The following is a 72,089-nucleotide window of genomic DNA, read 5'->3' on the forward strand; positions in this document are numbered from 1 at the left end:
TATATACATATACATATACATATACATATACATATACATATACATATACATATACATATACATATACATATATATATATATCTAGATCTAGATATAGATATATACAACCTGGTTTACTCCCGGGAAAAGTCAGGACTCACCACTACTAGTGCTTCATGTTTGTGATGCCACATAATTAGTTTGTCTTCGAAAACTGGCAATGGCAATTTTAAATTCAAAGCATGTCGTGTGCAACGAATAAAATTTTTGATGAGTTTGATTTACAAATGAATGCTTTTACAGCCTTAAGAATGATAATTCATAAAAATCTCCCAAATAGTTTGTTTTCTAAGCAGCCTAAATTTAGTGAAAGGAGACTCAAGTTTCTTTGTCTTTCTCATTTTAAACCTAATTTCAGTGTAATACTTTATAGACACTCCATCCCTCTTTGAATGAACAGGAAAAGATGCCTTCATGTTCCCCTAGAAAAACTGTGTTGAAATAAGTCATAAACTATCTCCTGTTTTTCTTCTGAAAATGACTGTAATTTGTGGATTAAGAAAATCAGTATTTACAGGATGTGCATCAAAGAACTCAAAAGTTAATGAGTTGAATATCTTCCAAGTTCTTCAATATTCTTTTGTTTCTCCAAAGAAATGATAATGTTTGAGACTTCTGGTCTGGAAATATTTCTTCATTGGTTTTCTGAGAGAATTTTTCTCCTCACAGGAAGTGCAGATATTTCCCTGTCTACCAGAATGCAAGAAGGTAAGCATGTTCCCAATGTCCTTTGAAAAGAACACTTCAAATGGTTCCCATCATCTTATGTTTAGCATTCTCAGTATGCAAAACGCTGTGGGTGAGATTCAACGGGATGGAGTTCAGAATTGAGACATTCTGATAATTATACAGTGGAATTTTTAATTCGTACTATTGAGACATAAGAATGCAAGTAAATGTCTTGCCCTCAATGCACCTTCCCTGTCAACAGAGGACATAGCATGAATATTGCAAAACAGTAACCGCAAAAAGTCCTTCTATTAATGGAAAAATGTTTTCCCAAATTACGCCTAAGAATTCACACATGGGAACTGAAATGAATTTGATTATTATTTCTATGATAATATCCAAAGGCATACTTAGCATGTTTGTTGTCACAAAAGTGAATTTGAAATTAATGCATATGTTGTAATTGGAAGAGAAGGGAAAGAATTATATCTTCTCAAAAATATACCTAATTTGCTTAGATATTTTTCTTTCCAGGTGAATCTCTGGATCCTGAAAGGTTACTGCAATGCCCCTATAATAAGAGTCACAAGATCAGGGCCTGCAGATTCCCGTACCATCTGGTGAAATGCAGAAAGGTAGGGTTGCATTTCAAAATGGTGAGTTGGTCATACTTTACTACAAACATAAATTTGAACCTTGATTACTTGAGTAAATATGGGAAATTTGTGTGAATGAAATGATAGACTACCTGGGTAGATGCAGTATACACATATTTGTATTTGCTCTTGTAATCTGATCTTTGTGTAGTGCAGATAACAAATAGCAGTGCAAATTGTTTACAGAGTTCTAGGATAAGTAGGACTTTGCAAGATGTTTTCTGTAGGACAATCATTTCAATCTGAGTGTAGCGACTTAGTACTTGTTTCCTTGTTCACAATTAACTACTCTAAATCAGCAATTCAATAAAGTTTCTAAAAATTAAGACACATGCACTGTCTTATGGCAGGTCATGGTTCCTTAACCATGTTACTTCTAAGTAAGCCTAGTAATCCTGAATTGATGATAACGAAGAAGTGTTTTGCCAGTTTCATATATTTTGGTGTTTTTTTGTTATGATGCCACAACAGTTATTTTCACAAAGAACAAGAAATCTTTCAAATGCTAATATAGTTGTCTATCCCAATTCATCTTTCTGTGTTAAAAAACTGCCCTGGGCAGAAAACAATCTTCCCTTTGTTATGCTTTTCTAAGGATACTCACTGATCATATATACACATGTGCACAGAAAGACACATACATATGCACATGTGTATGTGCATACACATATGCATGTTTATATGTTTTCAAATATTCTTATATGTACATGTGCATAAATACAAATAAGTTTGTACATACACATACGATCACATACTTGCACTAACAAACACACTGAATCCGTTTCCACTATGTTTCCCATCAGTGTATCGTACCAATTCATCTAGCATATCTTAATAAATGCCTTTTTGTTTTCTTTTTATTAAACTTTTATTGTCAAACGTAGGGACTGAGAGGTTACAGTTTCATACGTTGGGCATCTCGCCCACTCCTTTTCCATCCCCCCATGAGTTGTTCAGTTCATTTACAACAAACAGTTTTGCAAATATTACTTTTGTAATCATTTGTCTTTTTTACCCTCTGTCTCTCGATTTTGGTATTCCCTTTCTATTTCCTAGTTGTAATACCAGTATTACATGGTTTCCAAGGTACTCAGATAAGATACAGTGATAGTGCAGGAACAAACACAGGAAGGGGATACAAGACGATCATCAATAATAGAATTTACAGTTTCACATCGCTTGTTGAAAGTAATTACAACAGTGATATAACAGTCGTTTCCATAACATGGATTTCAATTCATTTAGCATCATCATAATTGCTATGGTCTGTTGTGATCCTCTGCTGTGATTAGCCTAAACCAGTACTAATTATTCCCTAGAAGGGAGACCATAGAGTCCATGTTTCAAATGTTGGAGGGGATGTGGCTAAAAGGGAACTCTACTTCATTGATGAGAGAAATGTAAACTGGTTCAGCAACTCTGGAAAGTGGTGTGGAGATTCCTCAAAAGGCTAAATATAGACCTTCTCTAAGACCCTGCAACCCCACTTTGGGGCATCTATCCAAAAGACCACAAACAAGAACACAATAAATCCTCTAGCACAACAATGTTCATCGCAGCACAATTTCTCATAGCTAGAATTTGGAACCAACGATGACCCTCAGTAGACGAATGGATCAGGAAAATGTGGTACATATACACAATAGAATTTTATGTCCCTATCAGAAAAAATGGCATTGTCCCATCCATAAGAAAACTGAAGGACTTGGAAACAATTATACTAAGGGAAATGTGCCCGAACCAAAGAAATAAATGCCTTTTGAGTGAAGAAGTCATGATTCTGAATGTTTTTATATGCCAAAGTTATGTTTTAAGAATACAGCACTTTGCTGCTGTGTCTGACATCCAATCTTGTCATGACTTGAGTTTAAATTGAAGGATTTTTATGCAAAGAGAGCATGAGAAATAGAGTGTGAGAGAAACTTATCCACCTCCCAGACCTTGACAATTGTAAGAAACAGATTGAGGAAGAGTAGAGGTTATACTAATCTGTCCTCTTGTGCTAGACTGGTGCTAGTATAGCAAACAACCGAAGGTTAAACCCCAACTAAAGCAGAATATGCGCAACACTTTCCTTCTCCCAATAAATTTTACTATTGTTCTTTTTTTACATCCTGGTTCAATAGAATCATCCCGACATTGCTGCCAAATTGGCTACTTGTCCCTTCAATGCCCGACACTTGGTGCTGCGAGATCAGCTCAGTGAACATATAGCAACATGTGCGGACCAAAGTTGCATTGAGGATGATGTAGGTAAGCTTGATACATGAAACATAAATCAGATCTGACTCAGATTCAATCTGGAAAATACTCTGATACCATTTTTCTTACTTTATTTCTTGCAGTTACTATGAATTGGCCCCAAGCACAAGAGAAAAAATCTGGAAACACAGGGCACAGCCTCTCCTGTGAGGAAGACTGGGATAAAGGTAAAGAGCTAGATTACCTTTTGAGTTTCTGCTGTAACTGAATGTCAGTTTAGAGATAGATGGCATATAATAGTAAGCACTTTTGCTCTACATCATACTTAATGTATGCTAATAATGATAAGAGGTAATATGCTTATCTTCATATATGAAGACCAGCACTCAGAAATGAACTTTTAAAGAATATAAAAAAAAATCAACATCCACAAGATTTTCCCTGCATAGTTTAGGACTCTTTCTTTTCCATGTTAATTATCCACATAAATCATTGTTATATGAGGTCCTTTAGGTGGTTAACATTACCTATGTCTTTCCTTGGCCATGTAAATGTTAGAGAAAGTCTAATATATTCCCTGAAGACCATATCCACTTTTCTGTTTTCCAGAATCCTTGGAAAATCCTAGCCCAACTTTTGTTTGGGGCAGTGTGGAGTCATCTACCAATAACAGGTAAAGAAAATGCCATTATCCCTTGACAAAGTTCTATTTCTTAGAAATAAAGGAAACAAGTATAATCAGTGGAAGAGCTGCCTTTTTCTTTTAGGTACAATAAAACTTCCTCTTTTCTGGGGAATATTCAGATTGCTGTCTGAACTGTGATTGGTTAAAGTATTCATGTGTAAATCCGCAATGACTTCATAATCTAAAAACATATCCAAACAAATTCATTGGTATTTATCGGAGGCCATACTCAAAATTGTCACTTGTTGTATAACTACAAAGTGTTAAGAAACTGTTATGGATATGACAGTATTTCAGAGTCATGGTTTACTTCTGAATGACCCCTAATACCTTTTCATTTAATTTTATTCATAGAAAAACCTAATGATCGGCTGGAATTCCTCTTCATGTGAGTAGCTACTAAAATCCTATGGAGAGTAATTTGATTAAATACAGTAAAAAGCAATTATACAGATATGTTATGTTGTTTGGTTATATGTGTTATATGCCCCTTGCTCAGCAAGGGTAGTAGGACATGGGTGACCTTAATAACTACATCATGTGTGTTTTCAGCATGTTTTCACTTTTCAATATTTGCTTGCAAACTATCACCATACAAGGCCACAAATACCTTGGAAATTCTGTTCAAAAATCCCACCGGATGTTAGCCCATGAATGCAGTTTGTAGGGCAAGGTTAACTTTCAATTTACATTCTTTTTATTTTTCAAAATACCAATAATGCTATTTGACTTTATTCTTTATTTCAGCGAGATTTTTGTCCATCTTCTTTTCTTCTGCAAGTGTCTTTCTTAGTTCTGTAATCCCAAGTGTCTTGATTTTTCTCCCTTCCTATTCACTCCTTTCTGTTTTCCATTCTTTCTTACCTTTTAATTTTTTTTCCAATTTTTATTATCAAACTGATGTACAGAGAGGTTACAGTTTCATACATTAGGCATTCGATACATTTCTTGAACTGTTTGTTACCTTGTCCCTCATACGCCCCTCCCCCTTACTCTTCCCACCCCCCGAGGTGTTCAGTTCACTTACACCAAACAGTTTTGCAAGTATTGCTTTTATAGTTGTTTGTCTTTTTTACCCTGTATCCCTCAATTTTGGTATTCCCTTTCAATTTCCAAGTTCCAATACCAGTATATAAGGTTTCCAATATACTCAGGTAAGATTACAGAGATAGTGTAGGTACAACCACAGGAAGGTGATACAAGAACATCATCAATAATAGAAGCTACAGATACACATGGGACGTTGAAAGTAGTTACAACTGTGATATAACAATTGTCTCCATAACATGGAGTTCATTTCACTTAGCATCATCTTATGTGTTCATAAGGGTATAGCTATTGGGCCTTGTGATGCTCTGCTATGACTTGCCTAAACCTGTACTAATTATTCCCAATAAGGGAGACCATAGAGTCCATGTTTCTTTGGGTCTGACTCACTTCACTTAGTATAATTTTTTCCAAGTCCTTCCATTTCCTTACAAATGCGACAATGTCATTCTTTCTGATAGAGGCATAAAATTCCACTGTGTATATGTACCACATTTTCCTGATCCATTCGTCTACTGAGGGACATCTGGGCTCGTTCCAGATTCTCTATGCCTACTTAATCTTTGATAAAGGAGCTCAACACATGCAACAAAAAAAATCAATTTAGATTCTTGAAAGATCCTTACATGTGAGTTCAGAGTAAAAGGAAGTGTATTGTTTCCTGATCACACTTGCATGTTCAACAAAATTAATTGAGTGAGAAGAACGTAAAGTTCCTGGAGAGTATATTGATTGATGATAGAAACTTAGGAAATTTAGAAGACATGTAGTTATATTTTTCTTGTATCCCTTAGAAAGTCACTTCCCACAAAAATGATGCCTTCTTTTTTCATTTATTCTTTGTGTCTCATGTAAGATAGTTTTAAATCAAATATTATGACATTGATCTCAAATCTTAAGATAATCATTTCTGATATAGTCTACAATATTTAGTATTTTTGTTATAAGACTAGGCACATTTCATATTTTGTGTTCCTGTCATGTGACACTGATTATACTTGCATGGATGAGACATATACAAAATGTTCTATTACTTGGATAAGTCTTATTATGTTACATAAGCTAAGCTTAGAAGAAATGTACCTGTGTCATGAAAATAATCGCTTCTCCAGTTATTTACGCGTTCACCTACTTCAAATGATTTGAAACACACACAGTTTCAAACCATAAGTGTCCAGAAACTGTCCAATTGATCAATTTCTGTGTATATGCAAGTTGAAGAAATCAAGAAATTATTTCAGGATAATGAGCAACTGTTCTGTTTTGTGTATCTGTAGAACAATTATTGAATATCTGTTGTTATTAGGCAGAATCAGAAATGTGTATTAGCAAACTTTCCACCATAATGAAAAGTTCTTTTTCTATTTTCCTTTGCAGAAATAATATGGTGCTCTACGATTTGAGGATCAAGAATTTTTTTCTTGTCTTGTCTATCACATGAAATAATAATACTCTCAACACGTTGAATGTGTTTTCATTTCCACTAGCTATTAAACTTACCTATATGGTTCGCTTGTATACTGTTTACAGTGAATGCTGCCATCAATGTTAGGGTTTCCCCCTTTACTGAAATATACCATTTAAGATTCTCTTCTAAACATAGGTTGCATGAATGGAATGATGATCATGAAATGAAAATCTGGATACATAAACATGTGTAAAATTCTATATCTTTTCTTCAGTTAGGTTTGCATGTGAGAAACTTTTTGTCAATGATCTCTCCCCTTGCATTTAAAGGTTATTAAACTTACCTCTTTTCGTAGAAAATTTAAATTTATGTAGCCCACCACATGAGTAAGCCAAATAACTACTGCTTAATGTGTGTGTGTGTGTGTGTGTGTGTGTGTGTGTGTGTTTTGTGAGAGTGTCTTAGTTGGAGCTATTTAATTTATAATTTGTAATTAAATTTTATTGAAAAGTTGATGTACATACGTGGTACCATTACAAAATAAGGTAGTGAGTGCATTTCTTGTCATATTAGTTACAACTTCCCTCATTTTTCAGTATTTCCCTAAGTCCAGATAAGCATATATGCAAGATCCATTGTACCAAACTCATATCCAGTCGCCAAAGGGGGACTCCACAGGTTTTTCATTTACTATATTAAACATAAGAAAAATAATAAAATTCTCCTGTTCCCATCCCTTGCAGATATGTTGTAACATCACTGGCAAAAACAATTCGAAATATCATTTGATAAGAAGTTTTATACTTTACAGACACTAACTCTATGCTGCCCGCCCCCAAATTTCACATCTCAGGGACACCTTGGGCTGTTGTATTTTCTTGTTTGCGACAGGATGATTTCAGCTTCTGTCTGAGATAGCTCTGGTGGATGCTAGAAGGTAGACATTGGAACAGGCAGGGAACCACAAGAATGTTTCCACTATGGCAAGTTCTTGGCCCAGAACATGCCAGAGCCAGCAGAACCAGTCTTGGAGATGCCAGTCATTTCTGATCATCTTACCCATCTCTTTTTGGAGCTCCTCTAGCTGCCTCTTAATCTTTTGTAAATTGTCAGTAATATTGACCCAGTACAATCCTTTCAATTTTTTGTACCTGAATGGATTTTGAAAAACAGATAATCTATGACATGATTTTGCAGAATTCCCATTTGTCATAACTTCATTCCTGATTCAGCTCTTCCAAAATTATAGCTGTGGTATTGGTCAACTTGCTCAAAAACTACAAGTTAGCCTGGTGCACACCTACTACATGTCCAGGGACTGGCAGAGCAATAGGGGCACCATATCACCAGTATTTAACTGTACAAGGCTGTCACCACATCATGTCTCATATACCCATTATGCTGATGAGTCAATATGTCAAGGAAGAGATGCTGCATGTCACAAAACTTATTCTTGGGCATTTCCAAACTTCCTTTAATAAGTTAAATTGCCCTTTATTTAGGTTAAATTGAAATTTAGAGTTAGTCTAAGTAGGAGCCTACTCACTTAACGTCATCAAACGAATTGCCCTGGGACAAATATCATGTAATTGGGAATGAACTGTGGAGTGTAATGAAATCAGGTGTATACAGGAGTAATTGAATTAATCTATAGTTGAATTACTCTAAGTAACTCCTTTTGTGGTTAGAAAGATACGGACACTAACTATTTCTTGAACAACATGCCTTTCTTTTTGTACCTGTCAGCAAAATTTGGAGGTGAAATTGAAATTGAATGTATTACCTTATTTCTTGTAAAATTTGATGTGTATACATTAGAATTGAAAAAAAAGTACTTTTTTTACTTTGAATATTTTGTATGTTGTTGTAGCAGTTGCTCTTCCTCTTGAGGTTGATATACAATCATTATTCAAGTGTTTTATTTAAAGCAGCTTCTACACTAGGGAGAATAGAAATATTAACCAAGAAGAATGACATATTATGGACCCACATAAGCTTGTAAATTGAAGACATGTTAAGCGCATTTTAAGGCTGGGGCCATCCTCTGAGTCTTTCAGGTTAAAGATTTAAATTAGATTTAAAATGAAATTAGCATTATACTTAAAATATGTGTATCTGAAGGAACTTGACAAAGATATTTTAGTGAACTTTGGCCTATTTACATATTCATGTTAATGAAACATTGCCAAACTTAGTAGTGTATAATAAGCATTTGTGTAGGTAGATTTAAATGAAGTATCATAAAGTAGATGCCACATGTAGAAAGCTTGAATTTTTGAGATGATATTAGGATTCTAGCGATCAGTAGGTGCTGAAACGCAAAGCCTTGCAACAAGATTACTAAAGAGTCACTTCTTTTGTGGAGACAAAGCCTCAGCAAGATGTAACTTAAATGTAGCTATTGGAGCAGGGATCCCCTTTGGCTAAACAACGAAGTACATTTGAGTATTTTTCAAATAGGGCTATTTCAGGCTTTACATTGAGCCAGGACTCTGCATTGAAAAGAATGCTTTGTCTCACTCTAAGACTTGTAGCATTGTGAACAGGTCCATACCTCCAGGCAGGATCCATGGTGTCTGTGAAAACATCCCCCAATACCTGGCAAGTGCTGGGATAACTGTGACTCAGTTTGCATATTACATGGTAACGTCATTTATATCAGAGTTAACTTAAACACATAAGAAATTTGCAGATATCCTGTTACTATCTGTCACATGCATGAAACTTTTCTGGTTTGTCTTTCATGATTCTTTCCATGTTAGACAAAACATCTGAAGGAGATTGTGAGGAGGGATCTGAGAATCAGGGAGGAGGTAACAAACAGTATAACAAATGTACCCAAGGCCTAACATATCAATCTGTAAACTCTCTGTACATCACTTTGACAAAGAAGAAGAAGAGAAGGAGGAGGAGGAGAAGATGAAGGAGGACGAGGAGAAGGAGGAGGAGGAGGAGGAGGAGGAGGAGGAGGAGGAGGAGGAGGAGGAGGAGGAGGAGGAGGAGGAGGAGGAGGAGGAGGAAGAGAAGAAGAAGAAGTGGAAATATCTCAAGAAAAACATTTTTTTTTTTTTGGCCAGTCCTGGGCCTTGGACTCAGGGCCTGAGCACTGTCCCTGGCTTCTTCCCGCTCAAGGCTAGCACTCTGCCTCTTGAGCCACAGCGCCACTTCTGGCCGTTTTCTGTATATGTGGTGCTGGGGAATCGAACCTAGGGCCTCGGGTATACCAAGGCAGGCACTCTTGCCACTAGGCTATATCCCCAGCCCTCAAGAAAAACATTTTTATACATGTTTGTATTCTTTTGTCCTTCAAATCCTTTTCTGACTTGTTATTAATATTTTACAAATTTACAGTTGTTTTCCATTAGTTTTTGTTTTATACGCTCTTTGACCTATTGTCAGTACCCAAGTTTGATAAGCCCTGTTGCACCTTGAACGTAAAACTGCCTGGTGTATTTTTCTTGTGTCCAGTGTAAAAGCATAGCTATCGGCCATTCCAGAGGACCATGAGGAGATAATTTCAGGCAGGGGAGGAAGGTTCATAAGGAGGTTTATTAGTGGGGCCATAGTTCCCACGGGAGAGGGAGCTACATGGTGTTTGCACCTTATCCAGGTGGCAGCTTCTCTCTGGGGGTAAAAGGGAAGTAGGTTGATAGTGAGTAGGAGTGGATCATTAGGTATGGGTGGAACTGGGGGCTAGTGGGAGGAGCTGAGGAGCTGAGGCTAGGGAAATGCTAACATTCCCCCATTTGTTGTTTATTAATAACAGAAGACGGGTACCAGACCAGGCAGAGGTTGTTTCTTCTGTAACTACTTCCTGCTGAAAAGGGGTGAATTAGTCAGAGGCCCCTGATTCATTATTTGGCCTGTTACTGCCTAAGAAGTATTTGAAAGTTTGGTTGGTAAAAGTCCTCATTATTTCCACAATATGGTTATCAGGGCTAATGGGTGTCTGGTGTCCTCTGGCTACCTCCTGCATCTTGGGCACATTAAGGAGTCCCTGAGGCTGGGTCTTCAGGGTCCAGATCTATGATGGGCACAGCAGTGTAGTAAGAGGATGGCCTTGAACTGCAAGTTCCCAGGTGGCGACCTCAGTGAGGGATATTATCCTATTAAAGGAGACTTTTGAAAAGGTCAGGCAAAAGGCTGACAAGTTCACAGGACCAGTTAACATGAACAACATGGGAGAACACAGCCTGGGCACAAGCCAGAAAAGGTACATTTGGAACATAAACCCAATTGTGGCCCATTACAAGGAAGGAGGATGAACTGGACTTGGGGCAGGAAGGAAGTGTTTAGGGATAGTGGACTGATTGGGAGTAACCAGTCAGAGGCTAATATATATACATACAAATAGCAAGTAGCAAAGGCAAGAATGCAAGTTTCTGTCCAGATGGAAAATGGACAGGTATGGACATTAGGTGGGTAAACAACTGTTCCTCTTGATCTGGCTCTGATTAATTTTGGAAGGGCAACTTTAAATTGACTCCATTTAAGATGAGACTTCATCTCCTCTTACTCCTCTCCATGGGTCCTCATTATCAGGTTAGACCTCGTCCTGAAGGTCTAGGTGCTCATTGCTTGGATAGCTTGTCTCAGTTGGCATTCACAGGATTTCTTTCTCACTGGACCTATGTTTCTAACCTCTTTTCTGTGTTAGTTGTTTCTCAGAGAGGGTCTCATGTTCAGGCTGGCCTTGGACAGCAGCACTCTTATGTGTCCCTCCTGGAATAGCTGGGAACCCACAGGTGCACCATTTTAACTAGCTCACTGATTGAGATGGTTTTTCAGTAACTTTTTCGTCAGCTAGTCTCAAACTGAGATTCTATGGATTCCTGTCTCTTAACTGTGAATTGAACTTTTGTTGCTAATCTCAGATATTAAATGTTGTAGATTTGAAGTTTGTATTTCTGACTTATTGTTCAAAACTTCTTTAGCATATATTAAGAAACTGCATGACCATGTAAGGACCATTTCTTACAAAAGTGATTTTCATTAAAGTCAAATGAATTTATAACTGGGGATCTACGAAAGAAAAATGTTTTGGGATTCATGTTCCTCTTAGCCCTTGACCATGCCTTTTCCATATGCTAATGTAACTCATATAGCCCCTCCCTAAAGAATGTTTTTAGCAGACTTTATACTTACTTTTGTCTTCTTGAAATGGCTATCAGGAAAGCAACTTTTGAAAAGTTCAGTGGGGCCTCCAATCTCAGGCTTTCTATTTGAAATTTTGCACACTGAGTTAAAATATTGTTACATTTGTGGCCTTGGATCATCCCTGTCCATTCCACATGAAGTCATTGAAGCATCTAACCTTTCTAGGCTTGGTTTCTGCTTTGGAGGAAAATATGTAGTCCAAGCAGATGTTTCTCTCCCTCATTTGAAAACATCTTTTCATGTTACTAAGCATGATATCAATGAAGCAATTGGATGTAGATAAGGTAGGAGGTAAAAGGTCAATGTTTTCTTTGTTGATAGTGCAAAATATGAAGTTTTTTGTTTGTTTATACTTGTTTTATGCCAATTGGGGCAGGAGAGCAAGTAGGTTTCCTTCCTACGTTAGTAAGGCCTTAGCAGTCAAGGTATGTGAAGGAAATCCAGTGTAATGGCCATCTGATCCTTCTTGGCTGAAAGAAAACCTTTAAAATTGAGCAGTCACATTTTAATTTTTTTTCTCAATTGTAAAAAAATTTCTTCTTCCAAAAAATACTGTTTGCTTTTTCTTACTAAAGCCTTACTAATAAATCAGTAGGCAAGACACTTCTAATTTGCCTCTAGAATTTCCTAAACAAACCCCAAGCACATATTATCTTTACATATAAGTCACATTGATGGTCATCTTTATGGTTCTGTCATTTCACAAGGCTCCCTAACAAGCTCCTTAAAAACTTCCTTTTGGTAACCTCATGTTTGCCTTCTACTTCAGAACAAACTGTGGAATAATCTGACAAAGAGGCTATGATGTCTGAAGGTAAGTTGTTATGCAACTGTGGTGTCTTTCTTTGCCTGTAGAAATTGTATAAATCCATCTTATATGTAATTGGTGTCAAATATAAGGATAATAATTAAGTTATGTAATGATTAATTACATGGGTAAAAATAACTAGCAAAACAAAGATAGAGGTCATATCCGTATACAAATTCTAAAACTTTCAATAGGAAGACATCCTTTCTGTGAAACTGAAAATTGTTATTGAGCACAGTGGCCACGAATCATTGCCAAACTTAGTGAAAATAAACAACTCTCTTAATTCTTTATTCTTCCTGTTATCATTTCAAGTAGCCAACACCAATTTTCTATTTCTTTTCTATCAACCGTGGAATGTTGATAACTTGTAAGTTATCAATTCTGTAGGTTCTAGGTTGAACAGAGATTTTTCAACTTATATTTAAAGTACAATCATGATTTGAATATATGAAATATTACTGGCTAAGATCCTGGATCCTGGGCGTCTCAGTGAATTATTCTTAGAGAAAAGTATGAGGGGAATAATATGGGCTCCGTTCTAAAATATCCCTAGATAATTCCAAATAATCAAGGCTCAGCACCATGACAACTAGATGCTGTATAGGCTGCAATTTTTGTTAGAGTATTCTGATAAGAACAGGGAGCTTCTAATGTCAGAGTATTCACAAGAAAAAGCAAACACAAACTCACTCCTTATATGTTAAATAGCATAGTTTCAAAAAAAAAAAGCAGTATTACTCAGGCCTTAGTGATTCCCAGGCAGACATTGTATCCCAGGAACCATAAACTTAGCTTTTTCCAATTTATGTAGTTTCTCAAAAACAATCAGATACTAATGCCTAGACTGGCCTGGACTGTTATCCTCCAGTTTTTGATTCCGATAAATCTGACATTTGTCATTATGCTTAACTTTTTATTGATGGTGATTTCATGAGTTGTTTTTTTTTTTTAAATAAATGTGATAAACAGAGTCCTTAGTATTTAGTAACACAGGTAATTAGTTCATATCTTTTTGAACATTGTCACCTCCTCCCTCATTTTCTCTGATTTTTTCCACCTTCACCCCCACTGTAAGTTGCATACTTCATTGTCAACACAGTGTCTAGGGAGTATCACTGTTCTATTGATACACTGCTTGTCCTTTGTCTCAGTAGCAGTACAACTGACAAAGTCCTCATATCTAAAATATACTTGGAACTAAAAAAACTAAGTCCTCCCCATCAAATCCTGAAAGAATTACCTACCCCATTAGTAAGTGGGTAGAAGACTTAAAGACAGACTTCTCTGCAAAGGAAATAATAATGGTCAATAGACAGAGGAAGAAATGAGCAACATCTCTGGCCATAAAAGAAATGCAATTCAAACCTATTTTGAGATTCCACCTTCTCCCAGGTAGTATGTCCACTGTCAAGAAAAGTACTTACAGAAGTTGAAAGGGAATTAGCCAAAAGGGAACACTTCTTCACTGTTGGTGGTGCCTAAACTTGTTCAACCACTCTGGAAAGCAATATGGAGGTTACTCAAAAGGTAAAAAATAGAGCTCCCCTATGACCCAACTATTCCACTTGTGGGCATTCACACAAAGGGTCACAAACAGACCATACTAAAGCTACCAACATAACTATGATGCAACATTGTTTACCATAGCTAAGATAGGGCTGCAAGCCACATATTTCTCATTAGATGAATGGATCAAGAAATTGTGGTATATACACACAATGGAATGCTATACTTCCATCAGAAAAAATGACATTGTTCCATTTGTAATGAAATGGAAAGACTTGGGAAAAAAGACATACTACGTGAAGGGGGCCAGAACTAAGGAAACATAGATTCCATGGTTTCCCTCATTAGTAATAATTAGTATCTCTAGGATAGTCCTAACAGATGATCCCAATAACTCAATAGATATTACACATGATCACACAAGATAATGCTAAGTGAATTAAACCTGAAGAGATGGAAAAAACAGGGATTTCTTTGATGTTTCTAATGTACTATGTGAAATTATTTCTTTTTTCTTTCATTTTACTTTGTTTAGCCCCTGTTCTCAGTGTATTTGATATTGGCACGATGAGGATTGTATATATGGTTGTCTGAATTATGGAGGCGAAAGGGAACATAAAAATGGGGAGAAAAAGGATAAAGAGTGAACCAAACCATCAGTTAATGTGTTGAAAATTAATTGTACAACTAACTTGGGGGGTGGCAGTGGGCAGGGAAAGAGGGATAAGAGGGGAGGGAAGGTGGGCGTAAAATGACGGAGAGGGTAATAGGTATAAAAAAATTGTACTCACTAACTTATGTGTGCAACTGTAACCCCTCTGTACATCATCTTGAAAACAAAAAATAAATAAAAAATGATAAAAAAGAAGCAAGGAAGTTTTCTTCCAATCCGGGAAACCCAGGCTAAGATTGATTCAAAAGATTATTCTATGAAACATTTAAATCTAGATAATATCAAGTCTACTCACAATCTTCTGTGAAATAGTTGCAGAGAGAGAAAAATCCTAAACACATACTAAGAAGCTAATATCAAAACCATCCAAAAAACCGTCAAAGACACAAAATATATAGAAAATGACAGAGCAATCTATCTTATGAACACTGATGAAAAACTCCTCAACGAAATATTAGCTAACAGATTCCAGAAAGAGTTTTTAAAAAATCATACAACATGATGTTGTAGTCTTCAGTCCACAGATGCAAAGCTGTTTTAAAATACCTACAGGGATAATGATATTCACCCCACTAACATACCTAAGACCAAGAATCACATAGGTCTCTGAGTCAAAGCCCAAAAAGCCTTTGACAAAATACAACAGACTTTCATGCACAAAGGCCTGGAGATATAGTATTAAAAGGAACATTCTTTAAACAATAAAAGACATAAATGAAAGAGCAACTGCTAATACCATACTAAATTTGGAAAAACTAAACACAATGCCATTAAAATAAGGAACAGACAACGATGCCCACTCTCTCTAGTCTCATTTAATATACACCTGAAATCTCAAGCCATAGCAAAAAGCCAACACAAGAATATCAAAGGGATCCACATAGTAAAGGAAGAAATCAAACTATACTTTTCCACAGATGACATAATCTTATACCAGATGGAAAGAAGAAACTCCAGTGTCAAATTCTTACATTTAATAGCCAAACTCTTAGACCTAATAAACCATGTTGGTAAACTTGCAGGATCCAACATTAATAAAAATAACAACACGCTACCTACAAAGCACATGTAGAAAAAAGAAACAAACAACAAAACAGCAGCATTTCTGTATACCGTGGATATTACCATGCAGAGAAGGAAATCATGGAAAAAATACCATTTGCGATATCTAAAAACAAAAAAAAATAGTAGGTAATTAAACTAATCGAAGATGTCAAAGACCAATTTAATGAAAATGATAAATCAAAGAGACGATAAGATGTTATACAAACTCAATGCAATCACCATAAAATTCCACACCAAAATCTATACAGAATAGAGAAAAGAATCCAAATCTGTATATGAAGAAAATAAAGACCTAGAATTCCCACAAGAATTGTAGGCAAAAGAAGCAGTGACAGAGATTTCACACTGCCAGACATCGAATAATATTACAAAAGCCATCATAACAAAAACAGCCTGGTACTGGCACAAAAACCGTGCCCAAGTTGAAAGAAATGGGGTAGAAGACCGATGAATAAATTATTTTTTGTTGTTCATTTGGTTCTGAGCCAGTCCTGGGCCTTGGACTCAAGGACCAAGATCTCTCTCTCCCTGATGTCATTTAGCTCAAGGCTAGCATAGTTCCACTTATGCCACAGTGCCACATTTGGCCTTTTCTATGTATGTGTTGCTGTGGAATCAATCCCAGGTATTCATGTGTTTGATGCAAGCACTCTTGCCCTAGGCCATATTCCTAGCCAAAAGGCCGAGAATAAAACCGCATTTTGAGTCTGCTTACTTCTGATGAAGCTATAAAAAGACATACAATAGAAAAGGACACAGTCGTTTTGACTATTGTGCATTGGGTAAATGGATAGCCACATGCATGAAACACAAAGAGGAGCCTACCCTATCGTCACGCACCAAATAAACACAAAATGGATTACAAATCTCAACATCAGACCTGAAACTCTAAAAATACTGGATGATACATTAGTGGAGAACCTAGTATTTATAGGCAAAGACAGGGATTTCCTCAGTAGGGTCTCTGGGGCATAACAGATTAGAGAGAGACTTGAAAAAAGTGACTTTGTGAAAACATTGCTAACAAACTAAAAGAGAGGCAAGCATTTGGGAAAAGGGCTTCACCAGCAATGCAACAGTCAAAGGTCTACTATCGCCTACATTCAAAGATCTCCAGAAATTATCACTCCGCCTACCAAAACCATCTTACCCAAATCAGAAATTAACATCTGAACTCAGGCAATAACATATGCTGGAGGGGAAGCAGTGAAAGAGGAACGCTGCTGCACTTCTGGTGGGAATGGCAACTAGTAATACCAATTTGGAAAACATGATTGTTTACTGAAAATACATCATAGGCAGTGCACGTGATGTATTCTGAACAACAGGATCCACGATATGACAAGGATTATTACTGCACATACCAAAGACATAAAAACAACCCAGATGGCCCACTACAGGTGGATGCATCCAAAATCCGTGGTTCCTGTACACAATGGTAAGCTACACAGCAAATAGAAATGATACAATAATGTCCTTCAGTGGGAAATGGACAGGTCTTGAACAAATAATGCTGGGTAAGAAAAATCTACAAGAGAGAACATGGATTATGGTCTCCCTGTCATATGTGTGTTAGAAATAAGTAATAGACACATTGCAAAGAAAACAGGAGTCAGATACCAATTCACACGGAGACAAAAAGTGGTCAGCCTTGGGAGAAAGACGTCCAAAAGAGACAATCAAACACTACTTCACATATACATTTGTTCATATGTACATACTTTAATCATACTGTAAATAATATTAAAAATAAGGAAACATTACTCCATTGTTGTCTATCTATATAAGAAAAAGCAATCTTTACCAAACACAGAATTGACAGTGTCCATTGTTACAAAAGTCATGGACAACCCACTATTAGCAGATTCAGAAAGAAAATGTCTGATTTAAATCAATAAAATTGTGATGACTAAAAGAAGAAAGTTTTCTTTCCAATAACCCTTAATTGTGAACTATTTTATTTGAATGAATGCGGTTTTCATTGCAGGTCACTTGATAAGTTTCCTTCACAAATAGTGAGGAAAAAATGAGCAATTACACTTCTGTTGCTCACAATAAATCAATTCAAGTTTTCTTCAATATTTTACTGTCAGTGCCAAGAGCTATTGTTCAATAAAGGTAATATAGGCACACTTTGTTATATGTTGATACTCATGTTGGTGTTTTCACAATTGAATCTATTAAGAGTAAATATTTTCTTTCAATGTTCATATTATTCCTGTAGTGTAAAATAAAACATTATATTTTATATCTTACAGCAATTTCATAGAGATTTGTATGTCTACTCCTAAAATGACGCATGCTAAGCAAAACTTTGTCATCAGTAAGACTGCGTTATAAAAAAAATTGTGATAGAATTTCAGTAGGACTTCCATCATTAGTCGGCTATGTTCAATTTCATTGTAACATAATCAAAATCTGTTTTTATGTGAATTCAAATTCGTTTATATATTCAAAAAGCAGTATTCCATGCCCTTACAATAAAAAAATCCAGTAGGGTCAGAAGTTGTTATACTTATGAGTAGAGAGTCAGACAATTGTGCAACATATATACTGCATGAAATTCCATGCAGTTTGATACTTCAGTACTGGATTCTGAAGGGTTGAAAATAAAATGAGGTCAATAGAACTCACGATATTCTTTACTCACTGTTTCCTGAAATTGGGTTTGCTTAAGTATCTGTGTGTGGTATGATCAAAATATTGCTTCTGCACTACATGGCAAGGGGGTCAGGATCCCCACAATTTCTGCTTCCAGGAAGAGTAATCTTGAGGCATATTTTTGAAATAATTATTTTTTGACAGGAAAACATTGATTGATCCTTCATTGTTTAATCTACCACCACGGACTGGCTGTATCTATTTGTACTTCCATTTCTTTCTTCATGTCCCAATGTTCTCTCAAGGATAACTTTCTGTGTTCTTGATTTTTTTAATGGAATTTAATGTTCATATTTTTGTTAATTTCAGCCATCATCACAGGATTTTTTTTTCTTCATTTGTTTTTCATCAGTGTTGTTTTGGGGATTGGTGTGTTAACTTGACCTTTCAAGAAATAAGTAATGGTTCTTTGCGTTTTAGCATCTGGGGTGCTGAAGTAATGAAGGATTGATTTCCCCTAAACTTTCCTTTGTGGGATCATAGGTGGCAGCAATATTGAACAAGTGTATATCTGCATCAATAATTTCATAGCGTTTACTTTTGGTCATATGTCCTCCAGCATTTCTTATTAGTAGTATTCCTGCTAATGGACATTCTTCTTGGGGCTATGTTGAATGTGAGGGTCATTTTGCTTTGCTTTTTTTTTTTTTTTTTGGCCTGTGTTATAGAGCATTCTTAATGTGTCTCTAGGCCGATCTCAATTCCTATTCAGACAGATTAAAAATTGATTCATATTAAGTTTCTTAGCTTTATAATAGAAAATATCAACGCAACAGAGATATTTTAAAAGGTAAGTTTTTGTAATTCAGTTGAGCTTAAGGATTTCTGTTATGTGAAGTTTAATTAGAAATACATTTCCCTAGCACCTAGCCATATCCCACAATTTACTATCATGAATATATAAAACATGACATTCCTTGAGAGAATAAATGTTATAATTTGGAATGCATTTTGACTCCTGGGTCTTGACTTTTTATTAAGGCCAGTAGAAGGCTACCGTCATTTTCCTTTTGGTTACAACACATAAACTCAACACAAATGATCAAGGTTGATGTCGTGTCATGTGCCTGGTGTAACATGTGAGATTGTTATCACAAGCAATCTCATTAACCTAAAGCAAGGAAACTAATTCTGACACACACCCTAATATTTAAACTCAATTTAGTAGGTTCCAGGATCTTGAAACATGTATTCAGTCAGACTTAGCCTTTAACTCTGCATATCAGGGAAAATCCCTGCAAAAATTACTCACAAACCATGCATATATTATTTGTTAGCTCAGTGGACATGCTATATAGACATAAAAAGGTTTCATATTAAGGCTAGATGTGTGTGTGTGTGTGTGTGTGTGTGATTATTCATTAAAGTGTTGACAAAGTGATGTGCAAAAGTGTACACATACATAAGACAGTGCATACATTTCATGTGATATCATATACCCTTGATTTTTTTCCCTTCCCTAGAGCAGGTAGGCATATATACAATACCTAGTATACCAAAATCCTATACAGTAATATGTAACTTATGACAAAGGCAATAATCCTAGAACTTTAAATGTAACATCAACAATAGAATCCTCCTGAGTCCTCTTGGTGTTGTTTTACTTATTCTCATCTTTTACAGTCATATGTACTTAGCTGCTGAGCTATTGTTATCTACTGTTATATCTATTCTAGACCTTCTCGTTTAGTACTTGTTTGGTTTTAGACACATTATGTAACGTCACTGAGGCAAACCTGTGGAAATACCATTTGAAAAGGATTTTCTTTTGCCGTCCTGGTCTCTACTGTCCCCTCACCCATCCTAACAGTCTTATATAAAGGAACCTTGCCCCTTGGTTTTTGTGTTCTACTCTTGTCTCACTCAACAATATTTGTTAAAGTTCTCATTATTTGCCTGAGAATAACAATATTTTATCATTTGAAATCACTGTGTAGTATTACCTCATGTATAGGTATCCCATTTTGTGGATCCCTTCGCTTGTAGTGGGGCATCAGTGTTTTCTCCATATTTTGGCGGTTGTAAATTGTGCAGCCATGAACATGTATATCCAGATGTCTTTATGATATCCTGAGACATGTTGTTCAGAATAGATGTCGAGGAGTAATATGGCTGGGTCATAGGTTATGTCTATGCTGAGCATTTTGAGGAACCTCCATACAGTTCTTCAGAATGGATGTACTAATTTACACTCCAACTAACATTAAAGAAGAGTTCCTTTTTCCCAATATCCCTTCCAGCATTTCTTATTGCCTGAGTTCAGAGTGTACAGCAATCTACCTGAGTGAGACGGAATATCAGGGTTGTTTTTATTTGCATTTCCTTTACTGCCTGGGATGGTGAACATTTCCTTAAATGTTTCTTTGCCATGTTTTATCTTTTCTATTGTAACGTCTCTGTTTAGCTACTTTGCCCATTTAATAATTCGTTTACTGGGTTCAGAGGTGGTTAGTTTCTTTATTTCTCTGTAGGTGACAGACATTTGGCTTTTTTTCTGTTTCTCTGCTGGTGAGGAACCTTTCCCACATGATAGGCTGTCTTAGTAGTTTGGTTGGTATGTCTTTAGCTGTGCAGAAACTTTCTATTTTTTAGTATTCTCATTTGGTAATTCTCTCCACTATCTGTTGTGACCCTTACCTGTGCCTATAAGTTCTAGTGTCTCTCCTCCTCTGTTTTTCAGTAGTTTAGAGGATTCAGGGGTGTTGTTGATGTTCTAAATACATTTTGAGTTTGCCCTGGTGCATGGTGATTGGCTAGGATCAACTTTGAATTTTCTACATGTGTCTGCGCAGTTTTCCCAGCACCAGGAGTTGAAGAGGCTGTTAATACAATTATGTATCTGTAGCTCCTTTTTTGAATATCAACTGATTGTAAGAATGCAGCTTTAGCCATCCTCTTCTGTGACTAGCCTAAAGCTATGATAATTACTGCCTATGAGGGAGACCATAGTGTCCATGATTCTTTGGGTCTGGGTCACTTCACTTAGCATATTTTTCCAAGTGCTTCCATTTCCTTATGAATGGGGCGATGTCTTTCTGAATGAGGCATAAAATTCCATCCTGTATATGTACCACATTATCCTGAGGGGCATCTGGGTTGGTCCCATAATTTAGCTATGACAAATTGTGCTGCAATGAACATTGTTGTGCTGGTGGCTTCAGTGTGTTCTTGTTTTTGGTCTTTTGGGTAGATGCCCAAAAGTGGGGCTGTTGGGTATTAGGGGAGCTCTATGTTAAGCCTTCTGAGGAATCTCCATAGTGCTTGCCAGAGTAGTTGGACCAGTTTACATTCCCACTAACAATGAAGTAGTGTTCTCTTTTGGCCACATCGATGTTGAACACAGAAGATGATGCTAAGTGAAATGAACTCCATATTATGGAAACAAGTGTTATATCACTGTTTTAATTACATTCAACATGCCATGTGTAACCGTGGCTTCTGTTGTTGATGTTCCTCTTGTATCCCCTTCTTGTGTTCATACCTGCACTATCACTATATCTTATCTGAGTACACTGGAAACCATAGATACTCATATTTGATCTAGGAAAGTTAAAGGATATACCAAAATCATGAGACACAGGGTAAAAAGACAAATGACTTCAAAAGCAAAACTTACAAAACTGTGTGGTGTAAACCACATGAACAACTCATGGGCAAAGAAGGAAATGGGGCATGGAGAGGGGAAAGGAGGGAGTAGTAAACAAACAAGACAACAAATGTATCCAATGCCTAAGGTACGAAAATATAACCTATCTGTACATAATTTTGACAATAAATAAGAAAAAAGATTTTTAAAATTAGAACTTTATTTCTGTGTTTAGTATTCCATTCCATTTCTCTTAAGGTTTTTCTTTATACCAGTGCCACCTGTTTTTGTTGTGATGGCTATATAATAGATCTTGACACAGCACTTTCAAGAATAATGGAAGGAAGGCGAGAAGCCTCCCAAATTGGTAACATCGTGGATTCCACAAGAAATATTGCCAGAATAATCGAGGACATCCAAACAATCAGAAACAACTATTTCCAGAATCTATACTCACTAAGGAATGAATACTTTAGGGAAATAGGTAGATTTTTACAGAAATATAAACTGTCCAACCTGAGGCAAGAACGTATAAATCAATTAAATAACCACATGAATTATGACGAGATACAGGAAGCAATGAAATTTCTTCCAATATAAAAAAAGCAATCACAGCAGAATTCTATAACACTTTCTAAGAGAGGGGAAAACACCAATATTCTCCTAGTTCACCCGTGAAATTGATGCAGAGCGAGAAACCCCAAACTAGTTTCTTCACGCAAATACCATCACAAACCAGGAAACGACCCCCAAAAGGATATTACAAACAAATCTCACTGAGGAACAAAGATGCACAACTGCTCTACAAAATATTACCTAGCAATATCCAAAAACAGATATTATAAATCATGCATCATGGTCAACTAGCCTTCATTCTACAGCTGGAAGCCTGCTATAGCAGATTCATAAGTATTAATGCAATCCACCAAACTGACGTAGGTAAGATGAAGAATCACATCATTCTCAGAGTGGCTGCCCCAAACCTTCAATATAATAACAAAGCAATACATTTTCAAAGCCCTAAACAAAATAGGAATAGGAAGACCCTTTTTAAAACAAAGAAAGCCATATGTATGAGACCAACTGCTTAAGTCATACTAAATGGGAAGGACTAAAACCATTATCTTGAAAACCAGGAACAAGAAAAGGATAATACATCTCTCTTCTCCTATTTAATATATTTCTGGAATCCTTAGCCATAGCAAGAAATCTCCAAATAGGGAGGACCCAAATAGGGGAAAAAATGTGAAACTGTCGCGATTTGTGGATATTATGTTTTTATACCTGAAGGACCCAAATAAATCTCCTCCAAATTCCTAGACCTAACAAACCATTTTTCCAAATTACAGATGGTAAATTTGCAACAGACAAATGTTATAACTTGCTAATATTATTCATACACAGGGTATTCAAGAAACGATTCCCTCCAAAACCTAACGCATCAATCACAAATTTCACCATGGATCTAAAAAGAGATTACACTGAAGAGGAAATAAACATATTGAAACACATAAACATAATCACCATCATTGGCAGTATCTGATATGCATATACAAACAACCCTGAGATAACTTGTTTCCAATGTCAGAATGAGTAATTATCTTAACTCAAGCAACAACAAGGGCTGGAGGGAAGGCCCTGAAAGGGGAAATCTACTGCTCTGCTGCTGGGAATGTAAACTACTTCAACCACTCTCGAAAACTGTATGTAGATTCTTCAAAAGAACAGCCAAGGCACAGCACATGATTCATTCTGAGCAACAGGATCCAGGATATGTGACTAGAAAACCTGCACTTCTGTAGGAGAATAATTTCTACGATGTGTGGAGTTTTTAACCTCAGCAAAGATATTCTGATGCTTATTACCAAACTAATATGCCTTTGGAGAAAATTCTCTATTAAAGAGTCTCCTGTGTTTGTTGGCCAAAGGATGACCCTTTGTCATGAGACTCTGCTCCACCCTCTGCCCCACCTATAGAGCCTCCTTGGGGAGACTTGTTGTCCAGCTGCTCCAATGAAAGCTTTTCTCAATTAAGTGGGAAGTCAATAATTTATGATAATTAGTCTTGAGGAAATAGTAGCTTGGTAATAGATTTCTGCCTTGACTGCTTTGATCCTTTGTTGTAGAGCTGACAAATTGTAGTATTGACACCCTTTGTAGTAGCAACAACCTTTGAGATAGCAACATCTGCTACAGTAGTGACATCCACAACTTTGGTGTTTATATGAATATACTTGTGCAATAATTTTACTCTTGAAGTTGTGAATTGATTTCTAAACCGATATAAACCCTGGCCCTGCTAAATAAAAGTGTGCTTTGGACCACTCTCCTTTGCATACCCTGTGTCCTGACTACAGTTACAAATACCTGGGTCCAACAACTGGCTTCCAGATCCAGGGACCTGATAACTGATCCTTAGGAGATTGCTGAACTGGTTTTGAGCTCTTCCTCGAGTGTAGGTGAAAGATATTTTGATTGAAAGGAGATAGGGGAACTGAGTGGTGAGCTCCTAATAGATAAAATATTACAGGTTTTTGGGACAAACTAAATCTACTCTTTTTTTTTTTAATCTTATCGACCAGGTACTGAAACTTAACAGAGCTATGGTCTTGTGTTCTCAATTAGATGAGTGCATAGAGGTGGTAATGGAATATAATCCATGGTTCCCAGAGGAAGGTACTTTAGACTTAGAATTCTGGGAAGGAGTAAACAACCATGTGTAAAGGCATATCAGTTTGGTGACAAGGTTCCCGTTATATTTTGGTCTATTTGGGCATTAACATGTACAGCCCTAAATATCATGCTTGTGATGCTGTGGTAACATCAGCAGCTGAACTGGAGGCAGACGTGGAAAAAGCTATGAAGGCTTATAGTTTGCCCAAGGAGGTAAAAACTCAAATTGGGCAGGAGTTAAAGAGATGGCTACACCTGAGCAATCTCTTGCCAGTTCTGATAGAGAAAAGGTAGAGCCAAAAGCTAAAGCTTTGGCCACTACCAATGTTTCTTCAGAAAATGAAGCCACTCTAAATAGCTCAGCAAGGGAGTCAGTGTGCTAAAGAGGCTCTCCATATCTGCTAAGGACTTCAATGAGTATGAGTCTTATGAAGAAAAGAACTTTGCTGCAGCACCTGCCTTTACTTTTTTCTTCTTCAGATTCTGACTCTGAGGATTTTGTTCCTCTCCCTCACTATCGACGGTTCCCCAATATTCGACCCCCTTCAGTCGATGGAGAAGCTCAGTCCCCTCATTATGAAAGTATCAATATGGCCCATTTCACTCAGCTGTGGAAAGCGGTAACTTTATATGTACCACAGGCGTTGAAGTTAAACAGTGAATTTTGACAACTGTTTCTGCTTATTAAAATTGGCTCCTGAGGATTGGAAGATTATGTGTAGTGCATTATTAAAACTTCAGGAACATCTACAATGGTTAATGTGGTATAATGATGTTGCGTCCGGCAGAGCAGGTTAAAATGCTCAGTCCCTAAATGCTGTCCTTCACAGAATACAACATGCTATGCGAACAGGCACTGGGGATTACAAGAACCCCCAGAATCAAGTAAATACCCCAAAGGAGATTGACCAGTGGCTGCAGGAGATATGTGTAGATGCATGGGGTTGGGTCCGTCACCACAGTGAAAAGGATGGTTCTTAGGCCTGCTTTATTCAAGGGGCCCAGGAATCCTACTTTGTCTTCATACTGCGCCTTCAGAAAAACATCGATAGAACAGTACAAGGAGCTTCTGTTCATGATCAATTAATTAAATTACTGGCAATTGAGAATACTAATGAAGATTGTCAGTCTGCGAATCTGCCTGTTAAGGAGATTGGGGATGTACTAGCACATGTCATGGCTTGTCGGAATGTATTTTCAGACATTCAAAAGATGAAGCTACTGAGACAAACTCTGGGTGCTAGTGTGAAAGTACCTAAATCCGGAAAATTTAAATGTATTGGATGTGGGGACAAAGGATACTATAATGAATTGTGTTAAAAGGAAACTGGCAAATACAAAGTCGCCTAGGAAATTCCCTGGCTGCAAACGTGGAGTGCATTGGGCCCAAGAATTTAGATCTAAAACTGACATTGATCGTAATATGCTTCCCCTTTCATAGGGAGCAGCGCAGGGAGAAAGTACAAGGTGTTCAGGAAAGGGGGCAAAGGGCAAGCCTTATGGTCCCATTCCTATGAACGAGCATTCCCCAAAATCTTTTCGTTACAACCAGCTCCTAGTGGGAGTGCGGCAGTGGAACTTTCCTCAAGCCAAACCTTAACTTTCCTTGCTAATTTCCAGAATTATACCTTGCATATAGGGGCCCTTGCCATGGGGGACTTGGGGCCTACTTTTGGGGCATTCCTGTTTAATTGCTAAAGTGGTGTTAGTTGTACCAGGAGTACCAGACTCTGACTACATAGGACAAATTCAAATCCTTATTACCTCCCCTCTACCTTATGATAGTAATGCTAGTGGTCATATTGCACAATTGATTTTCATTGCTTACAAGTCTATATCAACTTCTGGAAACCCTTGTCAAGGAGGTTTTGGCAGTATGAAATATCAATATGTTTTCTGGATTATAAATGAAGTATAAAAACCACCTTGTTGTAATTTTTATATAGAAAAGACACAATTTGAAGCATTGCTATCTACTGGCTATGACATCACAATAAACAGAGACTGAATGGCCTCGGGGCAGGGTGACTCAATCTATCAAACGTAGAATAAAAGGTGTCAGTAGTACACCAATTTCAGTTATTAAACAGAGTGTTGAATATCAGGATATTACTGATGGTGAAGGCCAACATTCCATTTTTAATCCATAATATTTGTAAGTACCTATTAACTTAATTGTACTAGACCTCTTTGAACAGTGGAGAGCTCATTTAGTTTTCCCTTGATGTTCAGATGCATGTCTCTCTCAGTAAGATTTATTGGCAGATAGATTGTCCAGATAGCAGTGAGCAAAGGCCTTTATCTAAGGAAAATTTGGCGGCCTCAGTGCGACTTGGTGGAGATCAGTTAGGTTCAAATCATATTGAGGTTTCTATCTCTACCTAGAACTCTCCTATTTCTGTTGTTAAAAAGAAATCTCGCAAACGGAGATTGCTCATTGATTGAGGAGCTCTAAATGCAGCTATGATGCCTATGGCTACTTTACAACTAGATTGCCCCAATCATGTATGAATCCTGAAAATTGGCATATTATACTAATAGATTTGCGAGATTGTTTCTTTATTATTTTCTTACTTGATGAGGACCAATCATGCTTTTCTTTTACTTTAAGTCAGATTAATCTCTAAGGTTCCCATAGAAGGTTTAAATGGAAATTATTGCCACCAGGCATGATAAACTCACCTACTATGTGTCAAACTTTTGTAGACAGAGCACTAGAACCTATTAGGAGAAGATTTGCTCAGGTTTCATGTATTCATTATATGGATGACTTATTGTTTGCTGCAACCTAAAAAATATATTCTGTTCGACTTATTACAAATTTTGCCCTTCCACTTGCAAGAATATGGTTTACTAGTTGCCACTGATAAAATCTGGACAGAGGAGTCATTCAAGTATCTAGGGTATTTAGTTAAAAAAACAAGCAATTATCCCCCAACTAATTAAAATTCGTAATGAAGAATTAAATACTCTTGATTTTCAAAAGTTACTAGGGGACATTATTTGGCTTCATGCTTCCATAGGAATTGCCACATATGCTTTGCATAATTTATTCTCCATTCTTCAAGTGGATTTGACTTTAAGTAGCCGTTGTGTATAAACTAGTGAAGAAAGTCAGGAATTACTTCTAGTAGAAAAATCCCTGACTCAAATTTTCTTATCCCGGGTAGATTTATCTGTCTCTAATGGGTTATTAAATCTACTTACAAAGTGTACCACACAGGGGGAATAGCACAGTACAATAAGACTTTGATATGTACCAGGCACACACTGTCTGAAATGTAAACCACATGTCTGGAGGTGATCAGTTTTATTATCATGCAAGGCTTAAAAAGGTTTCTGCAAATCAGTGGGCAAGACACCTACTAGATTATCATCCCCACACCTAAATAACAATTCAAATTTGCATTACAAACCTGTGATCTCCTCCCTCTGTCGTTGAATGGCTTTAATGGAGAAGTTTTATACCAATTACTTTCTAGCCCTTTAAGGCAATTATTTCAATAACAAATTTATATTACTGATAATATTTGACTTTCTAAGCCCATTCTAAATGCTCCTAATTTTTTTTTTTTTTTTTTTTTTTTTTTTTTTTTTTGGCCAGTCCTGGGCCTTGGACTCAGGGCCTGAGCACTGTCCCTGGCTTCTTCCCGCTCAAGGCTAGCACTCTGCCACTTGAGCCACAGTGCCGCTTCTGGCCGTTTTCTGTATATGTGGTGCTGGGGAATCGAACCTAGGGCCTCGTGTATCCGAGGCAGGCACCCTTGCCACTAGGATATATCCCCAGCCCTGCTCCTAATATTTTTGAAGATAGTACCGAAAATAACAAATGTGCTTTTTGGACAGAAGGTTAATATCAAGTTTTCCTCACTCCCTGGCAAGAGGCACACAAAATCAATCACATGCCATTATATATGCTTTACAGAATTTCTTAATACCTTCTAATTTAATCACTCAGTCTACCTATGCATCACATGATTTATGCAATAAATATTGTGCTGTTATTTATCACTAGATTCACTATTTAAACAATTCAAATCCAGTTATGCCAAAGACAGAATTCACTGTGTGTCATTCACATTCTTGATCATTCTAATTTGACAGGTCCTATGGCACGTGGTAATTTTCATGTAGATGCTTTAGTCTCTTTTATTTCGGCAAAAGAAGACCATGCAGCTCAGCATTCTAATGCAAGTCATTTACCTATCTCATATAAAATTCCCTTTAGGGTTGGGATTATGGCCTAGTGGCAAGAATGCTTGCCTCATATACATGAAGCCATGGGTTTGATTCCCTAGCACCACATATATAGAAAATGGCCAGAAGTGCCACTGTGGGTGAAGTGGCAGAGTGGTAGCTAGCCTTGACCCCAAAAGAAGCCAGGGACGGTGCTCATGCCCTGAGTCCATGCCCCAGGACTGGAATAAATAAAATAAAATAAATTAAAATTAAATTAAATTAAAAAGATAATATTACTTTTAAACAACCTAAGCAAATTAATGCTAACTGTCCTACTTGTTGATCTTTGCATTTACAAACACTTCCCCTTGGTGCTAATCTTCAAGGCTTGGCTCCTAACACATTTGGCAAATGAATTTAACACACATTCTTTAATTTATCTGCCTAAAAGATGTGCTTGTAACTATTGACATGTTCTTTTTTGGGGGGGCCACAGCTTTATCTGGGGATAAATGGACTCATGTCCTTCAACATTTACTAGAAACATGTGCAGTCATGTTGATTTCTTCTCAAATAAAAACTGACAATGGACCAGCTGATACCAGTAAATAAGTACTAATATATTTAGAATTTCGTAACATTTTCCATGTTACATGAGTTGAATATAAACCTCAAGGTCAAGGTAGAGTACAATGAGCTCACTGGACTTTGAAAAGACAAATTAAAAAGGTAAAAGGGGGAATATGTGTAGTACTTAGGACTATGCCACATCTATGAATAGCCTTTATAAAATAGCCTGAGCTGTTATTGCTGAAGCACTATTTGTTTTTAAGTTTTTAAATTTGCCTCAAGGAGATGTTTTGGCCAAAGCCAACCAACACTTCCTAGCTCCGCATATGTTAGACAAGCCACATCGGGTTTGGATTAGATTGGTGGTTGGGTTACATTGGGCCCCTTGGCAGTTGTTAAACCAGGGGCGATGGTATGTTTATGTTGCCCTTATGAGGACCCTTTGCCCTCATGGGGACAGGTAAAAGCACTGTCTCACAAAGCCCAACAGGTAGTGATCTCTACTGGAAAAGTGCTGACTCTGGAACATATACTCCTGCCTATGTGTTCTCTGTTAACCTGTGACTTGTAACTCTATGGCAGGGGCTAATTCAGAGATATTTTATTGGTCCGATATCTCTAACCCTCCCTTATTGCATCCATATTTGTGGACAGGAGCCCGCGACTCTCTTTCTACATCTAGTCCTGACATAATCTCTCCCCATTATCTGTCTGGCATTCCAGTCTATCCTATGGAAGAAGGACGAGCTTCTAACAGCTCTTACTCTCAGTTCTCTAAAGTTATCTGTCTAGGCAATTCTCCATGTTAACCCTGTAGATATTAATATTGGGGTCAACATGGAAGTTTGTATAATTCCAGTAGAACTCGGCTGGTTGGACTGTCCTTTTGGTCTGTGAGATCTCACACCTATAAGATAGACAACTATCCTAGACCTTTTGGTTTGTGGTTACAAAACTGCACCGAACATAATTTTGGTTTTGAAAACCTATGCAATCTCATACTCCAAAAACCAATTATGAGAATCAGTGGAGTTGCTGAATCTTACATGTCTTCTATGCTATGTCTGAGTATAAAAGTGAGATATCCTCCAAAACTAGTTTGCTGTTATAGTATTATTTTCCATTTAATATCTTTGGGCATATATTTTATGTGATTCCATGGTAACTCAAATTTTGAAATCTAGGATAAATATAACTGAGTGTTTCCATGGCAATTATTGTAGTAGGACAGAATCTGAATGTTTAACAGGTGAAAATTGAGCACGAAATAATTGTTTCAATTTTGTCTCCAAATGTATTGAAAATCATTATCTGGCTACTTTCGTATCTCCGGTGCTAGTATGTTCATATTGATCCATTTGGATAGATATCTCAATTTTTATGTGTAATTCATTTCTGAATGTTGGTCATAATTTTAGTTTGAAAAGTGGGAATAGTGTTTCAACTTATATCACTTCCATCCATGGCAAAATCAATAGTGTAACATATTCATTAATTAATTAGGGGAGCCTACATGATTATGTTAATTTAGTAGGAGTCAGGAACAACTAGGTATGACTCAGGACAACTTGTTAGGACTGTAATAAACATGGTTTTCAACTGAATCTAGTCTAAAATAAAGTCTTTGTTGATCCACATAGAACACAAATATTCCCAGTATCATCTGCACATTAGAATATTAATGCGTTGTGACTTTTACAAAATTTTCAAACCGTATAGGCTCATTACAAACTGCAAACAATAGCCTGTAGACTTGAACTATTCAAACAGCAGTGAACATGCATATATTTATGAAATTATAATCAATTTTTCTACACTGTCTTATACATTTATATTATAAAATTGAATGCTTATATAGCTCAAGTACTTGGACATTGCACACTTACAAATGAAGATGCATATATTGATTAAGATTAAGGACAGAGAGACCCATGATAGCTCTTAGAATTGTCCTTAAAGTTCCCTGAATTACATCATTGCCAATTTTGCCAATTTTGATAGTATTCTTAAATTAGGTCATGATACAATCTGAAACAGTCCATTTTTATTTGTAGCCTGTTGTACAACAGCTTTTACAAGGCAAAATAGAGAACAGACACTTAAAGAATTATACGAATAAAATATTTGAAGTGATATTCATAAGTTTTCTTTATTTGGTTTAACAAAGCCCAAAGTCATTATGGAATATCTGTTACAGTCCTTGGTATTTCCCATGGGCTTATAAAAGAGAGGTATTCCAACCCTTTGTTTAGCCTTATATCATGACCAACACTGTAAATTTTAAATTGATGGGCCTCAATATAGAAGTGATACAGTGTCTATTGTTACATAGCATATGCACAACCCACTTTTAAGCATTTAACACAGACAACATCGAATTTATATAAATAAATATATGATTCGCAAACGCAGAAAGCTTTTATGCCCAATAACTATGAATCATTAACTTATATCTTTGGATAAAGTACGTTTTTATTGTACATTGCCTGATAAATTTCCTGCACTAATTCTTAAGCTAAATCAATATTACATTTCAGTTTGCTCACAGTAAAGCAATTCACTTTTCCTTCATCTTTTAATGTCAATGCCCACTGCTGCTGTTAAAAAAAAATAATATATGGATGCTTTGTCATAGGGCAAAACTCATGACGCTATTTTCTCTTCTTTAATCTGTGATTTCTTGTGATTTCTATTTGAATAACAAACAGGATGAAAGCTCAAGAATGCAGAGTGATAAGGCAATGATAGATTCTAATTTAAATTCTTGGTTGATTTCTTCTTGTGAATCCAGTGTAAATGTAAGAATGTTCTTCCCTGCTGTCACTTGCTTGTTCCAGCAAGTTATTCTGTGGGAGAACAACAAAAATATCCTTGTCAACCTGCAGATTGATGAGAGTACCTGTGAAAATTTAGACATGTACTCACAGTTTTTTTTCTATCCTTTGTAAGACACTTTCCCTATAATGGTGCCTTCTTTTTACATTTGTGTTTTGTATCACATTTTCGATAGAGAAATGTAGGTCAAACATTATCAATGTGGTCTGAGAAAATGCAGGCAATGGTTTTCTTTCTTTTTTTTTTTTTTTTTGGCCAGTCCTGGGCCTTGGACTCAGAGCCTGAGCACTGTCCCTGGCTTCTTCCCGCTCAAGGCTAGCACTCTGCCACTTGAGCCACAGCGCCACTTCTGGCCGTTTTCTGTATATGTGGCACTGGGGAATCGAACCAAGGGCCTCGTGTATCCGAGGCAGGCACTCTTGCCACTAGGCTATATCCCCAGCCCGATGGTTTTCTTGATTATGAATTTGTACAGATTCTCTTTGTGCTCTGAGATGTGATCTATTTTGCAGAATGTTGCATGTGCTGCCGAAAAGAATCTGTGCTATGTCGTTGCTGGTTGGAATATTCTGTAGATGTCGGTTAAGTCTAGTTGATCTACGCAGGTTTTTATTTCTGTGGTTTCTTTTTTTCAGTTTTTGGGTGTTGATCTTTCCAAAGGTGATAGTGGAGTGTTAAATTCCCCAATTATCAATGTGTTTGGGTCTGTGAATGATTGTAGTCAGTAGTGTTCGTTTGATGAAGTTGGCTGCTCCTGTATTTGGTGTGTAGATATATAGGATGGTTATATCCTCCTGTAGCAGAGATCCCTTTATTAGAATGTAGTAACCTTCTTTGTCTCTTTTTACTGAACTCAATTTTATCTGATACTAGGATTGCAATGTCAACCTGTTTATAGGCACCATTGGATTGATAGATTTGATTCCAGCGTTTTACTTTTACAAGATGTTTACTTTTGCTGGATAGATGTGTCTCTTGGAGGCAGCAGAAAGATGGATCTTGATTTTTGATCCAACTTATGAGCCTATGTCATTTGATTGGAGAATTAAGTCCATTAATATTGAGAGTTAGAATTGAGAGATGATCATTTGTTCCTTTCATTACAGCTACCTTGTTAAATGCTGTGTCTTCCCATTTCTTGATCTAGTATTCTAGTTTACTATTTAGGGTTCATTTCTATGTCTGTATTGTGATCTTGATTATTTTCCCTTTATAGCATGTCTTTGAGGATTTCATGTGCAGCTGGTTTGGTGGCGATATATTGTTTCACTTTTTCCTTAGTGTGGAAGGCTTTTATTTGACCTTGGGTTTTGAATGAGAGTTTAGCTTGATACAATTTTCTTGGTTGGTAGTTATTTTCATTTAGGGTTTGGTATACCTCATCCAGGATCTCCTTGCTTTTATGGTCTCTGCTGAGAAGTCTGGGTTAATTCTAATTGCTTTTCCTTTATATGTGATTGTTTTTTCTCCCTAACAGCTTTAAGGATTCTGTCCTTGGAATGTATTGATCATGTTTTGATCACATTTGTTGTTGGGATATCCTGTTCTGGTCTGGTCGGTTTGGAGTTGTAAATGATTCCTGTATCTGTATAGGCCTATCATTCTGGATATTTGGGAAGGATTTGGCTAATGTTTTGTTGCCTATTCCATTAAATTATTTCTACAGGTTTTCCTCAATACATATTAGCCTTAAATTGGACTTCCTGATTGTGTCGAGCTCATGGAGCAATCTGTTTTGTCGATGGGATTTGTTATGTATTGATTTTTTGAACTTTCTCCATCAACTTTAGAGAATCTTCAGCTCCTGAGTTTTGATCGTCTACCTCAGCTTGTCGGGACTCTAGGCTAGCTACTGGATTTCGATTCCCTTTTTCTTCCCTCTCGTCTTTCCTAATGTTTTCCATGTCATCTTTTAGGTCCTGCATTGACTTTTTTACTTCATCACCTTCATTAAGTTGGTTTTGAGTGCTGTCTCTCGTATCTTTCAGCTGGGTAGCTATCTTTTCATTTGACTCTTGAAGCTCATTTATCTTTCTATTTGTGGAAGCTATGAAATTCTCCATTATGTGTTTGTTTGTTGTTGTTGTTTTTGCCAGTCCTTGGCCTAGGACTCAGGGCCTGAGCACCATCCCTGGCTTCTTCCCGCTCAAGGCTAGCACTCTGCTACCTGAGCCACAGCACCCCTTCTGGCCGTTTTCCATATATGTGGTGCTGGGAAATTGAACTGAGAGCTTCATGTGTAGGAGGCAAGCACTCTTGCCACTTGGCTATATTCACAGCCCTCTCCATTAATTTTTGCTTTGCCTTTTCATGCTATAGAATAGTTTCCTTGAGAGATTCACAATTTTTATTTATCATGTTTATCAGTAGACTTTGTAAAGCATTTTGAGGGTTGTCTTTTGATTTTCCTGCTCTGCTTCCTGTTTTTTTATACAGTGAAATGAGACACCATTTTTTGCCATCAATCTTGTGTTTCCTCTGCCCATTTGGTATGGGAAATCCAAACTAGAAACACTTGTGAGCACTGTTGAAGACCTCATGCATACCTTACCAGGCTCTGTTGTGTAAATCTTTGAAGTTCACAATTATATAGAGATACCTTGTATACCTGTATGTTATATGAGATTGGTGTTCCTGAAGAATACAATTTTGATATAACAACAAATCCTGTACCCTGTACCCTGTAGTTAGGTATTTACTGTTACAATCATATTAGCAAATTTTGTTAGTATATTAAGTTCTTTTTGGACTGGCTGGCTTTGTCTTTGAACCCATTTGATTCACTCTGATTGAGCAGGGATACCCTCTCCCCAATAACCTGAGATCAATGGAATCTGGAGTTCCTGTAAATAAGTCAGGAGGGTCAATTAGCGGCAATGAAGAGAAAAGAGTAAAATAATATGGGGGAGGGTGATAATTGTGGGTTATTTACAGTGACGTGGAAATGTGAAGAAGAGTAGAATTGGTAGAAAGAAGACGTTTAAAAGGATGGACAATTCAGTTAACAGAGAAGAGTGGAGGTGTTATTCCAGGGAAAGTAATTTTAAAGAAAGAGAATGTGAAGAGGAAAATAAAGAAAAAATTATGGAAGACAAGTGCACAAAACAGAGAAAATTTATTTTAAAGAAGTGAAAAAAAAAAAAAAACTAGAAAATCAAATAACCAAAAAATTTTTTTGCTAAAAACAAACAGGTAAAAAAGGAATATAAAAACTCAATGACATTACAGAATTGGAAAAATAAATAAAATCTTAAAAAATCTTGGGAAAAAATGGAGTCTTCCTTCCTTGTTTGGATGGGCTTTCTAGTCTCTTGTTTCCTTGCAATGGCCAGCAGTATATTTTGCTGCTTTCCGTGTTTGACTTGCTTTCAGTATTCGGGGTTGGATCTGCTTTGAACTGCATCCCTTGTTGGTAAAATCCTGGGTCGCTCTGGTTCACACAGCTTGCAAGTGGGACTTGGGTATCCTCTGTGGATGGGGCACATGCATAGTTTTGGGAACCCTGTCTCCTGTAGTGTACTGTTGGGCCATTGAATGTGTATTCTAATTAGGTGGATATCCAAATAGTTGCTGGCTTTTAGTGCTTGAATTGTGTTCTTCCAGGCTGTCCTTCATCAAAAATTTTAATGGAGAGTTTTGACATGATTCTGATATGTTTTCTTGTTGTAGAGTTCTGAACTCTTTAATTTTTTGTGTCTGGTTGTTTTTCCTGTAGGTTATGGTCTCTTAGGTGGTCAGGATGCTTCTTCTGCTTCTGTAAGGCTTCCGCTTTGAGATTGGTGTAATTCTATTGAATATGAGTGGTATATCTCTGCTCTGATATACTATTCCTTTATTCTTTCCAACAATGTGCAGATTAGGTCTCCTGAATTTGTCCTGTGTTTTGTGGATAAATCCTACATGATGTTTGATGGCGTTTTGGAGTGTGATAGTCCCTCTGTCGAATATCAGTGGAGTTGTCTTAGACCATGAGATCCTCGATTCTTCTTTTCGGTGCTTGGATATGCAGACTCCAATATGATTAACTTTATGGAAATTGACCTGTTATTGGTAGCTTGATCAGCTCTCCATGTGATAGTTCCTTATGTTAAGTAATTGAATTTTGAGTCTTTTTCATGCACTGTTGGCCTCAAAATATGAGGTTCTTCTTTAGATGAGGAGTTGGCTGTATCTATTTTTACTTCCATTTCTTTCCTTATTTTTGATGTACCATCAAGAAATAGTTTCTGTGTTCCTGACATTTGTTTTTATGGGATCATGTGTTGATTCTTCTGGCAATTTCAGCTGTCATAGCAAGAAGATTTTTCTGTATTTCATCAGTATTGTTATTGGGTATGGGGGGGTTGAAGACCATTTATGAAATTAGTAATAGTTCTTTGTGATTTCGCATCTGGGATGCAGGAGTTATGAAGGCTTGATTCCCCTTTTACTACCCGTTGGTAGCTCATATATGGCACCATTATTGAACAAGTATATATCTGTTTCAATATTTAATAGCATTCCTTTCGTCCAGAAGGCTTCCAACATTTCTTATTAACAGTACTCCTTTTTTATGTTTAATATTTTTCCTGATAATGGACATTCTTTTGGGGCTATGTCTAATCTGATAGTCATTTTGATTTGCATTTCTCTTGTAGCCTGTGGTATAGAGCACTCATCATGTGTCTCCAGGCCATTCTCAAACCCGACTCAGACGACTAATAATTGATGGTAATAATTTCGTTTTCTTTATAATCGCAAATATTAGCACAACATATATTTTGTAAATATTTGTAATTCAGATAAACTTAAGGACTTCAGTTATGTGAGGTTTGTTTAGAAATACGTTTCCCTAGCAACAAGATATATCCCACAATTCACTAACTTTAATATTTAAAATCTGAAATTCCTCGAGAGATTACAATCTTCTTATTTGGAATATAGCTAGACACCTATGTGTAGGGGAGCCAGAGTCTGATTCGATGTCGTGACATTTTACTAAGGCCAGTAGAGGTCTCCTTTCATTTATTTTGGTCTCAACAAATAAACAAAACACAAATGATAAAGTATGATTTCTTGTCTTGTTCTTGGTTACTTTGAGAGATTGCTGTCACAAGCAATATCATTAATCTAAAGCAAGGAAACAAAAACTGCTACATGTCCTAAATTTTAGACTATAGTTGCTATCATGATTTTGAAAATCGTATTCCCTGAGATATAGCCTTCAAAAGTAGATATCACGGAAAGTCAATATGAAAATGACTCATAAATATACTTATTATATTTGTAAGCTAAGTTGACATGGTAAATAGATATAAAAAGGTCTCAGGGTAAGGCTAGAATTTTTAGTTTGACAATGTCCTGTGCAAAAGGGGTACAGTTACATAATAAGGCAGTCAGTACATATTATCTGATGTCCCACACACTCAGTGTTCTTTCCCTTCCCTACATCAGGTAGGCATTTGTTCAATACACAGTGTACCAAAATCATATATAGTAACCCATTTAGATTATGCCAAAGAAAATTCACCTAGAACTTTAAATGTAAGGTCAAGAACATAATTCCCCCAGTGCAATTCTCTTGGAGTTGTTTTTGCTTATCCTTATATTATATGAGCATATGTACATAAGCTGTTGAGCTATTGGGATACACTGATAACTCTATTCTACACCTGTTTATGTTTAGTACTTGTTTGGATTTACATACATAATGTAATTTCCTTGACCCAAACCTGTGGAAATACCATTTGAAAAGAAGAAACTTGTTTTGCCAACCTAGTCTCTACTTTTTTCTCCCAGCCTACACACAAGCACTCATATATCAAGGAGACTATACCCCTTTGTTATTTGTGTTACAGGCTTTTCTCACTCAACATTATTTGTTCAAATTCTGCTGATTTCCCTGCGAATACCAATATTTTCTCATTTCAAATCGCTATGTTGAATTCCATTGTGTATAGCACCACATTTTTGGATCCCTACACCTGTAGTGGGGAATCTGGGTTCTTTTCATATTTTGGCTATTGTGAATGGTGCAGTGATGAATATGTGTTTATAAATCTCTTTATAATATCATGAGACCTTTTGATCAAGATTGATGCCTAGTAGAATTATGGCTTGGTCATAGGTTCTGTATATGCTGAGCTTTTTCAGGAACCTCCATACAATTCTCCTAACTGGATGAAATAATTTGCACCTCAACTAACAGTGAAGGAGGCTTCCGTTTTGCCAGCATCCACTCCAGAATTATTATTGCCTGAGTTGAATATCGGATCTTCTCATGACAGTGAGGTGGTATCTCAGGGATGTTTTATTTGCATTTCCTTTACTGCCGGGGATGTTGAACATTTCCTCATATGTTTAGTTTGCCATTTCTGTCTCTTCTCCTGTGAAGTCGCTCTTTATATCATTTGTCTATTTAATATTTAGTGTACTGGGGTTGTAGAGGGTTAGTTTTTGAGTTCTCTGTAGATGATGGAAATTAGGGCTTTGTCTGTTGCTGAGTTGGTGATGATCCTCTCCCATAGGGTTGGATGTGTTTGTAGTTTGGTGGCTATAGCTTTAGTTTCGCAGAAACTTTTTTTTCTAGTAGTCCCTTTTGTGTTGTCTCTCCCCTATCTGTTGTAAGCTTGGGACTATATTCAGGAAATCCTACCTCTGCCTGTAAGTTCTAGTGTCTCTCCTACACTGTTCTTTACTACTTTCAATGATTCTGGTGTAATGTTGAGATCCTGAATCCATTTTTAGTTTTTCTTGGTGCATGATGATAAGCTAGGGTGAACATTGAATTTTCTACTTGTGCCTGCACAATTTTCCCAGCACCAGTAGTTGAAGATGCTATGTTTTCTCTTGTATATATCAGTTCATTGGCGAATATCAGTTGACTGTAAGAATGCAGCTTTACTTCAGGGTCTGCTCTTCAATTTCATTAGCTGTCACATGCTTTTTTTTTTTTTTGTACCAATACGAGGCTGTTTTGTTATAATGGTTCTATAATAGAACTTGAAGTCTTGCATTATGAATTCTGCTGCGTTGCTTCTTCTGGGTAGAATATCTTCGTCTATTCTAGGTCTTATGCTGTTCCACATGAATTTGTGGGTTATTTTCTGAATTTCTTGGGTGTTCCAGATGTGGTCATGTGGAAATAGGGATTGTGGGATTTCTTTTTTGCCAATGTGGATCACTTTGATGTCCTCCTCTTGCCTTACTGCTATGGCTGGGGATTTCAGCACTATGTTGAGTAAAAGCAGGGTGGGTGGGCATTATTGTCTTGTTCCTGAGTTTAGGGGAAATGGTCTTAGTTTCTCCCCATTTAATATCATAATAGCAGTTGGTCTGTTGTATATGGCTTTCATTGTTTTAAAGACTATTCTCTCTATTCCTGCTCATTCCAGAGCTTTTAACATGTATGGTTGTTCTATTTTGTCATAGGCTATTTGGACATCAGCTGAGATGATAATGTGGTTCTTTGTGTCACCTGTGTTGAATTGTTGAATTATGTTTATTGATTTACAGATGTTGAACCATCATTGTGTAGGTCCACTGAAGCATAAGTGATCATGGTGTATAATGTTCTTGATCAGTCTCTGGAGCCTGTCATCTAATACTTTGTTAAGGGGATTTGCATCAATATTCTTAGTAATAATGGTGTATAATTTTCTTCTGTTGTTTGGACTTTGCCTGGTGTGGGGATGAGTCTAATATTAGTTTCATCGAATGAGTTTGGAATTTCCTCCTTAGTTTCTATTTTCAGGAACAGTTGGAGGAGTATTGCTATTAGATCCTCAATGAAGGTTTTGTAGAATTCACTGGGGAAACCTTCCAGGCCTCGATATTTCTTTGGAGACTCTTGATTACCTCCTGTATCTTGCTGTAAGTTTTTGGTTTATTTCGTTGATTTATTTCTTCTTGATTTAGTTTGGGCAGTTTATACTTCTCTAAGAATTGATCCTTTTCTGTAGAAGATTTATACTTTACCGAGTAAACGTTCTGTTAATTGTTTCTTATGTGTGTTTGAATGTCTTCTTTATTTTTTGTAACGTTTCTGTTGGAGTCTCTCATTTAACAGATATGAGTCTCTTCTTTTGTAGGTCTTACAAAGGGTCTTTCAATTTTATTCTGTTTCTGAAAGAACCAACTTTTAGTTTTATTTATTTGTTGAATGGACTTTCAAATCTCAATCAGATTTATCTCTTCTTCAATCTTTTTTATCTCTCTCCTCCAAGTTGTTTTAGATTCAGCTTTTCCTATTTTCCTATTTTCTTATTTCTCTCAAGGTTTTACTTTTTACACCTTTTAGCTGCACCATGAGGCTGTTTACCAGTTCTTATTCCATTCTTTATTGTGTGCTGTCCAGGCAATGATCTTGAACATCAGCATTGCATTTGCTGTCTCTCATATTTCTTTTTGTTGTATTTTCATTGTCATTGTGGCTTATGAATTCGTTAATTTTGTCCTTAATTTGCTCTCTGTCTCAAATTTTAGATGTATGTTTTGGGTTTAGCCTGCAACTATTTGTGTAGTTTCTGTGGTATCCTTTCTTATTGATGGTTAGGTTTATTCCATTGTGATCAAATAGAATACATGGGATAATGTCAATTCTGTACTATTTGCTGAAGTTCTTTGTGTGTACTACGACATGATTTATTTTTGAGTATGTTACATGAGCTGCTGAGAAGAATATGTACTGGACCTCTGTGGGGTGAAAAAGTCTGTACAGCTCTTTCAGATCCATGTAGGATATGGTGTTACTTACTCTTTGTCTCCCTTTATAATCCCCACAAATTGTCTCAGATAAAGGCTAGATATTTAAGAAAATTAATAAAATTGACAGATCATTTTCAAGAAAAACTAAAGAACGGGGAGAAGAGTCCCTCAGGGACTCTCCAGTCATAATTGCCAGAATAATCCAGAGAATCCAAATAATAAGTAACAACTATTTCCAGAAACTACAATAACTAAAGAATGAACACTTGAGGGGAATGGATGAAGTTTTACATAAATATAAACTGCTCAACCTGAGGCAAGAATATACAAAAAAACATAAATAAAGCCATGAAATAAAATGAGATACAAAAAGGAATGGAATATTTTCCAATTTAATAAAGCCAAGATGGATTCTCCATCCAATACTACAAAACTTTCTAAGAGGGGAAACCATCGATTCTCTTCAAGCTCTTTTGCGAAATTTATGTAGAGAGAGAAATCATAACCCTTCTCCATGAAGCTAATATCATGGTAAAACCAGACAAGTACAATACAAAAATGATATTAGAAAGCAATCTTAATTTTGACCAAAGATGCACAACTCCTAAACAAAATATTAGCTAGCAGAATCCAAAAACAGAATACAGAATCCTATGTGGTTTCAGTACAAACTGTGCTGTCATGCCATGTCCCTGATGGCAGGGGCATACTCTCCAGGGCCAGGATTGTCTTTCTCATCCTTCAATGTTCATGGATAAGGAGAACCAATATTGTAAACTTTCAATATTGCTAAAGATGTTATAGAAATTTACTGAAAACTCATGAAAATATAACTATATTCTTTAAGGAAATAGGAAAAGCAATACAAAAATTCATATAAAATAGGAAGATCTAGAACAGCAAAAGTAATTGAAGGCAAAAGAAGCAGCAACAGAGGTATCAAAATGCCTGATTTCAAGCTCTATAATAACAGCATTATTAAAAAAAATACAACCTTCTATTGCCAAAAACGAGATGCATAATGAATACAATATGGCAGAACACCTTCAAAGAAACCAGAGACTTGCAGTCAGCTGATATGTGGCAAAGGTATGAGAGACAAACAATGGAAAAAAGTAGGATCTTCAATTATTGGAGATGGGGAAAAAGGATCAGCACAGGAATAAAAAATCAAAGCTGACCCTACATAATACCAGCACCGATGTCAACTCAAAATGGATTAAGATCTCAACATCAAATGTGAATCCTAGTAACTATAATAGAACAGAGTAGCTAAGATATCAGGTCTTCTAGGCCTAGGGAGGAACTTCCTGAACAGAGTCTGAGGCACACAACAGATTGGTGAAAGATGGGAAAATGGGACTACATTAAAATAAAAATGTTCTGCACAGGTATGGACATGGTCGCAAAACCAGACAGACAGCCAAACAGAAATGCAACAGACAAATATTTTAACAGGTTAATGTTTCTCACATACAGGGGCCACAAGAAACTAATCCCTCCTAAATCCAACAAATCAATCATGAAGTTCACCATGGATCTGAAAACAGACTTCACAGAAGACGAAATAAAAATGGTAATGAAACACAGAAACATAACAACCATCATTGGAATTAAATTATATGTAAATAAAAACAACACTGAAATAACATCTTGCCCAAGTCAGAATGACATGTATTCTGAACTCAAGCAACAACAAGTGCAGGAGGTGATTCCCTGAAAGAGGAAATGTACTGAACTGTTGTTGGGAATGTAAACTACTGCAACCACTCTTGAAAAGAGAGTGGAGTATCTTGAATAGAACACCCAAGGTAAAGCACATGTCCCATTCTGAGCAACAAGACCCAGGATATGACGAGAAAATCTGCACACCCATGTTTATGTTGCACACTTCAAAAAAGCCAAGAAATGGAAACAATTCCAATGTCCCACTATAGATAATTGGATCCAAGGAAATGGTATCTCTATACAAGAGAATCCTACACAACGATTAGAAAACATTTGTAAAACAGTTTTCATTGGGACACAAGCCTGGAACATAGAATGGAGCATTGGCTGGCTGATATGTGTGTGTTAGAAATAAGTAACACAGACATGATGAAGAAAGCAGGACTCAGGTACCAATTCACGGGGTCACAAGGGACAGATGATTGGATCCAAGGAAATGGCATCTCTATACAAGGGAATAATACACAAAGATTAGAAAACATTTGTAAAGCGGTATTCATTGGAACTCAAGCCTGAAACATAGATTGGAGCATTGGCTGGCTGTTATGTGTGTGTTACAAATAAGTAACAGACATGATGAAGAAAGTAGGACTCAGGTACCAATTCACGGGGAGGCAAGGGACATGCTTGAGAGAAAGGTATCCAAAAGTGACACACAAACACTAATGTTTATGTACATAAATTCAGGTGGATATCTATATATTAGCCAATCTGCAAGGAATTGTTTTACAATTAATAATACTAGAAGCTACAAGCATTAGAGACAAGATTGACAATAGACATTTAAGGATAACATTTTTTGTTTTGGAAAAAATAATGGAAAAGAAGTTGGTTTGTGCAAGAGGACAATGTGAAGGGAGAAAGGAAAAAAGTAATAAGGAAATAACAGCTGTGAGAAGAAATTTATGCACATTTTTCACTCACCTCAATACTCCCTCAACATTTCATTGATTCTTTATTAAAAATCTCTTCATCTATCCTTTGTATTCATTATTGGTACAATGAAATTGTGCTTTGTGAGTAACTTAAACTCCTATTACCCTAGCACAAGCAATAACTGGAAGTAAATATTATCAGTTGATTCTGGAGAATTTTGAGGCTCTCTTTCTAATTCTGATCCATTAGATAGAGATAATGTGCCAAATTTGGTATACAACATCGAAGTTTTGAAACAATTGGAACATTTCCACATTAGTAATACAGAATCATGTGAATATTCATATACATTTTAGATAATAAGTTATGCCATATGATTTGATTGAATCTTGTTTTTCAAACCTACTGATAGTCGAGACACAAATCCTGGTGGTAAACAACTTCTGTTTTCTGTTTTAGAATAGTAAAATCTGTTTATAAGACACATATTTGAAATGAAGTTCAAAGACATGAACAAGACATACACAGCTAATAAGGGAGAAAAGAACATGAAACATACTAGAAAATGGAGAGCGTAATCCCAGTTCTGTGATTTACTATGAACCACATAATCATCACTAAGCATACTTTCCCCTATGATTTTGTAAAAATAATATGTTCTATGAATGATCACCACTGAGGAAAAGCTGCCATAATAATGTTGGTACATAGTTTTGCGAATATAGTTAAACTTTCAGAAATGTGAAATGATTGTGAAACATTTTCCTGCATAGATATAAATGCTGATTTATTGGAGTTCTTCCTTCTTTAAGTACACAAGAATAATGAATGGATGGTTTATATGACACTCAAAATGACCTGGCCATAAGTAGTTGAAATTACGTCTACTTCCATAATAAATCTTCACTTGTATGTGTTATGAGCATCTTCTGTAACAAGAACAACATTGTATGAGTGGACACATTAAGTCCATCAAGATTTCTATTCAGGTTAATGTAATTTTCCTTCTGAAAATCTATCCAAACTCATACCCAGAAAACCCATTATAAGCAGCAGTAGATTTCCTGAATCTTGTAAGTCTTCTATATGCTATCTGAATTTGAAAGTGAGATAACCCCCAAATGTAGTTAACTGTTAATGTGTTAATTCCCAATGATTAAATTTGGGCATGTCCTTTTATGTGACTCCATAGTAATTCAAATTTGGAAACCCAGGCTAAATATAATAGAAAAATCTATCCAAACTCATACCCAGAAAACCAATTATAAGCAGCAGTTGATTTCCTGAATCTTGTAAGTCTTCTATATGCTGTCTGAATTTGAAAGTGAGATAACCCCCAAATGTAGTTAACTGTTAATGTGTTAATTCCCAATGATTAAATTTGGGCATGTCCTTTTATGTGACTCCATAGTAATTCAAATTTGGAAACCCAGGCTAAATATAATAGAATGTTTTAATTGTTCTTAATATAGTAGAGAAGAATCTTAACCGTTAACAGGTGAAAATTTGAGCACAAAATCCTTCCTTCAATTTTGTCTGCAAATAATTTGGAAATCATTATTTGGCTACTTTACATCACTTGCGCTAATGCATTCCTGTTGTGCCATTTCAGTAGACTTTTGAATTTCTATGTGAAATACTCTTATGTATGTTGGTGAAATCTTTGGTTTGACATATTGGAATGGTGTTTCAATTTATTTCACTTCCACGGCAAAATCAAAAATGAAATTTCTCCAATACAATAGGGAAGCATACATGATTATGACAATTTAGTAGAAGACATAAACACCTAAGATTGGCTCAGAACATCTTGTTAGGATTTTAGAAAATATGGTTTTCAACACAAATTAGACTGAAACAATGTGTTTATGGATGCAGTTAGAATAAAAGGATTCCCACTATCATCAGGGCATTAGAATATTAATGTGGTTTTTTTTTTTTTTTTACTGTCATGCAATATTCTAAGCATATGTACACAGGAGAAACTAGACAATTGCCTGTAGACTTGAACTATTCAAACAGCAGTTGACATGCATATATTTATGAAATTTTATTATTGTACAGTGTCTTATAAATTTCCTGCACTAATTCTTAATAAGCAATATATCTGTTTGCTCACAAGAAAGCAATTCACTTTTTCTTTCATATTTTAATATCAATACCCAGAGATGCTGTTAGATGAAATACATGGATGCTTTGCCATAGGGCAAAACTCATGCAGCTATTTTCTGGTGTTTAAGTAATAAATACTTAAGGGAATACTATGTTTCAATGTTCCTATTACTCCTTTGGAGGGACATAAAATATAATAGTTGATGTCTTAAAGAAATTTCATAGGGATGTAAATGCTTTCACCAAAAATGAGGCAGAATAAATTTTGAAATAGAATTTTCAATAATATTTTGTCTATATTAACTCTTCAGTATACAAATATATGAGAGAACAGTAATAGAAATTTCATATGTAGTCTGCTGCCTTCAATTAAACTGTAACACGATAAAAACTAATTACATGTCAATTCAAAATCTTCTATATTCAAGAAATGGCATCCATTCCCACTCTATGGGAAAACAAGTAGGTTCAGCACTTGTAAGGATGGTGATGAGAGAATCACACAAATGGGCAGCAAATACTATGCATGAAATTTCATGTTCTTTGGGACCTCGGTATTTGTTTCTGAAGTGTTTTAAATAAGTGAGATCAGTATAACGAAATATGCTTTCATTACCCCCCATTTCCGTATATTGGCTTGATATACATTCCTGTGTATGAAATGCTTCTTAAATTGCTTATGGAGTAGACCATAAGGATGAAAGGGTCCCCACCATTCTGCTTCCAAGTAGAGTAAGCCTCTATGAATATTGTTGCAATATATAATTTTTTATTGACCTAAAATGATCGAATGTCAGTGCAAGGGATTAAAAAATTTACTACAACAATAACGAAAAAATGTTAAAATCTTTTGCAAATAATGCATGCAGGCTTTGCTTCACAGGCCTATAGACAACAGAAATATATAACTTCGAAAAACTATTACTACCTGCACAAGTATAACTAGCAAATATTTTCCATGAAGATAATTGGCGCTGCCATTTCTGGGAATTATCTTGGAAATTGATATTTTTTCCTCTACTTTTGGGAAGTGTATCTTGTGCCTAAAGCACTTTGGCACAAAACTGATAGACAAAAGAGATCCAATAAATGATAGATTCCTCGATTGCACCAAAAGATACTGAATTCATCCATGTTGTAAAATACGAGATTTCTAATGCATTCTCCTATTTGACTGGCTCAGTTTACATTCAACTATTCCTTGTATTCATGCTTACTTTTAGGTGACACTCCACAATGTAAACACATTTGGCTTTCCTCTATCCTACTGATTATATTGCCCTTTAAATATAACATTGTTTCCACACTATTGTTTCTCCTGAAATAATGTGGAGATTATTTATTTTAATCCTCACTTCAAACTACCATGTCCTCTCTTTAATACAATTAACATTTTATTTTGCTCTCAGACATCAACCACTACATAATAAACAAAATTACATATATAGTTTCAATTATGTATATATGGTTATGTTTATTTACATAGGGACATGTACAATCAGTGGGTTTCCATTATTTGTGTATGTATATGTCCATGTATGTTTATAACGACCTATGTGCTGCTATAATGTAGTGATTCTCATTTTCACAGTGTACCTTTGAAAATTTAGGGAATCCATCCGTGAATTGTTAAGGAAACCCATGTATTCACATACACCTGATACAGTGTACAATTTACTACTGTCTTGAAAGAAGAAAGTGAAAGGTAATAAAAGAATCTGAAAATAAATAAGTGAAAACTCCTTTTCATTTCCCGCCGAATGTGATTTCCATACTACTGCTCTCATACTAATGTTTCTAAGACCCTAAGATATTTAATTTCTCATGTATAAATATTGATTTAAATTGGAGTGGAATAATCTTATTGTTAAAGTCATTTAAAGCTCACAAAGATATTAGGTTTCTTCATCATTTCATATTGAAATTCTTTGAAAACACAACTTGAATCATTTTGAATTTAACTCAGTAAGGAAAACTTGATTTATGTCAATATTGACATGACCATTATGTGTTTCATTAGCCGGATCCACCCTTTTATCATCTGGGACCAGTTCTTTAAATATCCTGTCTAAATAATGCCAAAGATAAAGAAACAAAAAACTTCATTGGAATCTATCTTAGGAAGCTAATGGAATCATTACCACACCCAAAATTGATAGTGTCCATTGTTACACAAGTCATGGAGAGCTACGTTTAACAATTTCAGAAAGAAAACGTCCAATTTATATAAATAAATATGTGATGACTAAAATCAGAAAGCTTTTATTTCCAATAACTCTTCATCGTGAACTATTTTCTTTGAGGGAATTAGGTTTTTATAGCAAGTCGCCTGATATATTTTCTTCACAAATACTAAGTCAAAAATAAGCAACTATTTCTGTTGGCTCACATTAAATCAATGCAGGTTTTCCTTGATATTTTATTGTCTGTTCGAAGAGCTGTTGTTAACATCAAGGAAATACATGCATGCTTTTAATATGTTAAAACTCATGCTGGTGTTTTCACAAGTGAAACTATTAACAGAAAAAATTTTCTTTCAATGTTCATATTATTCCAGTAGTGTAATCAAACATTATGATATGTTATATCTTACAACCATTTCATAGGGAACTATATGCTTCCAACAAAAATGATGCAACCTAAACAAACCTTTCTCTTTTTTTTAGTAAGTTTGCATTATTCAGAGTTGTGAGAAAAATCTAATTGGACTTCCATCTTTATCTGCTATCTTCAATTTTATTGTAACACAATAAAAATAATTTCTATGTCCAGCCACAAACTTCTATATATTCATTGACTGAAGCATCCATGTTTACCCCACACCCAGAGGCCAGAAATTCAGATGAGATGATCACGTTTGTTTTGGTCATTCTGAAGGGCATCCAAATGAGGAGAATAACAGGGAAATACAGGGAATTTATAAATTGATTATATCAACCACTCTAAAGGAATAACAACTTCTTTGAAGGGAGAAATGATTAACCTTTTATGCTATCATGCAAAATGTTTTCCTATTTCTTTAGAAAGAGTTTTTCAGCTTCTATTTGGAAATAAAAATCACACTGCGTCAGATAGCCAGGTACCCCACATTCTTCCTTAATATGGTTTTCCATACTGAAATATTAGCCCCGGAAAGTTCTACTTTTGAGGGGGTCTTTGTGATTATGTTTCCCTAGATGTATTGGTACGCACCAATCCTTGAATTTTGACCATTGGAAGAGAAAATTGAGATTTTTCTGGCATGGTTGAAGTCACACTATTTGATCTTAATTTGAATCTTCCAAGTGTTTCAGCATGTTACACTTTTATCATCATCTCTCTCATCACTTCATAGTTAATAATTCTTCCACCAATCCAACCTACTTTGTAATAACCACATTTATAAAACTGCCACGGAATTGGTCACTTCTCTTCAAGTCTCTTGTTACAATAGCTGCAAAATAAATTCATTGTGTTAAATAGCCATGTGAAACTAGTGGATGCAGATATTCGACATCCCATATCCCAGAAACGATTACCACACTTCCAATCCTTGAAGACAGGAGAAATTTTTCCAAGGTATTCATCCTACTTCCATGAATTTTCCAAAACACAACAGAAATCTCAAGTTCCACAGTAGCGTTCCAAGAGATCTATCATTGCTCAGAATGAATATCCAGCCATAATCCAATGAAGAATCATAGATTTATTCCAGTGATGACACAGTATTTGAAGCAATTAACAAAGAATTTTAAAAAACACTTTCTATTCATTGCATTTTGAAATAATGCTTTGAACCAATGGATAAGGCACCAGAATAACTTGGGCTGAGAACAGAGGGGAAAATGGAGGCATAAAAAGGAAGAGTTTAGATATCAGTTCTAATTTGTCCACTTTGCATTCTGGCCAAACTTTATACTAAACTCATAGTTTTACATCAATTTCTGTATTATAAATACTCCACAATGAACGATATATATATATATATATATATATATATATATATATATATATATATATATATACATATACATATATACGTCTTTCAAATATGTAGTATACATATATTATATGATAGATTATGTACATATATATATATATTAGTAACACAATAATTTCAAGTCATGTGTATTTTAGTATATTCATTGGGATTTATCACCTAGAATCATTATGTTATCTGGGAAATGAAGTGAATTATCTAAAACATTGCAAAATTTAGATGAAAATCATTTCCCATTCTGGACATGCATTTATTAAAGCAAAGAATATAGGATGAAATTTCTAAGGATAAGAAAGTTGAAAAACTCTATGTAATATGGAAATACAGACAGTTCTCTTTTGTAATTTAAAGCATTTCAAATGTTTGAGAAAATATTCCACAGTGTGTTTCAGGTATAGAAAATCATCTGTGAAACAGGTTTACCCAAGGACGTCACCCAATATGAATGTGTTTCTCTCAGTGACTATCTCTCATTTTCTCCTAGATTAATTGAACTATGACACAACGAATGGTGATGGATTACCACATTATCAAAATGGATATTTAGAGAAAAATTTGTTACTGCATTTTGGAATGATTAAGTCAATGTTTCTCTGTTTTAAACCTTATGGAGTATTCACCTAGAAAGCCAAAATTATAGCAATCCAATTTTCATTTCTCCTTGTTCTCATACTTCTATTGAGAAACGATTCCCCAGGATCTTGTGTTTTATTAAGACAGTAAAATCATCAAAGAATTTTGGGAAATATTTACAAACTTCATAAATTTGAATTCACGTTGTTACCAAAGCGAACAAAATGCCTCTTTGGGATAGCCAAAAATGTGTTGTTTCTTGTACAATGACTTCCACTTAATATTTTAAGTACTATACTCAATAATGAAATGATATATTGCATATATAAAATATTAAAGCTTTTTTCATAATTATGGTATCCATAGTGAAACTCTAGGTCTTCCTGAGGAAGTAAAACAGAGGAGAGTAACCAAAGAATAACTGCTTTATGTGATAAAGGTAGGCCTACTGCAAACTCAGTAATCATATATTAGGTTGTGATGACTACAATTTCAGGTGTTGTTTTAAGGAACTCACCTAACAATTATCAGTATAATGCATTTGAAAACATCACAGCAACTGCTCTAAAAAGGGTAACCTCTTCTTAAAAGAAATGAAATCAGACTTTGCTGCACAAGCATATGGAAAACACAAACGTGTTACTAACAATATTATTACTACTTGCTCAAATATAACTACTAAATAATGTAGAGGAAGATTTTGGCGACATACCTTTCTGGGAACTATCTTGGAAAATGATCTCATATTTTATTTCGTAAAAGTAGGAGTGTTGAACTGGGGAATGTATATTGTATTAACGCAGCTTGGATGAAACCTGATTGACTTAAAGCACCAAATGTTTGCTAGTTGCCAGGATTAAAGCATAAAGTTTGAAATTCAGCATTTCAAATACTGGCAAGAATTCTAATGCAAGGTCTTATTTGACTGGTTCAGGTTTACTTTCAACTATTCTTTTTATTCATGCCTATGTTAATACGATATTCATCAATATAAACACATTGAGATTTCCTTCTCTTTATTACTGATATTGTCCTTTAAATAAATGTTTTAACAGTGTGTTTTATATTAAATGATTCTACAGCTTATTTCGTTTTTTCACTATTCCAAACAACATGCCTTTCACGAATTTAATTATTTATTTTTGCATATACGCATCCAAACATCCATACTACATTTAGGTACACACACACACACACACACACACACACACACACACACACACACACGTATATGTGTATGTACACATATATATGTACCTGTATACAGAGAGATATATAAATAGTGATATACATACATATATATTCACATTCCTATCTAAATGTAATCAATGGGTCCATATGATATAATGTATGCAGATGTACATATATCAATATATATTATGATTTTTTCACTTGTGCCCCTCATCTTGACTGTGTTAGTTGGAATTATTACTACTCCCTATATTTGTATTGATTATTTATCCAACATCAATTTCATTAACTTATGGAATCCTTCCAAGTATAATCCAGTAAATGAACAATTAATTCTCATTCTAGAACTGAAAAATTTACTTCTGTGGTGATGCAAAAGAATGAAACGTAGCACGAGATTATTAAGATAAGTAATTGAAAATTCCTTTCCATTGTTTAGCTAAATGTCTTTTGCATGCTACTAGTTGCTTTTCCCAAGTGTTTCTGAGATGTAAATGATCACCTATAAGTTTAAATATAAAATGGAAACCAACTCACAGATTTCTTTTAATCTTAGGCTTAGTAAGAAATTTGTTTTCACGAATTTCATGTTGAAATTCTTTCTGTCTTTCAAGAGTACATATTCAGAATTTTACTCAGTGAGAAAATGTTGATTTTGTCAGTATTCGCATATGCATTTTCTGTTTCATTAGCCTGATAAACTGAAAATGAAAACCTTTCATCATCTGGAACCAGTTTGTCTCAAACATGAAGGAAGTATAGCAAAGAATACTTCCTAAATTACTTGAGAGCATTCTATACTGATGTGCTGTGTATTCTTTCAAACATCTTCCAAAACAGGGATCTCAATTAATACAATGGATTCTTGAATGTATTGTGAGTAACCTCTTAATCAGTGCTCTTGCCTTTAATCATCAACAGTTTCACATTTTTTGTCACATTTATCAAACTGGAAGGACTATTATCCAATTCACAGAATAATAAAAATTATATAATTACTTAAGAAAAGAAGACAATTGAGACTCTCTTAATTAAATAAAACCCAGCTTAATTTCTTGCAATTGGAGAAAAAAAAACCCACCATTTCCTAGGTACAGAGAGGTTCTGATTTGTTTCCAGTAGATACATGAATGAAGAACATGCTGTTCAGATTTTTTTCCCTTGTAACTCTGTATTCAATGATGTCCTCACTTTGATGACAATGATACTTTATTGTCCACCCTTCGACACATTTCCTTGAATATTTGCAGAGAATATTTTTAAGTAATCAGAGTGTGTGGAGACTTAGAAATAAATGTCTTTTGTGATTGCAGATAAGAGTACACGTGTGCAAGAGGAATTTTAGTTTTCAGTGATCATTATAAATTTCATATTGCATTCAGTTAATCTTTGCAGATACACTATACATTGCATATTACAATAGGCTATATACTTGGTTATCCACTTTCCCACAGAACAGCCAGTATTTTTACAGATTGAAGCTCTAAACGATTCTGAAAATTTCAGTTTTGTTCTTTAAGACAAACACTAATTGCATCGTGAATTCAATTTATATAGAAATATACCTCCATAAAATAATTGTCTCCTTCGTTGGCCTAATTTCATAAAGAACTGTGGTTTAGGACTCATGCTTCACTGTAATCTGTTTCAATGTTACAAGTGTAATGTTCAAATTGATATTTCATGAAGTTAAAAATGCTTTTCCTCATATGTACGTGATTAGGGTACAAGATGGAAGACATAATACTGGCAGATTTGTAGTGGAAGTCATCACAGGTTCAAGCGGCAGGTGAGGAGATATCAGGGAGATTACCATCAATGGGAAAAAGATCACGTGAATGTAAGTACAAATGTCTCCAGTGCAAGATATCATAATAGCAGGTAGTCAGATGTGGTATTCCAATTTCAATCCAGAAGTATGATAGGATTTAAGAGATGTACAAAATGGCTAACGTACTCAGATCATGAACTGAAGATGACATAAATTATTCATATCCCAATAATGCCAAATAGAGACAACAAGCCTGGTCCCTTCCTTTTGAAAACACCTTTATGGAAAACTGTGGATTTTAGTCTATTTGCAGAATTTGCTTTCCTTATTGAGATTGGGGGAATTCTCTTTGCCTCTTTTCTTTTTCAGTACGTAGGTGACTATATACTTTGTTCCGATTAGAGATTTTCAAAACTATCCAACAAAACCACACATATTCTAATTCCTCAGTCCCATGTGGCTTTTTTCAGATATTCTTTTGGAATAAGCATAGAACTAATGTAATACCTCAGTTCCACAGAGTTAAGGAAGAAAATCACCTCTAGTCAGCTGGACTTGTAAAACCCCTCATGTCCTTACCATTGTACTATGAAGCATTCACTTTTATACCGTTTTCTTTTGGTTCATACAGGGCACATTTGGAAAAAAGTAACTACAACCAATTAATACTTATTTCAATATACGATGGTAAATCCCAACATTCGGAAAGGTACTGTTCTGTATCTCACAAATTTTTTAATACATTTTAAATGAAACCACCTGGAGTTTTAAATTTTCTTTGAAGAAAATCGAGGTGATTCCTGAATAATGTCACTTACCAGCTAACTCTGATGCATGTGATTAGATATATGTGGTACGTGGTCTAGGAAATTTTAATTAATTTGTAAATTTTCATGCTTTATTATGTAGCTCAAACAGTTCTGAATGAATCTGCCAAAATTCTCCATATTAGACAAGTCTCACCTGAAAAATATGTGACAGGAAATGTGACATCAATTAAATTTTGTTGATTTCATTTGATGTAAATATGACATAAAGTTGGGTTAGAGGGATTCAGTCTATCCAGATGACTGACCACTTTCTGGGAGAATATTTTATTGCATAATTTCATTATCATTTTACATCACTGTGAATGCATGGCAACAATTTGATGCAAAATACCATTAATAAGGATTTGTACAGGTAAGGGGAAAGTATAATATTCGTAGAATTTGAATTTTTTCACCAATTCTTATTTTAAAAATATATCTTCCGGGCTGGGAATATGACCTAGTGGCAAGAGTGCTTGCCTTCTACACATGTAGCTCTGGGTTCTATTCCCCAGCACCACATATATGGAAAATGGCCAAAAGGGGGCGCTGTGGCTCAGGTGACAGACTGCTAACCTTGAGCGGGAAGAAGCCAGGGATGGTGCTCAGGCCTTGAGTCCAAGGCCCAGGAATGGCAAAAAAATTTTTTTATAAATATTTATCTTCCAATGATATTGGAAAAAATTACACTAATTAAAGTTAGCCAGACCCAAAGAAGCATGGACTCTATTGTCTCCCTCATAGGGAATAATTAGCACAGGTTTAGGCTAGTAACAGCAAAGGATCACAAAAGCCCAATAGCTATACATTATGAACACATAAGATGTTGCTAATTGAAATGAACGCTATGTTCTGGAAACGAATATTATATCACTGTTTGAATAACTTTCAACATGCCATGTGAAACTGTAGCTTCTATTGTTGATAATCTTCTTGTATCCCCTTCCTTTGTTTGTACATGAACTATACTGTATCTTATCTGAGTACATTGGAAACTTTGTATACTGTTATTAGAACTAGGAAAGTGATAGGGAATACAAACCTTGAGAGACACGGGACAAAAAGAAGAAAAACTACAAATGTAATACTTGTAAAACTGTTTGGTATAAATCAACTGGACAATGTATGAGGGGAGAGAAAAAGGGGGAGGGCGAGGGGAGAATGAGGGATGAGGTAAACAAACAGTACAAGAAAAGTATCCAATGCCTTACAAATGAAACTGTAACCTCTCTGTACATCAGTTTGACAATAAAAATTTTAAAAACTTCACCACAAATACAAAAAATACATAAAATTTGTAAACTCAATTGCTATGAAAAACTATTTACTTACAATAATGTGGTGACTTTTGTGTCAGCATAGAACAGACACGGGGACTTCAGGGAAGATGGATGCAGAGCAGCAGAGCCCTAGCTGAGCTCCCTCCGACATCACATTTTTCACAGCCCATAGAAACTTTTACTCCTAGAAAGAAAGCCAGAGTAAGTTCTAACACTATAGGGATTCTGGCCAAGAAGGAAAAATTGACTTTGCTCATCTAGTAATACAGATTTGAGGTCCGTGTGGCATCCCGCTGCTGCGCCAGTGCCGGCGCCAGCACCGTGCCTGGTACAGTGACTGGCACTCCACAGTGCTGAAGCAAACAGCATAGACCAGGTAGAAATCCTCCAGATGGCGGCTGAGCACAGATGACCTGAAATCCCAGAGAAAGCATGAGTACCCCAGGAAAAATATTCTCACTTGTGCCCACAGAGGAGCTTCTGGAAGGCATCCCTTTTCCTAAAGCCATAGAAAAGCGCCATTTTTGACTCTGGTAAAGGGTCACACCAGATTGGATCTAAAGCAGGCCTGGAGAAAGTGAGGTCAAAGTAGCCATCTTTGAAATGGGCAAGAGAGTCTGACCAGTGAGAGCCAGCTCTGCCCAAGAGAACGCCACCTGCCAGGAGGTAGGTGTGTCTTGGGCCATGGCTTAGCCAGAGGTGCCCTGCCCTGCCTGCCAGAATTTTTAAATTTAAAGCAAAAGCAGCAAGAAGCTACCAGTGGCAAGGAAGCACCAGATGGGGGAACAAATATTTCCTGAGACAAATAAATGATCCCGTCACAGAGGAAGCCCAATTCCCATCCTGAATGAGAGCTGAATTCCATAGCCAGCTCCACCAGGTGGCCGCCCTGCCCAGGAGGGAGGAACCTTCCCAAGGCAAGCAACGCTCAGCCGGGTAAACCAGGTCAGAGGCGCCCTGTCCTGTTGAGTCCACAGCCTATAAAAAGCCAGGCATTAAAGGCCCCAGGCCCACAGCAGACAGAGGAGCCACAGTTCCCCAAACTGCTCACGTTCCCATCTACAGAGGACGCCCAAGGCCTACCTGCAAGCTGTGTAAACTACAGAGAGCCAGGATTGCACCAACAAAGGAGAAGGGTCAGAACAGATCCACCCTCTCTTAACTGAAATCAAGTCAAACCAGCCAATCAGGAAAATACACTGCAGACCAGACTCAAGGAAACCAGAGACTGGGGAAGGACTACCCAAACAAGCCAGACTCCATTATTTTTTCTTCTCAAACATTTTTTAAACTTTAAAAAAAAGTTTTTTTTTTAATTTTTTCACTTCTGAAACATCGTTGATTTTTTCTTTTCATTTTTACCTGTTTGTTTTATCAAGTTTTTTGTGCTATTATTTTGGTTGTTTGTTTTTCTGATTCTTTTTCTTTTTTCTTTTTAAAATAATTTTTCTCTGTTTTATGCATCTGTCTTCCAGTATTTTTACTTTATTTCTCTCTTTGCATTCTATTTCTTTAAAAATTACTTTCCTATGAATACCACCTCCACTCTTTCTGCTAACACTCAATTGTCTATCATTTTACCCTTGTTCTTTCTACTGATTCTACTCTTCACATTTCCACGTCACTGAAACTAAACAAAAATCACCCTCCCGGGCTGGGGATATAGCCTAGTGGCAAGAGTGCCTGCCTCGGATACACGAGGCCCTAGGTTCGATTCCCCAGCACCACATATACAGAAAACGGCCAGAAGCGGCGCTGTGGCTCAAGTGGCGGAGTGCTAGCCTTGAGCGGGAAGAAGCCAGGGACAGTGCTCAGGCCCTGAGTCCAAGGCCCAGGACTGGCCAAAAAAAAAAAAAAATCACCCTCCCCCCCAATATGTTTTACTCTATTCTCTTTACTACCTCTAACTTACACTCCTGACTTACTGCCTGGACTTCCAGGTTCAATTAACTCCTGGTTATTGGATAGAGGTTATCCCTGCTTAATCACAGTGAAACAAAGGGATTCATAGAGAATAGCAGTCCTAAAAGAACTTAATATAAGAACAAGAATTGCTAATAGGGTTGTAACTGTAAATAAGTAACTACTGAATACAGTGCCCAGGATCGGTTGTTATATTGAAATTGTAATCTTTAGGAACACCAAATCTAATTTTATAAACAGGTATACAAGGGGGCTGGGGATATGGCCTAGTGACAAGAGTGCCTGCTTCATATACATGAGGCCCTGGGTTCGATTCCCCAGCACCACATATACAGAAAATGGCCAGAAGGGGCACTGTGGCTCAAGTGGCAGAGTGCTAGCCTTGAGCAAGAAGAAGCCAGGGACAGTGCTCAGGCCCTGAGTCCAGTCTCCAGGACTGGCCAAAAAAAAAAACAGGTATACAAGGTATCTGTATATAATTGTGAACTTGTAAGATTTACACAAGAGTGCTTGGTAAGGGCTGCTTTGGGTCTTAACAGTGCTCACAGGTGCTGGTAGAATGGCATTCCCAATCCAAATGTGCAGAAGGAACACAAGAAAAATGGCAAACATGGCAACAGTGTACTCTACAACAGAATAGTAGTAGCAAGTAGCCACAGTGTTCATAATGATGAAAAAAAGATTTAAAAAGATAAGAGTTAATATACCATAAATCTGGAGCTAAGGAAGGTACCAAGTAAGAAGGAAAGTTGGGGAAGGAGAGAAAAGTGAGGAGAGCAATGAATGATATAAAGAAAAGGGATGGAGTGATTAAGCACAGGAAGACAAGAAGAGAGGAAGGAAGACTGGAGGGAAGGTAGCAAGGAGGGAAGGAATGCAGGCAGGAAGGGAGGCAGGGAGAGCTGGATTGTGGTTTGTATCCACAGTGTTTGGGATTGAATTAAAGGTAGAAGAATGGAGAAAGAAGGATCCGAACGGAATCCTGGGGAAGGAGAGAGAGACAAATGGAGATAAGGAGGAAGAAAAGTAATCAGGAAAGAATGACAGCAGAAAGGAAGGAAGGATGAGAGCAAGGGAGACTGTGTGGGAGATAGAAGTAAGGAACCATGAAAGCAGTGAGCGGTATAATGAAAAACAAACGATATTTCATGGGAAGCAAGGAAATTCATAAATATACATTGTACATTTATAAAGCTGTGCTTTCCTTGGACACTACTTAGTACATTCATATCAGATATTCAGTATTATTACTTGACATAAAAAGCTTTAGTGTCACTTTAAATAGGGAAAAATGAAATAGTTTGTACTATAGAAAATATTATTCATCCGCTGCACAGGGTCATGAGATTTCTAAGTGAACTTCTAAGGAAGGCTCAACATTATTCTTCTATGGAATGCAAGACTCGCATTGACAAGTAGACTTCCAGAGTGACAGAAAGAACACTGTTCCCTGAAACATCTCATGGGGATGCTCCACTCTGGATATTTCTATCCTCCAGATGACACCCTGATGAGGCCATCTGGCAGTGCCTTCAAGGAACACAGATGACTTGTTGATATTAGGAAGAGTTAGAGACAACCAAAGTCTGTCAAATAGACAGTAAGAAACTACAAAACCAAGAGACAAGTGTAATGACAGAATGCCTACAGACACAAAACCTGACCCACCAGGTCCCGAAAGAAGGGATGACATCGTGCCACTTTTTTCAAGCAGGAGTGTAAACTTGCATCCAAGTCACCATGTCACCTACCCAGCACTCACTGATCTGTGTAGGTCAGTGCATGAAACACAAACCAAACACTACTAGAGGATTTGTCAAAAGACTTATGCAAAAGTTGACCCGGGGAAAACTCTGGGTCACGGGGTCCCCATCACAGTCTTTGGGGTTGTTCACTAAATTCCCAAAGCCAGCCTAAAATAAAGTGACTCTAGTAAGAATTTTCTCTTCTCTTTTAAGGGAAATGATTTACATGGCATGTCTCAAGTTCGGTAAAGTTGGTCATTTACGTGAAATTGTAGAAAATATGTCTGTGACTACCAAAAGTCAGGGACAGAAGAAATAAAACACAAAGTGACTTTATATATTGTAAAATTCAATGTGTACCAAGTTATAAAAAAGTCACACATATTTTTTCTTCCAATAGTGGGTTTGTGAAATATTCTCGACAAGTGCAGGGAACCACAAGACAGGCACATCAAAGACCCAGAATGGCTACAAATCACAGAAAGGTTGGACAAATGGGACTGCAGCAAACTGCAGAGCTTCTGCACGGCAAAAGTCATAGCTCGCAAGATAAACAGAAAGCCCACAGACTGGGAGAAGATCTTTACCGGACATTCAACAGACAAAGGCCTCATCTCTAAAATATATGCAGAACTAAAAAATTTGCCTTTTCCAAAACAAAACCACAAAGAACCAATAGCCCCCTCATCAAGTGGGCTAAAGACTTACAAAGAGACTTCTCTGATGAGGAAATGAGAATGGCCAAGAGACATATGAAAAAAATGCTCTACATCACTGGCCATAAAAGAAATGCAAATCAAAACAACATTGAGATTCCATCTCACCCCAGTAAGAATGTCATATATCATGATAACTAGTCATAACAATTGTTGGAGGGGATGTGGCCAAAAGGGAACCCTACTTCATTGTTGGTGGGAATGTAAAATGGCTCAGCCACTCTGGCAAGCAGTATGGAGATTCCTCAGAAGGCTAAAAATAGAACTCCCCTATGACCCAGCAGCCCCACTTTTGGGTATCTATCCCAAAGACCACAAACAAAATCACAGTAATGTTCATTGCAGCACAATTTGTCATAGCGAGAATCTGGAACCAGCCCAGATGTCCCTCAGTCGACGAATGGATCAGGAAAATGTGGTACATATACACAATTTTATGCCTCTATGGAATTTTATTATGGAATTTTATGCCTCTATCAGAAGGAATGACATTGTCTGATTTGTAAGGAAATAGAAGGACTTGGAAAAAATTATACTAAGTGAAGTGAGCCAGACCCAAAGAAACTTGGACTCTATGGTCTCCCTTATTGGGAATAATTAGTACAGGTTTAGGCAAGTCATAGCAGAGCATCACAAGGCCCAATAGCTATACCCTTATGAACACATAAGATGATGCTAAGTGAAATGAACTGTATGTTATGGAAACAGTTGTAACTACTTTCAACGTCCTATGTGTATCTGTAGCTTCTATTATGGATGATGTTCTTGTATCACCTTCCTGTGGTTGTACATACACTATCTCTGTAATCTTATCTGAGTATATTGGAAACCGTGTATACTGGTATTGGAAGTAGGAAATTGAATGGGAATACCAAATTTGAGAGACACAGGGTAAAAAAAAGACAAACAACTACAAAAGCAATACTTGCAAAACTGTTTGGTGTAAGTGAACTGAACACCTACGGGGGGGAAGGGAAAGGGGGAAGAGAGAGGGGGGAATGAGGGACAAGGTAACAAACTGTACAAGAAATGTATCCAGTGCCTAACATATGAAACTGTAACCTATCTGTACATCAGTTTGACAAAAAAATTTTGAAAAAAATATTATATGGAACTCTATTTCTTTGTCTTGTATGGTGGGTAATGGACACCCAATAGTGTTTACACCAATGTTGGGATAAAGAAATGCCAACTGTGACTCATTTAATGTCATCTGCTTTTCCCTCCAGACCTCCCAATTTGTTTCATTTTGCAATCATATAATTGCAGCAAGTGATACTCTTAGAGTACATTATCAAAGATGGAACCATATGTGGTTTATATGTACAAATGGGCTGAGAAGCTGTATCTCCTATTTTATGTTTAAAAGCAAAACTCCATTATGATTTCTGTTGTTAATTCTTCCTGAAGTGAACTGGTTTGATGGGGATGACTTAAGAACCCTCTCATTCACTCCATCTTGAGTATTGCAATGTAAAATCTATGTAACAGTATGACTAGGCACGGTTTTTGTTTGATCCAATTATGTTGGAATTTACGCATACTGAATGGATACTTCAAAGGAGAAGATAGTCTTCTGTTGTAGACATTTAGTTTGGGCTCCTACAAACATCTTTCTCAACAACCGCTTGCGAGCTATGAAGACACCATATTTAAAATCATCCCAAGGTACAGAAGGGGCTGAATCTCTTCTTCCTTTACAAGGGGACCTATATGTGCAGTGGGAAAAGTTGTTGATTCAGGAAATCAATTTGGAGATCATAAGAGTTCATGGTTGAAAAACATGGAGCTAAAATGAAAAAGGAAGTCTCAAGGGAAGGGTTCCTTGATTGGTTTAGTCTCCAAACATAATTGTACACACCTTGGTACCGGTGATCGCCTTGCAGTGTTAATGTTGGGACGTACATAATACATTATATTACTGGATCTATTCAATGAATATTAGCTTGGCCAAATTCCTCTTGGTCAGACAAGATTGTATACACAGTTGCCCCACAAACTAGTGGAAGAAAAGAGTCAATAATTTCATTCCTGTATAAATACTAGTAAAGGGACAGTTTATGCTAAAATCATGGGCCAATGGATAAAAATGCAAATATCTCCAAAAGCAAAATTTACAAAAACATTTGTGTAAACCAATACTACAACTTATATGGGGCACGAGACAAGGGAGTTGGAAGTGGGGGGTGACAGAGGAGGTAACATGATGAACTAGAAATATATTACTGACTTACATATGAACTTCTAATCCTTTGGTACATAACTCTGACAATAAAGGAAAAAATGAAATGAACAAAAAAAAGAGGAAGTAGTTTGGCATGAAGTAGGTTATGGTCCTAATCTGACTCCGTTAGAATTAATGCTATGACCGGATTAGATTCAGTCGATCAGAGAAACTGTACAGGGACTTGATGAGCATCACCCAACCCACAAGCTTATGCAGCTGTTTGGGAAGAGTTGAGAAAATTAAAAAAGATCTCAACCCACTGGGATAGATATTAAGGAAGACTCAGATGGCTGAGACACTGAGGAAAAGTTATGTAATGAACCTACTAAAGGCAGATTGACCCATGTGGAGAAAATTTTGGTATCAATTATAGCCCTATTTTCACAACATCATCCAAATCAGTAAACTCCTGTAAAGGTAGAGAATTGTGGGCCCTGCCCAGAATCCTGGCGGACTTTGATGCTTTCCCACCCCAACTTATGCCTGATAGGGTCTCACAGCTACTACCATCTCAGCCTGTGCTGTTAAAGGTGCCTGGTCCCCCTACCCGTAAGCGTGGCACACTTCCTTGGCTCAGGCTCAAGAAGGGAGGACATTTCTGGTTTTCCTTTATTCCCTGATAGGCAGGATGAAGGTAACAAAAGAGTTCATCAGGCTTTGACATTTAAACAAATAAGAGATCTAAACAAGAGATCAAATGGGAGGAGGAAAGTAACAAAAGTGTTCATCAGGCTTTGACATTTAAACAAATAAGAGATCTAAAGTATTCTTGTGTTCAATATGGCCCTACAGTGAAGTTCACTCAAGTTATTCTTATTTATTTATTTATTTATTTATTCATTGGCCAATCCTGGTTCTTCAACTCAGGGCCTGAGCACTGTCCCTGGCTTCTTTTTGCTCTAGGCTAGCACTCTGCTACTTGAGCCACAGCGCCACTTCTGGCCATTTTCTATATATGTGGTGCTGTGGTATAGAACCCAGGGATTTATGTATATGAGGCAAGCACTCTTGCCAATAGGCCATATTCCCAGCACACTGAAGTCATTCTTGAAACCTTGGCTACTAAAACTTTATGCCCAAATTGCCAAACAGCCATCAGGCCTTCTAAGAAAAAAGGAGGAATAAATGACTATATTCGGCTTTGTGCAGACATGCGGCCATCCCTTGTGCAGGGCCTCACGCTGGCTGCAATGATCCAAGGGCAGACTGTGACAGAGTTCGGTCACAGAGTCATGTATGGGGAGAAGGCGACAGGGACATCTATGTACTGCTGGGATTCCCAGCATCTGTTTGTCCTGCAGACAAATGGACGACTTAATGGCTCACTGACCTAATCAGAAAAGGAGAGCTATTACTGAAATTTGTCCCTGTTGTAAAAATGGGAAGCATTGTGTTACAAATTGCTGAGCTACTTTGAATGACTCTGGTCGCCAGATTTCAATAAACTGGCAGAGGAGTCATCTCCTGGCCCCACAGAAAAAATTTGGGGCGGTTCCTTGCTTCCCCTGAACTCAAGCCTATCCCCAAACCACCTGCAGCAACATTCAGTTTCAAGTCTCCTCTGAGCAACAATAGGAATTGCGGGAATGGATCTCGGTTCCTTTACCTGCACAGCACTGACTTCAGAAATGGGATTTCAGGCCCGTCCTACGTGAGTTCTTAGCCCCCTTCCAAGGGAATCGGTTGGCATATTGTATGGTTGCAGCAGCTCTGCACTGAGGGGCATACATATTCTTCCAGGAGTGATAGATCAGGATTCTAATGGAGAAATAAAAATCACGGCTTCAGTGCCTGCTAGTTTTATCTCTATCCCGGCAGCTCACTCTGGTTCCTTTAATTTTTGTCGGTGCCTCAGCTAACACAAACTCTAGGGGAGAAAGTAGTTTTTGGTCTTCTGACATTTTTTGGGTTCAAATCATAAAATGGGAAAGGCACGGGAATGGCTTCTTGTCATATTTCCAGACATCAATATGTTGAGACTACCTCTTGGGCTGTAAAAACCCAATCTTCTCATGTCATTTCCATCCATTTATCTAAGTGGTTAGCAACATTGCCCATTGACCGCTGGTTGAATTACAGGTCTATGGAACATATAATAGGTTATATTCAAATGCAAATGACACTCTAGCTGGGGCAACAAATGAGCCAATTCCTCCAGTACTGGTACCTAATAAAAAGAGATCAAAATACAAACGTGCTTAAATCTCAAAGTGCCCTTGGAGTATTCCAAACTATATGAAACTTTGGCAAGAAATGGGTGAACGTTTGGCAATTTTCCTATTTCTATCCATTCCCTTCTAGGTTCCTTAGTTACTTTTAGCTTCATATAGTTGGCCTCTACAAACATGCATGTCTACCATAATGGTGATCAAGTTGTCCTCATCCTGGTTGTGGTGGGTAACCTATTTTAATCAGGAAGTGCAAAATGAACAAAATATATCTTAGACATAAGTATGTCCATTTTGCCAAATGGCAAAAGCGTGTCACACAACAGAATAGTAGTAGCAAGTAGCCACAGTGTTCATTATGATGAGAAAAAAAGGATAAAAATAAGATAAAAGGTAAAGTACCATAAATCAAGAGGTAAGTAAGGTAAAAATAAGAAGGAAAGTTATGGAAAGTAAGAAAGAGAGGCAAGGAATGAATGATATACAAAAAAGGGACGGGGTGATGAAGCCAAGGAAAACAGTAGGGAAGGTACAAGGAGGGAAGGTATGCAGACAGGTAAGGAGACAGGGAGAAATGGATTGTGGTTTGTATCGACAGTGGGTGATTCCGAGTTAATGGTGGAAATATGGAGGAAGAGGATTTGAACGTAATCCTGTGGAAGGAGAGTGATGAAGGGAGATAAGGAAGGAAGAAAAGGGAGCAGGAAGGAATTATAGCAGAAAGGAAGGAAAGATGAGAGCAAGGGAGCCTACGTTGGAGGTAGAAGTAAGGATATATGAAAGCATTGAGAGGTCAGATGAAAAAGAGAGGATATTGGTGGGAAGCAAGGAAATTCATAAAAATACATAGTACATTTATAAAAATGTGCTTCTATTTGGACACTAATTAGTACACTGATATCAGATATACAATATCATTGATCTGACAAACAATGCTGTAGTGTCATTTCAAATAGGGAAAAAAATGAAACTCAGTTTGTACTATAGAAAATATTATTCATCCACTGCACCAGGTCATAAGATTTCTAAGTCAATTTCTAAGTAATTGACAAAGTATCTTCTACGGAATGCAAGACAGGCATTGACAAGTTGACCCTCAGAGTGACAGAAAGACCACTGTACCCTGAAACATCTCAAGGGGATCCTCCCCTCTGGATATTTCTATCCTCCAGATGACACCCTACTGAGACCAACTGGCAGTGCCTTCAAGGAACACAGAAGACTTGCTTGATATTGGAAAGAGTTAGAGAAAATCTACAGCCCCCAAATAGACAGTAAGAAACAACAAAACCACGAGAGAAGTTTAATGACAGAATGTCCACAGAGACAAAACCTGACCCACAAGCAACCAAAAGGAGGGATGAACTCTTGCACGTTTTTCAGTTAGGGGTGTATACTTGTGTCCAAGTCACCACATCACCTACCCAACACACACTGACCTGTTTCAGTCAGTAAATGAAACAAAAAGCACTAACTACTAGAGGATTTTAGAAAGGACTTATGCGAAAGTTGACTCTGGAAGACTATGGGTCACAGGATCCCCATCGCCGTCTTGGGGGTGTTCAATAAATTCCCAAAGCCATACTAAAATAAAGTAACTCTAGTAAGAATTTTCTTTTCTCATTGAAGGAAAATGAGTTATATGTGATATCTCAAGGTCGGTAAAGACTCATAGGTACACACATTATCCACAGAGGAAAATTCAGTCTCCAATTTAGGATAAAAGGATTAGCATCAGAGTTTCTAGGAAAGCTTCTGACTGGTTACCTAGCACATGGTAGGAGACCAAAGACGTTTTTGTGATGTCACAGAATGCTCATTATGGTCTAGCTGTGTGCTAGACCTACTTGAGCAGACATAGCTACCCTCTAGGACTCCTTAAGCTGCAGTGTACCCTACTCTGCAGATGGGATGAGGACTTGAACATGCAGGAAACTGACATGAAGGAACATTTTTCAAATGTGCCTAATACTTTCCAACAGAGCTGTACAGGTTCAGAGACCTCCAACCTACCCTCCTGGTGGGAACCCTCACTCGCAGAGGAGGCGGCATTAAGGTCTGTGGTTGAGGAATTGGCTTTTCAAGCTTTGTGTCAGGCATCTTGGGTCCAAGGACTACCATCCCAGGATTGTGACTTGGAATCGGATCCAGACCCTGATTTTCTTTCCCTGACTTTCCCCAGAAAGCTTTGGACAATAGTAGAAAGTGACAAATTCAAGTCAATTTGGTGGGGTGAGGAGGGAACTTCTGTTGTGATTAATGAAGATCTATTTAAAGAAGAAATTTTGGGACGAAAATATCCTTTCAAGATATTTGAAACGAACAGCATGAAAAGTGTAATTCGACAGCTGAATCTGTACGGGTCCAGTAAACTTCATCACCAATTTGACCGTTCTGCTTCTCTGCTTGACTTCTTGACTGAGGAAGAGGAAGGCTCGTCTTTAAGGAAGGTAATTTCAATTTCCTTCCCAGTGTGCTGGGAATATGGCCTATTGGCAAGTGTGCTTGCCTCATATACATGAAGCCCTGGGTTCTATTCTCCAGCACCACATATATAGAAAATGGCCAGATGTGGCGCTGTGGCTCAAGTAGCAGAGTGCTAGCTTAGAGCAAAAAGAAGACAGGGACAGTGCTCAGGCCCTAAGTTGAAGACCCAGGATTGGCCAATGAATGAATAAATAGGTAAGAATGACTTGAGTAAATGGCACTGGAGGGCCATATTGAACACAAGCATTCTTTCGATCTCTTATTTGTTGAAATGGCAAAGCCTGATGAACCCTTTTGTTATCTTCATCCTGCCTGTCAGGGAATAAATGAAAACCAGGAATGTCCTCCCTTCTTGAGCAGCCTGAGCCAAGAAGTGTGCCACGCTTACAGGTAGGAGGGCCAGGAGCCTTTACCAGCACACGCTGAGATGGTACTAGCTGTGAGACTCTATCAGGCGGAGGTTGTGGTGGAAAGGATCAAAGACCGCCAGGATTCTGGGCAGAGCCCACAAGTCTCTCCCTTTACAGGAGATTGCTGTTTTGGATGATATTGTGATTCCAAAATTTTCTCCACATGGGTCAATCTGTCTTTACTAGGCTCATTACATAATTTTTCCTAAGTTTCTGAGCCATCTTAGTCTTCCTTTTATCTAGCCCAGTGGGTTGAGATCTTTTTTAATTTTCTCAGCTCTTCCCATACAGCTGCATAAGCTTGGGGGTTGGGTGATGCTCATCAAGTCCCTGTTCAGTTTCTCTGATCGACTGTTTGAACCTAATCCGTTCATGTCTACAATGGCATTATTTGTAACGGATTCAGATTACGACCATAACCTACTTCATGCCACACTACTTCCTCTTTTGTTCTTGTTTATTTTATTTTTTCCGTTATTGTCAGAGTGATGGTCCGAAAGATTAGAGGTTCATAAGTGAGTCAGTAAGTATATATCTCGTTCATCATTTTCCTCCTCCATCACCCCCCCCTTCCAACTCCTTTGTCTCTTTCCCCCTGAGAAATTGTAGAATTGGTATACACAAATGTTTGTGTAAATTTTGCTTTTGGAGGCATTTGTACTTTTATCCTTTTGCCCTTGCTTTCTGCATAACCTGCCCCTTTACTAGTGTTTATACAAGAATCAAATTATTTACTCTTTTCTTTCACTAATTTGTGGGGCAATTGTATTTACAAGTTTGTCTGACCAAGATGAATTTAGCCAAGCTAATATTTATTGAATGGTTCCAGTAATATAATGAATTATGTACTTCCCAACCACAACACTGCAAGTGGATCACCAGTACCCAAGGTGTGAACAATTATGTTTGGAGACTGTGTAAACGAATCAATGAACCCTTCCCTTGAGATTTCCTTTTTCATTTTAGCTCCATATTTTTCAACCATGAACTATCTATTATGATCTCCAAATTTTTTTCCTAAAATCAACAACTTTTTCCACTGAACATATAGGTCCTCTTGTAAAGGAAGGAGAGATACAGGACTCCTCTGTACCTAGGGATGATTTTAAGTATGGTGTATTCATTGCTCTCATGTGGTTGTGGAGAAAGAAATTTTTAGGAGCCCAAACTAAATGTCTACAACAGAACACAGTCATCTCCTTTGAAGTATCCATTTAAGAGTGCTTTCATTCCAACATCATTGGATCAAACAAAACCAGTGCCTAGTCATACTGTTACTTAGATTTTACTTTGCAATACTCAAGATGGAGTGAACGAGAGGGTTATTATGTCATCCCCATCAAACCAGTTCACTGTAGGAAAAATTAACACCAGAAATCATAATGGAGTTTTCCTTTAGACAGAAAAGAGGAGATACAGCTTCTCCCCCCTTTTGTACATGTCAACCACATATGGTTCCATCCTTGATAATGGACTCTAAGAGTATCACTGGCTGCAATTGTACTATTGCAAAATGATGCAAATGGGGAGGGCTGGAGGGAAAAGCAGAGGACATGAAATGTGTCACAGTTGGCATTTCCTTATCCCAACATTGGTGTAAACGCTATTGGGTGTCCATTACCCACCATACAAAGAAATACACCATACAAAGAAATAGAGTTCCATGTAAATTTTAATTGATGTGAATATCTTGTTGTTCCCTGCACTGGTCGAGAATATTTTACACACCACTATTGGAAGAAAAAATATGTGACTTTTTTGTAACTTGGTACACATTGAATTTTACAATATTTAAAGTCACTTTGTGTTGTATTTCCTCTGTCCCTGACTTTTAGTAGTCACAGACATATTTCCTATCGTTTCATGTAAATGACCAACTTTACCGACCTTGAGATATCCCATATAAATCATTTCCCTTAGAAGAGGAGAGAAAAATCTTACCAGAGTCACATTATTTTAAGCTGGCTTTGGGAATTTAGGGAACTCCCTCCAAGACTGTGATGGGGACCCCGTGACCCAGAGATTTCCCAGCGTCAACTTTTGCATAAGTCTTTTGACAAATCCTCTAGTGGTGTTTGGTTTGTGTTTCATGCACTGACCTAAAATGGTCAGTGAGTGCTGGGTTGGTGACATGGTGACTTGGACACAAGTTTGCACCCCTGCTAGAAAAAAGAGGCAAGATGTCATCCCTTCTTTTGGGACCTCGTGGGTCAGGTTTTGTCTCGGTAGGCATTCTGTCATTACACTTGTCTCTTGGTTTTGTTGTTTCCTACTGTCTATTTCAGGGACCTAGATTGTCTCTAACTCTTCCTAATATCAACAGGTCATCTGTGTTCCTTGAAGGCACTGCCAGATGGCCTCATCAGGGTGTCATCTGGAGCATAGAGATATCCAGAGTGGAACATCCTTAGGAGATGATACAGGGCACAGTGTTCTTTCTGTCACTCTGGCAGTCAACTTGTCAATGCCAGTCTTGCATTCCGTAGAAGAATATTGTTGAGCCTTACTTAGAAATTCACTTAGAAATCTCATGACCCTGTGCAGCGGATGAATAACATTTTCTATAGTACAAACTGAGTTTCATTTTTACCTATTTGAACTGACACTACAGATTTTTATGAAAAGCAAACGATACTGAATATTTGATATCACTGTACTAAGTAGTGTCCAAGTAAAAACACAGCTTTATAAATATAAAATGTATTTTTATGATTTTCCTTGCTTCCCATGAAGTATCAATTCCTTTTCATCTTCCCTCTCACTGCTTTCATGGTTCCTTACTCCTATGTCCCACCCAGTCTCCCTTGTTCTCATCCTTCCTTCCTTTCTGCTTTCATTCCTTCCTGATTTCTTTTCTTCCCTCCTCATCTCTGTTTGTCACTCTCTCCTTCCCCAGGATTCCTTTCGGATCCTTCTTTCTCCATACTTCCACCTATAACTCCATCCCTCACACTGTTGATACAAACCACAATCCATCTGTCCCTGCCTCCTTGCCTGCCTGCATTCCTTCCCTCCTTGCTACCTTCTCTCTTTTCTTCTTTCCTGAATTCTTGTCTTCCTGTGCTTCATCACTCCATCCCTTTTCTTTATATCATTCATTGCTTCCCTCTCCTTTCTCTAGTTCCACAACTTTCCTTCTTACTTGGTACCTTCCTTAGCTCCGGATTTTTGGTATATCACCTCTTATCTTTTTTTAATCTTTTTTTCATCATCATTGGGCTCCAAGGGCAGACTGTGAGAGAGTTCTTACGCATGCACTGTATGGGGAGAAGGCGACGGGGACATCTATGTACTGCTGGGATTCCCGGCATCTTTTTTTCCTGAAGACAAATGGACCACTTAATGGCTCACTGACCTAATCAGAAAAGGAGAACTATGAGTAAAACTTGTCCCCATTGTAAAAACAGGAAGCATTGTTTTACAAGTTGCAGATCTACTTTGAATGACTGTGTCCACCAGATTTCAGTAAACTGACAGAGGAGCCAGCACCTGGCCCCACAAAAAAATTTTCGGGCGGATCCATCCTTCCCCCAACCTCAAGCCTATCCCCCAACAACCTGCAGCAACAATCAGGTTCAAGTCTCCTCCGAGCAACTTCCTCTGAGGAAGTTCAGGACTGGATCTCTGTTCTTCTACCTGCACAGTACTGACTTCGGAAATGGGATTTCAGGCCCTCCATACAGGAGTTCTTGGCCCTCTTCCAAGGGAATCTGTTGGCTAATTGTTAGGTTACAGCTGCTCTGCACTGAGGGGCTTATGTATTATTCCAGCAGTGATAGATCAGGACACTAATGGAGAAATAAAATCATGGCTTCAGTGCCGGCTAGTGTTGTCTCTATCCTGGCAGCTCATGCTGGTTCCTTTAATTTTTGCCGGTGACTCAGCAATTACAAACACAAGGGGAGAAAGGAGTTTTTGGTCTTCCGACAATTTTTGGGTTCAAAACATAAAATGGGAATGGCCCGGGGATGGCTTCTTCTCATACTTTCAGACATCAATATGTTGAGACTACCTCTTGGGCTGTAAAAACCCAATCTCCTCAAGGCATTTCCATCCAATTATCTAAGAGGTTAGCAATATTGCCCATTGACCGCTGGTTGAAATATAGGTCTAATGCACATATAATAGGTTATTTTCAAATGCAAATGACTCACAAGCTGGGGCCACAAATGAGCCAATTCCTCCAGTACTTGTACCTTAGTGAAAGAGATCAACAAACAAACATGTGCTTCAATCTTAATGTGACCTTGTGGTATTCCAAAGGCTATGAAACTTAGGCAAGTCATGGGTGAACGATTGGCAATTTCTCTATTTCTATCCAGTCCCTTCTAGGTACCTTGGTTACTTCTAGCTCCAGTGTTCATAAAGCTGGCCTCTACACATATGCATGTCTACCACAATGATGATCAAGTTGTACTTATCCTGGTTGTGGTGGGTAACCTATATAAAACAGGATGTGCACAATGACCAAAGTATATCTTAGACATGAGTATGTCCTTTTTTGCGACATGGGAAAAGAGTGCTCCACAACAGATTAGTAGTAGCAAGTTGCCACAGTGTTCATAATGGTGAAGAAAAAAGGAGAAAAAAAAAGATAAAAGATAATGTACCATAAATCAAGAGCTAAGTAAGGTAAAAATAGGAAGGAAAGTTATGGAAGGTAAGAAAGAGAGGGAAGGAAGGAATGATAGAAAGAAAAGAGCGGGGTGATGAAGCCAAGGAGACAGGAGGGAAGGTAGCAATGAGGGAAGGAATGTAGGCAGGGAAGGAGGCAGGGAGAGGTGGAGTGTGGTTTCTATGGACAGTGGGTGGGACAGAGTTAATGGAGTAAGTATGGAGGAAGAGGATCTGAAGGTAAGCCTGGGGAAGGAGAGAGATGAAGGGAGATAAGGAAGGAAGAAAAGGTAGCAGGAAGGAATGTTTGCAGAAAGGAAGGAAAGATGAGAGCAAGGGAGACTTGGGTTGGAGATAGAAGCAAGGCAATATG

Source organism: Perognathus longimembris, unplaced genomic scaffold (assembly GCF_023159225.1).
Source record: "Perognathus longimembris pacificus isolate PPM17 unplaced genomic scaffold, ASM2315922v1 HiC_scaffold_4524, whole genome shotgun sequence".
Classification (NCBI taxonomy): Eukaryota; Metazoa; Chordata; class Mammalia; order Rodentia; family Heteromyidae; genus Perognathus; species Perognathus longimembris.